Raw genomic sequence first — 72,089 nt, 5'->3', positions numbered from 1 at the left:
AGTTTACATATTGCTCTTTGAGAAAGGCACGTCTCATTTGCTATCACTGTTATCATAAATCATAATGTATTGCTTATATTTTTCTTTCTGTCTTTTCTTTCAGAGTTATGGTGGGCAGCTGCTGTTCGGATTTTTTTTGCCTTTTTCTGAACAATTAAGTTTTCAGTACGTAAAAATGGTGGTTGCAAAATTAAATGATTAGTCGAATAGTACATATGTCTTTCATAAATGATTGCCACATTTTCTCCCCATTATATTGTAAAGACGTACCTTTTTTACTATGCTTGACAATATTCTTTGTTGAGTATCTCAATTTTTGGACTTTCACTGGCACCATTGCAGCTCATCTTGTGATTAAGGAGTGCTTTGCAAGAGAATAAACACGGGGTTGGTGAAGTGTCACAACTAACTGAATAAGAATATAAGGGTTGAACACCAACCTTAGTTTCATATTATATTGAGGAGAATAGGAGATACTATTGGCAAAATGGGGCATCAAAAACATCGAATGCTCTCTTCAAAGATATTATTGACTTTGGCGAGTTGTTACTGTGTTGTGCAGATTTAGCAAACCAGCTAAAGCGGCTAATAGACAGTGGAGCTTTAGTATGGACCATAGCCCCATTTTAATTCTTTATTTAATGTGAGTCTGGTTCAAACACACAAATTAAAAAATAAGCAAAAACCAAACAAAGAAAGAGAGGATCGAGAGGGGATTGTGCAAGAGAGAAACCAACTAAGCCATAAGGACCACCAATGACTGATACAAAACCACATGTATTAAAGAACACCAAAGTCAGGTAAGAATTCAGTTGTATTGAGGCACAGTTGCACAATTGGGGGTACATAATGGAGCCTTTCCTGCACTCAGTGACCAAATCAGCAGGGAACCTGATGCCTCAGATATCAGCATTCTTTTGAGGACAGTACCATTAAGTTCAAGTTAAGTTGAAATCCCAGTTACATCAGAAATTATCTGGTTTATTTAAAACTTGGTACCTTGTCTATGTCTATTCTTTATAATAGAGGAAATGGCATCATTGGCATCTTTCACATCCTCGGCGATTCTGTCCTAGTGGATATCTAATATTTCTATGTCAAATAGTGCAATGCTCTCTACCTTGAGGGAACCCTTTAAGATCTGCAAGATTTAAAAAAAAAAAAAATTGAATAACAGATAAACTATGTTTATAGAGAAAAAAATTCAGCTAATAGAAGAAATCACCTCTAATCAGTTGGGTGAAATTACTGATTTCCTGTTTTGCTATGTAGATGAACTTGTCATATTCCTCTCTCTCAATTTCATATGAATCTTTTGTAATTGACAGTTCTCACTCTTCTTTTTAATTGAGTTAATGTTCTCGTTCAATTGCATGCAACTACTTGAATTTGCTCTGATTCTAGTTTGGACTCCCATCTGTGTGTACCACACACAAATCATTGAACCAGAAATAAAAAAATCATATTGTGATGCCATTAGCAGCACATTGAGAATGACTTTGCTAATTAACACATCTCTTCAAAATAATGATCGTATCCCGTTTGTTAATAGTGCGCAACTCAGATCGAACAATCAGTTCTTAAATGCACAACCATATGAGCAAAAAGAGGGAAACCAATACTGACGGACCGAATTGGACCTATTGATGATCAGTCAAGAAAATACAAAAAAAAAAAACATGTATATAGAGAAATTACCATAAATTTGAAGATTTATGAAGAATGAGAATGACCAGATAAATGGAAAGGAATAGAAGCATCGTGAGTGTAGAATCGGCACCTCGGAGTTAGCACTGCAAAAGAGACGGGAGGAGAGAAATTAGCGAAATAATAAATTTGGAATGAATCTATTACTCGGAGATAAATTTGGAACAAAATCAAGCAGTTTCAAATCCTATTAGGATCATGAGAAATTCAGTAGTCGGATTAATTGAGGTACCTGATTTGAGACCGAACTACATTCGTGGAGCTAAACAACAATCATCGAAATTTTTAACACAGCCCACTTAAAGAAGTAGACTTCAAGCAAGAGATCAACAAAAAGATAGGTAAGCTATATATCCATCTTATTGTTGAATTCATCTCATAAATATTTTTTAAATCTCTAATCTCCGAAGTTCGTAAAATAAGATGATTGAAATGTATGTTGATTCCTTGTACAATAGTTGAATGCCCTTAAGGTGTTTGATGAATTGCTTGAAGCAAAAGATAAGCACTATTCATCTATTTTCTAGTTTTATAGCATCTAATTTCCATGATTTGCTTAAACCAAAAAAGGTACTAATTGGATTGTGCTCAACCCATTAAATATTGAACCAACATATATAGTCACCATATACCTCGAGTACTGAACCAACATGATATTGTACCAGCTGAACCATTATTGGTAGTAGGGTAGCACTTTGTACTAGCTGAACGACATGATATTATACTCAAACTCGTCTGTAAAGCACCTTTTACTTTCGTATGTAAATTTATAGCACTTTGTATTGTATTATTAACAATCGGTGCATGTGTCGTGGGAAGGTCAGGATTGTAGGGGGCCATGTCGACTAAGACTTGGCAAAGTCTGATCGATTGTGACACTTGTATCGGATAGGATGCTCGATCGAAAAGCGACACTCAACATTCTTATTTCCAGAAACATATAGTTAACTCAGTCAGTCTACAGTTTATTCTTTATGCTGCCATTTGGAGATTATCTACCACTCAATCTCATCACAAACATGAATTTAGCAAAAGTGTTAAGCACCATCACCTACAGTATAGATATTGTTTGAAATTTGGATTGTTGGGTTAATTTATTCACACAAATTTTACAGCTTAGAAACACAGCTCTTTTACTAAGGTGGTGATGGAAGGCCTTCTCAGAACCACAAAGTCTATCGTCGACTATAATCAAAAAGAGATTAGAGGTCTAAACAGGGATTCACAAGGTCCAGATATTTGGAAAGTAGATGGTTCCTTTTTTTTTTTGGAAACAACTCATAAAACTCAAGCATTTATTCCATTGGAGTGCTTATTGGGTTGTTGGATCCGGTACCAGCATCTCATACTGGTAAGACTCATGGGGACAAACACCAATCAGGGGGAGCCAGTTACCAGTAAGAGGAATGGGATGAGTTTTTCTGATTTAGTCTCTATATAATTCAATCTTGGTAGTCTCTACCAGATTTAAAAAAAAAAAAAAAAAGACTTTAATCTTCTCTACCATGTCTGCTATCTTTCGTTCTGGTTTAATTTGTTGCGTTTTCTGTACCTTGAATCTATGTTAATTAATATTTCAAGGTTGATGCTAATTCAACCTACACTTAACCCATAAAATATGAACTTCTCTCAGCGCAAGGGTAACCAACTACTGATTGTGGCAATAAACGGGAGGTGCTAAATTGGTTGGATAGAATAACGGACTATTTTTCCCTTTTTCTAACAATTATTAATATTTTCTTTCGCATTAAATTGAATGACTGAAGAATACTTTAAGGAGTAATTGATGCCTTAACATAAGTTTACAGTCAATAAATAATAAGACAGTTCTTTTAACGATGGAGAAATGCCAATTTTCAGTCAAGGATTCAGGTCCTGTACCAGTATATTAGAAAATATTACTAAGACTACATAGAATATTTTAATAAAACATCAGATTGCAGTGAAGAAATTATAAAGCAGTTGTCATAACTCATAACATTGAAGAAGTACCAGTACATTTAAAAAGATAATATAAAACAGTTGTCATAACATTGCAGTCAAGAAATTATAAAGCAGGAACAACAGTAAGAAAAAGTATTAGCATGGAACAAACTAATAGAAGTATTAACCAGAATTATGCTATACATGATATCGCAAATACCCAAGGCCAATCACACCCAAATTCAATCACAAAATGCCAACAACCATGTGCTATTAGGAAAAGCAAGAACACAGAGATCATAGATGTCCAAAAATGGTAACTGGAAATTTCTAAAACAAAAGAATTACTAAAAATTAATTTGTGATTATCTAAGGTTTACGGAAACCATTTGCTAACTTTTTTCGGCTCCGGGGGCTGCTGCTGCTTTGTTTGTGGCGGAGGCGGAGGCGGCAGGGACTGAGGCGGAGGTGGCAAGGTGGGTGGAGCTTGGAAGATGTGCACAACCTGTTTCTGGGTTGGTCGAGCAACGTAAATTGCAACAAAAACCCCAGTCAGCACACCACCTATGAAAATTCCTGATTTAAAAAAAAAAGGCAGATGTAACGAGTTAGGAATTAAGAAAATTCAAGAAAGAAACGAAAAAAACTTGATTTAAATCAAGACAAAATTACTGAGAAACGAATTAAGAAAATTAACAAGGTAAGGAATTAAGAAAATTCAAGAAAGAAACGAAAAAAACTTGATTTAAATCAAGACGAAATTACACTGAGAAACGAACAGTCTCAACCTCCGATCAAATCATATCTCTATTCGAAAAAGTTCGAATCAAAATTTTAAAGAAATGTAAAGATTTTTACCAAAATTTGTCTCCGGACGAATGCGGTTCACGAGCTCAGTAGCGGAGAAATTCACCATTACGCCTTTTTAACTTCGCGTTTCGCTTTCTTAATTTTGCGTGCGTTTCGCTTTTCTATCGCGTAGAAAGAGAGAATGAGAGAATGAGCCAAAGAGCCAAAGAGCGAAAGAGCGAAAGATCCGAACCGTTCTTATATTGGTCGGGGGCGCCGTATGGCATACCCCTTATAATTAATACTGATAGGTCGGGGAAAGGTACGAACCGTTATTTATGTCATAACTAATAATTAGAAGGAAACTTAAAATAATCTCTTAAATTGAAGTATGATGCTATTTTAATATCATAATTTCTAATATTCCGCGCAAAGAGAATTTTTTTTTATATCCTCATTAAATTGCGCTCCAAAAATGACCATAACTAATTGGTAGATCTTATATTTTTCTAAATCTTTATTTTTTTTGCAAAAAAATTGAAAAAAAAAAAAACTTGCAGGAGAAGTCTGACTAAAAATACATGGTTCTACTTCTGAATTTTACAACTTCGTTTTTATTAATAGAAGCAAATGACTAATTTCATTCATTTTACAAAAACAAAATGTGTGATATTATTAGAAAAATTACAACTATTTTTTTGCACTAATTTGTCTCTGATCACATGTAAATATATTAATATATAAATAACAAAACCAATTAATTCATGACTTAAATCATAAACTCCAATCAAATAAGAAATAATTTCTATTCTAACTTTATAATTCAACCAAACTAATTTAGAATAACTAAGTTAGAATAACTATTTGAGAATAGTATGAGCGCTTAGAATAGCTATTCTAACTATTCTAACTCTCATCTAAAAATACATTATGTATGAGAGCTAGAATAGTTAGAATAGCGGAATTTGATAATAGTAAATAAGAATAGAGAAAAATAGTGATTTTTAGATTAGTATGAAAATGGTGCTATTAAGATTAGTAAAATTGTTGTTTGGATTGTACATTAGGAATAATGAATAGTTGTAACTAATAAATAATAGTGTTAACAAGATGCTAATTAAGACAATATATAGGTAAGTAGGGTTTTAAACGAATTGTCACAACGTGGAGATAACATAAACTAGTGTCAATTTTGTCATTTCGGAATTGTGTTGATGAAAATCCGAAAAAGAATAATTTTTCCCTCTCTCTTGACATTTTCGAATAGTAGCTATTCCAACATTTACAAGAAATAGAGAATAACAGTTATTCTAACTATTCCGAATAGCAAAAATATTGTTTGGATGCACATTGCTATTCCGAATAGCCTCTATTCTTGACACATCCAAACATACCCTAAATATTTACTAAATTGTTTGAATAACTTATAAAAAAAAAAATCAGCCAATTATAAGTTTCTAATTTTATTCAATTTTTTGTATGTTTTTTGTAGAATTTAAATTTGACTATTTTATGCGTTAGTTATGATTTATTAATAGAGAAAATTTCATCAAATATTGCTAAAGAAACAAAGAATAAAAAACTTGAATGAAAATTTCATAGGCGGAGCATGGTAGATGTGCACAACCTGTTCCTGGGTTGGTCGAGCAACGTAAATTGCAACAGAAACCCCAGTCAGCACACCACTTATGAAAATTCCTAATTTTTAAAAAAGGCAGATGTAACGAGTTAGGAATTAAGAAAATTCAAGAAAGAAACGAAAAAAAACTTGATTTAAATCAAGACAAAATTACACTGAGAAACGAATTAAGAAAATTAACGAGTTAAGGAATTAAGAAAATTCAAGAAAGAAACGAAAAAAACTTGATTTAAATCAAGACGAAATTACACTGAGAAACGAACACTGTCTCAACCTCCAATCAAATCATATCTCTATTCGAAAAATTTCGAATCAAAATTTTAAAGAAAATTAAGTAAAGATTATTACCAAACTTTGTCTCTGGGACACGAATGCGGTTCACGAGCTCAGTAGCGGAGAAATTCATCATTACGCCTTCTTAACTTTGCGTTTCGCCTTCTTAATTTCGCGTGCGTTTCGCTTTTCTCTCGCGTAGAAAGAGAGAATGAGAGAATGAGAGAATGAGCGAAAGAGCGAAAGAGCTTAATAGCTTTTCTCTCGCGTAGAAAGAGCGAAAGATCCGAACCGTTCTTATACTTATGGGTCGGGGGCGCCGTATGACATACCCGTTATAATTAATACTGATGGGTCGGGGAAAGATCCGAACCGTTATGAGTTGCAAAAACGCAACACTGCCTTCAGAGTTTGCTCCAACTGCTTTCCTAATATAAAATGAACAATTATAATTTTCTTAATATAAAATGCAATAATAGTTATTTTGATTTTCACCAATATCTAATAGAATAAATTGAATTAAATATACTCCATATCATGTGTTGTGTTTATCATATTAAGCACAAAATTTTCTATAATTTAACAATTCGATCAGATGTATAAGTAAATAAATAAATATATAAAAGACAATACATTTTCATACAAAATACATTTTGTATCACGCAAATTGCATTCTTTATTAAAATCATACTTTGTGAGCTTCTCTATGATAGAAGGCAAATAGTTTGTTTTAAGCTTCGATCACCCGTTATAATACAAAAAGTCAAAAATCAATATACGAGTCCTGGTGTAACATTTTTCATTAGACAAAAATCAGTATACCGGGTCCACTGAATTACACAACTAGCTTATTCCCATAAAAATAACAAAATCCATAAAACTGTTTTAAATAGGCGGTGAAACCATCAAATGGAATTGGAGTTAATTGGTTCATATTCAACTCTAGCCCAGTTGATGGCAGATCTAGGACTAACCGGAAACCCGTCAACTCAGCTTTAAATAATAGTTTAAGAAATGATCGTAAAATTTAAAGCTTGAAACCCTTTTTTTTGGATCATCTTGCTTTAAATTATTAAATAGTAGCATTATTTTTCAAAAAGAAAATACTAGTACTAACATTGTTATTGGTAGTGTTTTAAAATGCGGCCGCATATGCTTATGTAGTTGGCAGCCGTGCTCAGAATGCCATGCAGTTTTGAGTATGCGGCCGCATATGCGGTCCGAATATGTGGATATACGGATTAAAAACGTAATATGCAATGCATGTAATTAAAAGTTCATATGCATTATGTGTAATTATACTATCCCATGCATCCCAAATTATTGTATTTTTTATATACAATTATAAGACACACTTCATGTTGGTTATATGAAAATAAATTCAACTATATTAATATGAATATATATATACGTGAATTTTTATATTAAAATCTGCATCTATAAATTTGCATTAAAATCTACATATATATGCGTCCGCATACTGCTTATGCGGTATGTAGTGGTCTTCCGCATGCATGAACAAAATCACATTTTAAAACATTGGTTATTGGAGCGTGGGGATGAAAACTATTCTTTTAAATTCAGATGGAATAAAATTGAACAATCACATAATTTATGGGCTCATTGGATCGACTTCATACAAAATGATACCACTGTAATAAAACCAATTGATATTACCACATCAAGGTCTATACAAATAACCAGTAAAAGCTCTATATAATGAACAAGTGTTAATAACAAGCAGTTAAATTTCTGTAGATTGCATACGTGGCAAATTAAGACAGTACTTACTGAAAAATGTAGCTAAAGTACCAAACTATTCCGATCTCGAGATTATAAGACCGGATCTGTTATAAATGCAATTGTTATCACTCTCTCCCGATTTTTTTAAAAATACCCAAAAAAAAAATTTATTTTATTAAAAATAACCATATTTTGAGTGCAATTTTAAAAATACCCAGGCTGCAGATTTTTTCTGCGCTCCGGAATTTTTATTCCGGGCCGTGGAAAAAAATATGCACCCCGAATTTTTTTTTTTTAGAATTTTTTATTCCGAGCGCAGATTTTTTCTGCGGCCCGGATTTTTTTTTTTTAGAGAAAGAAAATATCCATGATTTTTTTTTTTTTTATAAACTCGTTTTTTTTTAATAATATATGTGTATGTATGTATATGTATATGTATATGTATATGTATATGTATATGTATATGTATATGTATATGTATATGTATATGTATATGTATATGTATATGTATATGTATATGTATATGTATATGTATATGTATATGTATATGTATATGTATATGTATATGTATATGTATATGTATATGTATATGTATATGTATATGTATATGTATATGTATATGTATATGTATATGTATATGTATATGTATATGTATATGTATATGTATATGTATATGTATATGTATATGTATATGTATATGTATATGTATATGTATATGTATATGTATATGTATATGTATATGTATATGTATATGTATATGTATATGTATATGTATATGTATATGTATATGTATATGTATATGTATATGTATATGTATATGTATATGTATATGTATATGTATATGTATATGTATATGTATATGTATATGTATATGTATATGTATATGTATATGTATATGTATATGTATATGTATATGTATATGTATATGTATATGTATATGTATATGTATATGTATATGTATATGTATATGTATATGTATATGTATATGTATATGTATATGTATATGTATATGTATATGTATATGTATATGTATATGTATATGTATATGTATATGTATATGTATATGTATATGTATATGTATATGTATATGTATATGTATATGTATATGTATATGTATATGTATATGTATATGTATATGTATATGTATATGTATATGTATATGTATATGTATATGTATATGTATATGTATATGTATATGTATATGTATATGTATATGTATATGTATATGTATATGTATATGTATATGTATATGTATATGTATATGTATATGTATATGTATATGTATATGTATATGTATATGTATATGTATATGTATCTGTAGTATATGTATATGTATATGTATATGTATATGTATCTGTAGTATATGTATATGTATCTGTATCTGTATCTGTATCTGTATCTGTATCTGTATCTGTATATGTATATGTATCTGTATCTGTATCTGTAATATATGTATATGTATATATGTGTATATAATATATGTATAACTCATTTTTTTATAATATATGTATAATATATGTATATGTATATATATGTATATCTATAGATATGTATATGTATATGTATATAATATTTATGTATATGTGTATACATAAATATTATATACATATACATATCTTATACATATATTATAAAAAAAATGAGTTATACATATACTATATACACATATACATATACATATACATATACATATACATATACATATACATATACATATACATATACATATACATATACATATACATATACATATACATATACATATACATATACATATACATATACATATACATATACATATACATATACATATACATATACATATACATATACATATACATATACATATACATATACATATACATATACATATACATATACATATACATATACATATACATATACATATACATATACATATACATATACATATACATATACATATACATATACATATACATATACATATACATATACATATACATATACATATACATATACATATACATATACATATACATATACATATACATATACATATACATATACATATACATATACATATACATATACATATACATATACATATACATATACATATACATATACATATACATATACATATACATATACATATACATATACATATACATATACATATACATATACATATACATATACATATACATATACATATACATATACATATACATATACATATACATATACATATACATATACATATACATATACATATACATATACATATACATATATTATGTTATATATACATACACATATATTATTAAAAAAAATGAGTTTATAAAAAAAAATCAAACCATGGATATTGTTGAATATTGTAGTGTGAATATAAGGGTAGTTAGGTAAAAGTGTGAATATAATATTTGTAGGGACTAAAGTGTAAGATGCAGTTTGTATATGTAGACAGACTATTGTTCAATGAAAAATACCGCAGTTTCTAAATACCGAAACCTTTATGGTATTAGAGCGGGAGAGTATCGCCTGAGCTCGCCGCTGCCGTCCGCCTCTGCGTGCGGTCGCCCAGAGCAAGTCCGGCGCCCCATCCACCGTAGTCGCCAGCGTGTAGTCGCAGCACCGTCGCCAGTGAGTCGAGCACGCTGTCGCCAGATCTCGCGCCGCCGGCACCAGGTCACGCGCCGTGTGTCTAAACCCTAAATCCCTGTGTCTCCGTCTTTCTCTTCTCACTTTCTCACTTGGTGTTATCGGACCCTCTCTCTCTATCTGGATTCGTAACTGATCGTTGCTGTGTTTTTAAAAAAAAAAAAAAAAAAAAAAAAAAAAAATTAAAATTAAAAAAAAAAAAAATTAAATTAAAAAAAAAATGGCAGAAGAGAGAAGCTTTTCTAAGTCGTCTCAAGTCATCTCAGTGAGATTGAATGGGGCTGAGAATTATCTGTTGTGGTCAAGACAAATGCTTATGCATTTGAAGGGTCAGAGACTAACCGGGTATGTTACCGGTACAGCAAAGAAACCCGTAGCTGTGGGAGGGGAAAAAATAGAGGAAAAACCTGAGTTTCAGAAGTGGGAGGCAGATGATGGGCAAGTTATGTCGTGGCTGGTGAATTCGATGGAGGTGAGACTGCAAAATCAGTTTATGATGTTGAACACTGCTCGACAAGTATGGGATCGGGCAGCAGAGATGTATTCTCAGAAGGGTAACCATGAGCAGATCTATCACCTCCAGTCTAAGTCAGACAGTCTGATACAGGGAGAAATGAGTGTGACTGAGTATTTCTCAGAGTTGAACAACATGTGGGAACAAATGGATTTCTTTGATCCCTTGGCAATGAAATGCTCAGCAGATGCACTAGCCTTCACAAATTGGTTGGAGAAAAGAAGGACCTTTCGCTTCCTTGCTGGCCTCAACATTGAGTTCGAGCAGATCCGACAGAGTCTTTGGCAGAGGAATCCTCTACCTGCTCTTCGTGATGCCTTTGCAGTAGCAGTTCAAGAGGAAAGCAGGAGGAAGGCAATGGTATCTTTGCCAGTGCAGGAGGGTTCGGCTATGTTCAGCCTATCACACACAGTATCCTCTCAGGGTGATAAAGTCTGTGATCACTGTCATAGGAAGAATCACACTCGGGAGACTTGCTGGGATTTACACGGAAGACCAGCTAGAGGTCGAGGTCGTGATGGTGGCCGTGGCAGAGGACAAGGTAGAAGTCGTGGACCAGGACGTGGTGGAGGATACCAAAAGGCGCATATGGCTGACAGCACTAGTACACCAGGTTCAGGCACTGATGATATGGTGACTCAACTGGTGACTCAGCTTGCAGCTCGATTCTTGTCCACTACCCCAGCTAGCAATGCCCCATCTACTGCTGCTCTATCTGGGGCTAACGGTTACACTCTTTCCTCTCTTCTTACCACTGTAATTAGACCTGTTGGCACTGTTATAAAAGCCCTAATAGCCGAGTCTGGTCCTGATCGATCCTGGATCGTAGACTCTGGGGCATCTAAGCATATGACCCCTGACCCTACAATGTTCAAAACCTATAAGCCCATGTCTGGGAGAGAAAAGGTACAAACAGCCGATGGCTCACTTTGTTCGATAGCAGGAGTTGGGGATGTAACATGTACTCCAGACCTCCAGCTATCGTCGGTCCTTCATGTTCCTAACTTCACCAATAACCTCCTATCAGTTAGTCAACTGGTGGATGATCTTAACTGTGTTGTTTCTCTGTCTCCTACCCATGTTGTGTTGCAGGACCTGAAGACAGGAAAAGTGATTGGTATTGGCAAGAGGAGTGAAGGCTTGTACCGACTCAAGCAAGGAGGGGAGTTTTTGGATCCACGAGCCTGTTTGGCAGAGACTCCAGAGTTGGAGATGGTTTTGTTACATAGCCGTTTAGGGCATATATCTTTTACTGTGCTTGGAAGGCTGTATCCCAAGTTGTACTCTAAGTGTAGTAAGACTAAACTAGTATGTGATGCGTGCGAGTTTGCTAAGCACACCAGAACAATGTATCCCTCTTTTGGTAATAGAAGTTTTTCTTGCTTTGATATTGTTCATTCTGATGTTTGGGGGCCCTCGAGAGTTACTACTCTATCTGGTTCAAGGTGGTTTGTCACCTTTATTGATTGTTATAGCCGAATGACTTGGCTGTACCTGTTGAAGAGTAAAGAGGGAGTTTTGGAGTGTTTCAAGACTTTTCACAAGATGGTGGAAACCCAATTTGAGAAGAAAGTAAAGGTGTTACGCTCAGATAATGGCACAGAATACACCAACAGGGCAATGCAAGACTTCTTGCGAGGTAATGGTATTATACATCAAACTACATGTGTGAATACACCTGAACAAAATGGTGTTGCAGAAAGGAAGAACAGGCACATCTTGGAAGTGACAAGGTGCCTTCTCTTTGCCATGAATGTTCCGAGGTACCTTTGGGGAGAAGCAGCGCAGACTGCTACATATTTGATCAACAGAATGCCTTTGAGAGCGGTGGACTTCAGTACACCACTTGAAATGCTCACAGGGACCACCTCATTTAAGGTACCTCCCAAAAAGTTTGGTTGTGTGTGTTTTATTCATAACACAACTCCAGGCATTAGTAAACTGGATGTGAAGGCTCATAAATGTGTGTTTGTTGGGTATTCCAGTGGAAAAAAAGGGTATAAATGTTATGACCCTGTGAAAAGGAGGATGCTGGAAAGCATGGATGTGACATTCCGAGAAACAGAACCCTATTTTACTCTCTCCAATGCACAATCCAATACATCTTCAGTCCCATTTCATGATCTTCTTGAGGTGGTCGTCACCCATTCCTCAGACCGAGTTGGTCGAGAGGGGGAGAGTAAGGAATCTGACAACAGTATAGCCGATGATACTACGATCGGCCTGAGTCCAACAGAGACAGATCTGGACTCAAGCATGAACCAAAGCCTACCACCTCCTAATAGGCAGATCAACAAGGTTTACACTCGAAAACCTCGTCATGAGAACGTTGAGCAACCTCCTGTCCAAGGTCAATACCAATTACTTGCTCCTGTCGACGGCTCGCCCACACCACAACCTTCAGGTAACTCAGAGTTACCCTCAGGTACTCCTCTTTTCTCTGATCTCGATCTTCCTATTGCATTGCGCAAAGGAGCTCGGTCAACTGTCCTAAAGAAAGGGGAAGATGCCTCAACATCACATCCTATCTCTCACTATGTCTCATTTGAGACACTTTCCCCGACTTACAAAGCATTTGTAACCTCCTTACACTCTAACTCTGTTCCATGTGATTGGAGGAAAGCAATGCAGGACCCAAAGTGGAAGAAGGCAATGTTCGAGGAGATGAGAGCATTAGTCAAGAATGACACCTGGGATATGGTCCCTAGACCGTCCAACAAGAACACTGTAGGATGCAAGTGGGTATACTCGACAAAATATACTCCAGAGGGAAAGGTGGACAGATTCAAGGCCAGATTGGTGGCGAAGGGCTACACACAGACATATGGTGTGGATTATGAGGAGACCTTTGCTCCGGTGGCTAAAATGAATACTGTTAGAACCCTCATCTCGTGTGCGGTAAACTTTGGGTGGGATTTGTGCCAGCTGGATGTTAAAAATGCCTTTCTTCATGGTGACCTAAAGGAAGAGGTATATATGGAGATCCCACCTGGGTTTGAAAATGAACAACTGAAGGGTAAAGTGTGTTGTTTGAAGCGCTCCCTGTACGGGTTGAAACAGTCACCCCGAGCCTGGTTTGACAGGTTTTCTATGGCAATGAAAAAACTAGGCTATCAGCAAAGTAGTGCCGATCACACTATGTTCATCCAAAGAAAAGGAGGGAAGATTTGTATTCTGGTTGTGTATGTGGATGATATAGTGTTAACAGGTGATGATCCTGTTGAGATGAAGAGGCTTAAGGCCAGCTTAGCCACAGAGTTTGAGATGAAAGACCTGGGTGAATTGCGCTACTTTCTAGGCATTGAGGTTGCTCGGTCAACAAAAGGGGTAGTTCTCTCACAACAAAAGTATGTTTTAGATCTGTTGAGAGACACGGGGATGCTTGGGTGTCGACCTGTCAATACACCCATAGACCCTAATAATAAGCTGAAGGGAGGAATAGGTGATCAAGTGGATAGAGGACAATATCAGCGCCTAGTAGGCAGACTAATCTACTTGGCACATACTCGACCTGACATTGCATACGCTGTGAGCGTAGTGAGCAGATATATGCATGACCCTAGAGTTCCACACCATGAGGCCGTGTATCAGATCCTGAGGTATCTCAAGAGCTGTCCAGGAAAAGGTGTGCTATTCAGTAAGAATGGGCACACTAGGATCGAAGTATATACAGATGCCGATTGGGCAGGGTGTCTTGACGATAGAAAGTCAACGTCAGGCTACTGTTCATTTGTTGGGGGTAATCTGGTTTCCTGGCGAAGCAAGAAACAAAATGTAGTAGCAAGGTCCACTGCAGAGGCTGAGTATAGAGCCATGGCCCAAGGTGTGAGTGAAGGGTTGTGGTTACGAAGATTGCTATCGGAATTGGGGCTGTTGGAGAACAAACCCATAATGTTGTATTGTGACAACAAGGCGGCTATAAACATAGCAAACAACCCAGTACAACATGATAGAACTAAACATGTGGAGATTGATCGACACTTTATCAAAGATAAACTTGACGAGAGCATTTTATGTATGCCTTTCGTTCGGACCAAGGAGCAAATCGCTGATATTTTCACAAAAGGGTTGAGTGTCACGGACTTCTCCAATGTAATAGGCAAGATGAGCATGATCAATATCTATGCATCATCTTGAGGGGGAGTGTTGAATATTGTAGTGTGAATATAAGGGTAGTTAGGTAAAAGTGTGAATATAATATTTGTAGGGACTAAAGTGTAAGATGCAGTTTGTATATGTAGACAGACTATTGTTCAATGAAAAATACCGCAGTTTCTAAATACCGAAACCTTTAGATATTTTCTTTCTCCAAACTCTAAAAAAAAAATATACATATACATATACATATACATATACATATACATATACATATACATATACATATACATATACATATACATATACATATACATATACATAAACATAAATATTATATACATATACATAAACATAAATATTATATACATATACATAAATATTATATACATATACATATACATATATACATATTCATATACATATACATATACATAAATATTATATACATATATTATATACATATACATATACATATATTATACATATATTATAAAAAAATGAGTTATACATATACATATACATATATTATATTATATATACATACACATATATTATTAAAAAAAACGAGTTTATAAAAAAAATCAAACCATGGATATTTTTTTTTCTCCAAACTCCAAACTCTAAAAAAAAAAAAAAAAAAAAAAAATCCGGGCCACAGAAAAAATCTGCGCTCGGAATAAAAAATTCTAAAAAATAAAAATTTGGGGCGCAAATTTTTTCCGCGGCCTGGAATAAAAATTCCGAAGCGCAGAAAAAATCTGCGGCCTGGGTATTTTTAAAATTCCACTCAAAACCTGATTATTTTTAATAAATTTTTTTTTTTTGGGTATTTTTAAAAAATCGGCACTCTCTCATACGGGGTAAATAAAATAGTCGCTGGTAACAAGAAGTTAAATCCTTGCAATCCTTGCTTCCACCAAATTAGGGGCAAACATGACAAGAATCTTTCCTTTTTAGGTCGGTCGAGTGCTAACAAGTATTTCGGCAAACAAGAATCAAATTAAAATCTCAGTTTAAATTGTAGGTATTGTTTTAAGTATAGAACACTTGAACGACCTAAAATTAAAAAAAAATAAAATCTCAGTTTAAATATAGGTATTGTTATCACTTTTTTCATGAATCTTATTGAAAGATAAAATCCAATAGAAAACATTTGTATTTTTATATTTGTAAAATTCATTACGGATTGTTGGAAAAATAAATTAGAATGAGCAGAGAAAAGATATAAAAAGAGTGGATAAAAAAAACATTTTCTTTTTTGGCTTGAAGTCAAAAATAGTTAAGAGTTAAAACTATTTAGAAATGCTTTTAGATAAAGGTTTAAAACTATTTAAAAATGAAAGTTAGACAATATTAGAAGATTTTTTTTTTTTGTTAAACTACTTAGGAAATGTGCTCGGGGAACCGAAATATTTCTCTAATAAAAAATTCGGTCCATTATAAATATCTTCCCACAAGTTATTTTTTTGATGCTGGGATGTCAATTGTCATTCTACGATTTTGCATTGATAAAAAAAAATATTTACATAATAGTCCCCTACTCACTTATAGGGGTGTTCAAACGGTTCGGTTTAATCGGTTTTGGACCGAACCGAATTAGCTCGGTTTAAACGGTTCGGTTATTTTGGTTCATTGGATCGGTTCGGTTGGCTTTTCAAAAACAAATTATAACTTCGGTTTGGTTCAGTTTGAAATTTTTCTAAACCAAAATAACCGAATCGACCGAACTTTCATATAATATGAATTTGATCCGAACCACCCCGGTTTATTTCTTGATACTCCAGTTTATTTTTTAATCAATTGCTTTAAATACTTGGTTTATTTCTAAATATCTTAGTTTATTTTTTAATACTCTGGTTTATTTCTTAATATACTTCGGTTTATTATAAATTATTTATTTTAAATAAAAAAAATTAATATATTTCGGTTTGAACCGAACAAACCGAAATAAAACTTTGGTTCGGTTCGGTTCGGTTCTATTTTTAAAACTATAACTTTGGTTTGCCAAGTTCAGTACTGAACCGAACCGATGAACACCCCTACTCACTTACATCAGCTAGAATCCATTAAATCACTAACTACAATTACACAGAGACAGTAAATAAGAAAGTAAAAGAAAACTACCAAAAAACGCCCTCAGCAGTTATTTATCCACAGCTTTACTTCTTGAATCGTCTCTTCAACCAGTATCCTGACCGTTTTACTTTTTTGGTTGAAGATTCTATTGTTCCTCTCCCGCCACAGCGCCCATAGACCCGATGCCCAAGCATTCTTGTATTTGGATAGCCGACGCGGCACTCCATAACATGATATGGCTGCTGGTACTGTTTGGGATTTCTTGATTATTGGTCTTCCTCAGTAACTCATTCCAGAACTGTTTTGAGATGTTACAATCCCAAAAAATTAAGATGCTTGGTCGTCTCTAAAACCATTGTGCCACATAACCCACACCCATCCGGTGCTTGGCATCCCCTTCTCCTCAGTACTTGCCTCGTGAGGAGTTTGTTCTGCAGCAATACCCATATGAATACCTTTTACCTTGGGCGGTGTCTTTGATTTGCACACTCTATTCTGGTACCGGCACAGAACTCCTGTACCCGGTAACAAGTTATACACCGAAGAAGTTGTGAATCTCCCACATGATTCCCACCTCCAGATGACCTCCATCGTATTGGGCTGTATTTTTATTGAAACTTTGTAAAAGTCTCTGAGGCTCATTAAGTATTTGAGGAAAAAAGACTGTTGGGCATCCCCTCCTATTTGGCTAACCTCCGTAACTCCGTACAGCAACCGTATAGTCATAGCCCAGTTGCTCTGTCTGTCGGAATGCATAATCCAAATCCATTTTGTCAACAATGTCTCATTTTGGATTGGAGATTAATGATTCCCAGCCCCCCATTTTCTTTAAGAGCACATTTTTTTTTTCCAATTAACTAAGCAATTAATGGGTTTGCACGGTTGATTTACCCTTCAACAAGTTATAAACAGACATATAATTAACAAGACTTCAATTATCCAACAGCAACATAACAAAAAGAAGTGACAATCATCAGTTCAATTTAGCAATGAAAGACATTTATCTTGGAGAAATAGCAACAAAGAAACATTATTTCAATTTATAAACAAAATGAGACAAAGATATTTGAGTAAATTTAAAGCACTCTGTTAATATACCGCATGATATTTCGTTCCTTCCAACTTTTATTTAGCTAACGACACGAGAAAATTAAAAAGATGAGATTTGAGAAATCATAAGCTCAATAGGTAGCCCAACCGGGGGATACTGGTAAATCACTAGCTAACTAGAAACATCAAAAGCTATATAGGTAAGAGCAAGTGACAATCATAATTTCTTTTCTTATTCGACTGAGACAATTTGTGTTTAAGCACGAGCAAGCTATCAATAAAAATTTAGCAACTAAATCGATAAAAAGTAGAAGGGGAAGAAAGATGGAAAATTAAGCCACTGCAAAATGGATCTCATTTGAAAAGGCAATTCACGTTCGGCAATCTCGTAGTCTTAATTTAACAAATATTCCCGCAGATTGTCAGAAATTATAATTATGGTCATAGTAAATTGACGAACAAGTTTTTCCTCCATTAATTAGAAGCATATGCACAAAGAGAAAGGATGAAAAAATATTAAATGAGAATGGGGATGTTACTTCAGCGAAATAAATTAAGGATAAAATAAATTGTTTCTCATCTCTTATATATTCCAGCCAAATTTTCAATTCCAGCCCTATCATGGAATTGAGAAAACTGAAAATCAGCAATTCCAAGTTGAGGCTTAAACTATTACATGTACTGGTATCTTCTAAACTACCCATTTCTGATACATATAAATCAGAATTCTATTCTCCTTGTACCGATTTTGGTTAGTGACCGATGAAGCGCAACTAGAGCTGTAAAAAAGCTCATGGCTCATGAGTTGCTCGACTTAGCTCGGTACCGAACTCACTAATAACTCGTTGTTCTAATAACTCATGAGTTGAGTTCGAGTTGGACTCAGCTCACACATTTCAACTCGGACTCAGTTGAATTCAGTACTTGCGTCCCATACCCCAACTTGACCCAAATATATAACAGTGTTTCAAGAGATGCTCTTTCTTACCAGTAAACAAAAAATAACTACGACATGCGTGAATATTTACAAGAATTTATGCTAGGACTGTTGCTTTTTGAACCTTCTTAAAAATAGATTATTAAATAACAACATTCAACACCATAAAATTTAAAGTGCTAAACTGCTAGTAGGTAATTAGAATCACGGATCACAAATTAATTCACGAGTCGAGAGTTGAGTTCAAGTCGAGCTCGCTATTTTCCGAGTTGAATTCGAGTTACTCCGAACTCAAGCTAACTCGGCTCGTTAGCAATCCTAAGCGCAACGGATTGAAGTCTGGATTCAGATCTGGAACTCTGCTTCAGTAACTATTTGACTTTGAGAAAAAGCACAATTTTTTGGGTTATCTTGATTTAAATAGTACTATTGTACAATTTACCGCTAAGCAGTTTGAATTTGTTTTCTTGTAATTAGCATAATTTTTCTGATGTACATAAGCAAAAAGAAAAAGAAAAAAAAAGACTAATTGCGTCAAGTGAAATGAATTCGAGAACTCTTGGAATAAAATTGAACAATCACATAATTTAAGGGCCTTTTAGACTTCAAACAAAAAGATACGACAGTAATAAATAACTTCATATAACCACACATCAAGGGCAATACAAGTAGCAAGTAAAAGGTATCATGAAAATATATATGTTGATAACAAGCGCTACAATTAAAACAATAATTACTGAAAAACGTGACTAAATTAAGTACCAAACAAGCGCTGGTAACAAGCAGTTGAATCCTTGCAATTAATCCTAGCTTCCACGCGTGCGCGCAACAAAGTAGACAGTTTTCGCGAGGAAAAAAGCATATCTATGACGGTACTCCTTTGTGAAAAGTTACTTTTTACCCTTGTGAAAAATCACTTTTTGTTGTTGTACACGGAAGGGGGAGACGATGATCATGGCACCAAGAGGTATAGCTGCACCCACCAGAAAGGGGCCATAATTTTTTTGGTTAAAGATCCCTGCATAGGGTTAAAAAAAAAACTAGTTAGCACCAAAACATGGTTATTATATATGTACATTAAACTTCAGCCACATCTTCTAATAAGAAATGTTACCGTGTCAACCACTAAACTCTATTACGTATTCCAATAAAAAAATGTCAAAATCAAGTAAACTTGAACTATCAAATAATCTAGATCCAAACAAAAAAGAAATAGGCTCCGGTGCCAACATTATTCATGAAAAATAAAAATGGTGCCAAAAAGAGACAGAGCAGTTCAATATACATACAATGCTCCTTGTCTATCTCCAATCTTACTATCCTCGTATTCCTCATAGCCTGATACAGCCTCTGAAATGTACTTTTCCATGGAGCCATCTTTATTAGCACAAAACATGTAAAATAAGTTAACAAAGTCAAAGATCTAAAAAACTAAACACAAATATTTATATTATTAGGTACATACAATGGGGAGAGAAAATCAATTTTGGTTAATATACAATTTAATCATCTCACTTTCTGCTGCATGAATATTAATTTAATTACTAATTTATAGTAGTTGCAGACTTGCAGTACACTATATTCTTAATCACACACATATGTTCAAGTGAATACATATATTAGAGAAAGGGGATGCAATTCACAGAGACAACTGCTATACCATCAACCAATACTGTAAAAATCAAGACAAAGGTGGATATAAAATCATTGTTAGCTATCGTAGTACTCATTACAAAATTACTAAATTCACTGGTCTTTTGTCTACTTATCTTGGTCGTATTTTATCCTAATCTAAAGAATACATAACCGGGCTTTCCAAACTATTAAAAATAAGTTTGGAACACGTAATAAATTGATTAAAAACAGCATAATAATACCTTATATGTAATTTCATTAGAACTCGTAACAAATTTCTTTTTTCTTTTAGAAAAAAAAGGGTTTTCAACATGTTTCCATTGAAAATCGGCAACATTCAGTGAAAACAAGGAATTTAAAAACATATTTCTAGCATCCCATTCACGGTACCAGTGAAACTACACTAGTACCACCTTAATTATAATCTATATATCCCCAGAGATACCATGCATAAACACCCACAATCTGAAATAAAATTAGAAACAGAACTGAAATAAAGACAATTAATTCTGATCAATCTGAACCAAATGCACATAAATCTCGACAAAGTCGAAAGTACAGTACCATATTGTCCCAAACCTACAGCGACATGGAAACCCAAATAGCTCAAAAAAAAAAAAAAAATGTAACAAGGATATATATGACAAACATGTTAATTTAAGGTCCCTGGTTTCTTAGTGGTTCAAAGCATGAATAGACAAAAGAAGAGGAGAAGGTGAAAGCTTTAGATTCAAATTAAAATCTCAGTTTTAACATCGGATAAAAATAATCCTTTCAATTATAGTGAATGGTTTAAGCAAATATAACACCCGAACGACCTATAAGAAATAAAAATTAAGAAAGCCCACTAACCTTGTCGGAGGGAATGAGAAGATAAGATACGGAATCAAATAAAGGTCTCAAGCTTGGGAATTGGGAGAGAAGGACGAGATTTGTTCTGTTTGAGGGGTTCGCACTGAACCGCCGGGAAAGATATTAAATAAAGGAAAAGAGGACAATTTTTGGACATATTTTTAGAAGGGGTTATTTATGTCATAAATAATAATTAGAAGGAAACTTAAAATAATTTATTAAATTGAAGTATAATCCTATTTTAAGATCATAATTTCTAATATTCCGCGCAAAGAGAATTTTTTTTATCCTCATTAAATTGCGCTCCAAAAATAACCATAATTAATTGGTAGATCTTATATTTTTCTAAATCTTTATTTTTTTGCAAAAGATTGAGAAAAAAATAAACTTGCAGGAGAAGTCTGAGCCTAGTGCGGACGCACTCAGTACTTAGCCAACTTTTGGGAACTTCAGGACAACACAGGAAAAAGTCCGAGCCTAGTGCGGACGCACTGAGTCCCAGTGTGTCCCAGTTCAGATGCACTCAGGACTTAGGCAATTTTCTGAAGTTCAGTGCAGAAATGCAGAAAAGTCCGAGCCTCATGCGGACGCACTCAAGACTTAGACAAAATTCAGGGCTAAGAGAAAAGCAGTTGTTTGGGCGCATCTCAACCCAGTGCACCCGCACTCGCGCTGCCAGATGTGTAAACATATATAAGAATGGGTCCCCAAGGCACAAGATAACCAACTCAACTCAAAATTTTGAAAGAGGCTATTTTTATACATAATTTTGAGAGCATTCTCCCTTCTTTCACCATCAAAGAATTAAGAGGAGAAATCTATTATAAATTTGGAGAGGATTTCTCGAGGGCTAATCTTTTTGCTTTGGAAGACTTAATCCACGATTCAACCAAAAGGGCAAGAGGGAAATCTTGGCATCAAGAGTCTTGTCTGGCGCTCACGGAAACGGTTGCTGCTCCATCATCGGATTTGGAGATTTCATGGCTAACGGCATGGAATCAAGTATCTTATTCCGCACTTAAGATTATATTTTGAGTCTTTTTGACATATGACAGTCTTAGGTTAAAGTGGGGATTGTTTCTTCTTCCCTAAGGTGTAAGTGTCTGACCCCTAGATGAAATGTAAGTGTTTGATATCTAAATAAGGCGTAATTGTTTGACATTTATCATTCTCAACAATAGAGACCATAAGGTTATTTTGTCAATAATTTTGGAGAGTGGGTAATTTGTTTGATCATTTTGGAAAGAGAACATTTTATCAAATTTCCCAAAATTAAGTTAAAGCCCTTCTCCATTTAACTGGATGTCTCCAGTGTAGTAAAATCCCCAACCCACCGCTCTCGCTCGCTCTCTCTCTCTCTTTCTCTCTCTCTCTCTCTCTCTCTCACGCCATTTCTCTCCACCCAGGCCTAAATCACAAATCGCCTCTCCTCTCCCGCTCCTCTCCTCTCTCAGCGCTGCACCGCCGCTCTCCTCTCGCGATTTGTGTCTCTCTTCTTGGCCTCTCCTTCTATGTACGGTCACTTCCCTCTCTATTTCTCTGGTAAGCTCTCCCACCCTCCTTCCCTCTGTTTCTCTCGTTCTCTCTTCTTCTCTTCTCGGTCTGGTTTCTCTTGTATCCGATTTAGGTTATGTCCAGTAATGTTCTAAGATGAAGAAAATTTAAACCTTTTGAGGGGCTGATTTGAATATTTTCAAAGTCAAAGTCTTTGCCAATTATAGGTCTCTGTATTGGATATTTCCACTTTTTTTTAAGATTTTAATCCACAATCTAATTGGATAGTCGTGTGATTTCAGTACTGTGATCAATTTGTTTAGTTTAGATTATTTCTAGTGTTTTGATATCCAGTAATCAATTCTCTAGTTCTTATTATACTATTGTTATTAATCATAAATGTTATAGTAAATGTACTAGTTTCTTACAAAGAATTTAGATATGATCTTTTTGCAATATCAGTACTTAGATGTGATTTTTTGCAATATCAGTAATCAGTCCAAGATGCGTGAAATTCTCCACATATAGGGTGGCCAATGCGGGAACCAGATTGGTGCCAAGTTTTGGGAGGTGATCTGTGACGAGCACAGCATCGATCCCACGGGCAAGTACCCTGGCGATTCAGATCTCCAGCTTGAGCGCATCAATGTGTACTATAACGAGGCCAGTGGTGGTCAGTACGTGCCGAGGGCTGTGTTGATGGATCTAGAACCCGGCACGATGGACTCAGTCTGGTCGGGTCCGTTTGGCCAGGTCTTTAGGTCTGACAACTTCGTCTTTGGACAGTCGGGAGCTGGGAACAATAACTGGGCCAAGGGACATTACACCAAGGGAGCTGAGCTGATTGATTCGGTCTTGGATGTGGTGAGGAAGGAGGCCGAGAATTGTGATTGCTTACAAGGTGAGATCTTCTCCTTATTTTGTTATGTGAGAAATTATGAATTTTTTGGCAAAATTTTGGGGTTTTCGGTGTAGATACGAGTAGATCTGGTTAATGGTTAAGATTGTTGAAGGCAGGGTGTTGTTATCATCGAATTTTGATATAAACCGTGCTTTCAAGATTAGTGGACTATGGTTTAAGATATAAACATGTGATGTTTGTTTCCAAGCTTAATAAATGCTAGTTAGATCTACGGCTACGGTATTGTCTGGGTATTGATTGCTCTCTTTTAGTCTATTCGTTTTTTTCTATAATTTTATTCTTGTAGCAGAACTAATTTTGAAAAGATATTGTTTATAGGACAATGGTGAGTAGATTTCCTTACCATGTTTTTAAATTCAATAGTTGGAGCATTGGATCTTAGGTTTTAATGTAGTGTCAAATTTATTGAGACAATGTTCTCTATTATCTTCTTTTGTTGTGCATTCAGCGAAATTGTGAAATAGTTGCCATTAAGAGTACTTTACTCTTGGGTACATAGTTTGCTTCAAGTAAACCTAAATTGAATCTTACTTTCACATTTCTAACAAGTAATAACATGTTGATGATCATGCTGCTAATTTTAGTTGAAGGAGTTTATCCTAAGCCAGAGCGATGCATATGAGTAAAAATTGGTGATCAGACCTATAGAAAGCCAGGAGATCCACTGCTGAACCAAGTTATAGAGAGATTACACGGAGAGAAGCACAATTCTGATAAGAGTTACAATAATGAGCTTTACAAAATTTGGAGACTGTTGTTGTATAGGATCCTTATATCAATTTGTGGTAATAGCTGTTCGTGTTGTAATACTCTGCTCTCTCTCTGTTCTTTTCTGTAGCATGTCATACGATTGAGCAATAAAATTGAACTCATGGGTGATCACAGTGTTTTGTCTATAACAATTCATAAAAAGCTAATCTTATATATGTACCTGATAATTTATGAGTGTTACCTAATTAACACTCTACGGAATCAGCAACAACACATGCATTGAACCAAAGAAAATGTTTCAGGAATTATTAAAGCATGAAACAAATTGTAATACATGAACATGACAAATCTCGTCAAGTGAATTAATTTTCAATTTTTATTATATATTAGGGACCACTATTGATCTCCGGTTGGGTTCCATTTCTAGCCTAGCCCCACTTGCTTGAGACTAAAGGCTTGCTTGTTATTGTTGTTGTTGTATTAGGGATCACTATATGTACTTCTGGTAGCGGTTCTCCAGAAAGGAAATGACTGATCACAGAAAATGCTCTCAGTGGCTGATTCGACGGAACCATGTGTCCGGCACCTCTTACCGTCACTAGCATCAAACCTTCATACTCTTCAACAAAGCCTCCAAGCTTCAAGTAACACACAGTATGTAATTTAAGAAAATTGTAGTTTTTTTTTTCTTTAATAAGCAATGATGTTCTTTTATATATAAGCTACCTGATCATCACAGTTCCATGGCCTCCATGGTTTCTTGACAGGAAGTTGGAGGGCCTTGACAGATTTTACTGTATTGGTGACTGGCACGACGCTATCTATATCTCCGCTGAAACATCATATTTAGATAGAAAAAATTACAATTCGGAAAAAAAAAAATTCACTAGCCAATAATGATAATGATAATATACCAGAATTAGATATAAATATATAGAATACCTGTACAGCATTACTCGGAGTCCTTTGGTAACAATTTTCTTAATTGTCGGAATAGATGTATTATCTTTTGAAGTGTATTCTAAATCTCTACAAGAAGGCCAACCAGAATTAAGTCATAAAATTATAATAAACGAAGAGAAAATGTGAATGCAGTAAATTATATGTTATTCGGACCCTCAAATTGAATCTGAAATGTCAGTGTTTTTCATCTAGCATCCAAATTAAACTGCTTCTACCATGCAGATTATAAAAAATGATGAAAAGAACTGATTGTATTGAAAACTTAGGAAAATTAATAGTATTACGCATTGCATTGAACCCATTCAATGTTCGGGTCAGCATGAAAAGCCTTCTTCACCTCAGGAAGATTGATGTAATTTTGAGTATAATAATCGATGCATGGATCGATGCCTTGCTCCTGCACAAAACCCGTGCATTATAATTCAGATATGCCTTTTTTGCATATCTAATTGTTTTCATCATTTATTATATTAAAATGTACGAGATACAACAAGAATAATTATGTGAAAATACTACTAGATATGTAACTTTTAATATATGGAAAACAACCAGATCTATTGCTTTATTTTTATTTTTATTTCCAAAAAGAATAGGTAAGTCATGCTTGTGGCATCTACATGATCAACAAAAATTGTTATTATCTTCTTTTCTTATTAGGTTTTTACCCCTGAAATACACATTTTATTTAGAACTAAAAGATGCAGATCAGGGTAAAAATATGCACTGGAGGAAGAAAAAAGAATGGATTAATTGTATTATCAAATACTGGTCATTTTACCGTTTCATCAGTTTTGTTATGTGAACTGGCGTTGTAGTTTAAGCAAAGTGGTGCATAGATATTGTAGTAATCCAAGTATCCAATAAAGGCTTTCTTTCTAGCATGAAAACATTCCATGGTAAAATCTTCAGTTTGGTAGAATATTTCACAGTGCTTTTTAACCGCTTCATGAGCCTCATCTGTGACGAAATCACGACGCCAAAGAAATTCATCTTGGTCTCGACGGTTTTGTAGCTTATTAACATATGGATTTCCGATCTAAAAAAATGAAAAAAAAAAATACAAAATAACTCTTAGTAGAGATTGCTCCATGGACATAAAAAGTTTCAAAATTTGGATACCAAACCATTAGAATGCAAATAAGGTCATCATAATAAAATAGCATATACTAAAACATGAAAACCGCAGTTTTAGTAATACACTAACGCAAACGCATTCTCTAGTTATAGCAATGCGCCAAAGAAATATCAATTTTGGAATGTAAATCTGACATGTAGTTACTGACAAGATTGTCTAAATAATTTGCAACCAAAATTTACTCACCGCAGCACCTTTAAGGTTTATGATAGTTTTACTTTTCAGTTCATTCATGCTTAGAATATAGTCGGCGAACTGAGGAATATAGTGACCAGCATAGCTCTCTCCTGCCAGAAAGAGTTTGTGGTTCTTGTACTGTGGGAATCTTTCAAGCCAATTGACGAGGAATATATAATTTTCTTTTGCTGTTCTCGCATCTCCATTTTTTTGACCAACTTTTGCCTTTGAAAATCCCACCCCGGCCGGAGACTCCACAAAAAGGATGTTAGCCACTGGAAATCCCACGTGTGTAACAAGTCAGATAAATATATGTGCATATATAATTAAGCAACAATTAATTAAAATGATTTATGCAATCAAAATTAAAATATTTAAAATATATATAGGGTCACCATTATTATTAAAGCACGTTGATCGGCTCAATCGTTGTAGAAAAGGAGGTCGGCTATACTTACCAACATGCGTATGATTACATTTTGCGAGAAAAGAGGGACTCATCAATATAAGGAAAAGCAAGGAAAAATAAATGCCAAAAAAGATAGTTGACATTTTAGGTCTTACAATTGTTCCAGGCATATTTGAATATTGAAAGAGTTTTTCCATCGGCATTCACTCGAAATGGGCCCACTTCCACCATGGCTCCATAACCCAGTGATGAGCATCCTGGCCCTATCATAATAGAAACAAAAAAATTGAAGGTCTTTGAAGAATAATTTCTTCATAGTTACTCATTAAATAAAATGGGCAGCAAACCCTTTCAGAGTTATATTGCCAATAATAAACTACTTATCTCTGTTCATTAAATTAAAAAAAAAAAAAAGAGAGATTTTGTTAAGATGTATACACACCTCCGTTTAACCAGAGAATAAGCGGTTTACTCAAGGAATCCTTAGGGGTTTCCACAAGATAGTAGAACAATTCCCTTCCCTCCTCATTGTTTACAGTAATATAACCAGCATACTGTTCAAAATCTACACCTCCCGGTTGACCTGGCAATGATTTGATCTTGTCTGCACTCCTAAGGGCTTCTTGAGCCTTAGCCGAAAGGGGGTCTGTTTCCTTGTCAATTTCTAGAGACGGATCAAATTGGTGGTCAGTTTCAACAGATTCCCGAGGCGACCAAATGACTTTCTGGAGAAATTCTGCTTCATTAAGTGCCTCATTTGTGCAGAAAAATGCACAAGTGCTAATGGTGATAAGGAGCAAAATGATGTGGAAAGGTTTCATCTTATTGTTTCTTTTCCTATGAATTTGGCATAGCTGCATCTCTATTTATAGATGTAAACATATATAGTTTTCTTTTTATCTACAATAACAATAAGAAACAAATTAAAATAACTGATCCCTAAAGAAAGCTTGTGGATAGCATCATCTATGCAAACATATTCTGTTGCATTTGCAAACAAATTGCAGTTGTACGTAGCTTCCTAAGTCTGCGTCCGTTGTCATAGTTATCATAATTATCACAACTATAGAATGCAATCTGATCTAATCCGATTTGAATCGGGCACACATGAATGCAGAGGCGGAGGTAATAGTGTAGAATGGGGGTCATTTGACCCCTATTTTTTTTTTCAAAAACTAGTAATGAAGTAGACTTTTGTTCTATAATTTTTAGTAAAATGATACATGTGCAAGAAATTGATCTCCATATTTTTTGTGAAATTTTATACTATTGAACCCCATATTTTAAAAAAAATAATGATTTGTGTATAATTTAGAGGATTCCTAGCATTTTTGAACATTTTTTAATAAAAAAAAATCAAAACTCACATGTAACACTTCTTATTTTATATTATCTCCCTCTCTCACTCATCATTCTTATTAAAAAAAAAAAAATTGACCCCATTCAAAAAATTTGTCTCAGCCCCTGTATGAATGCAATGGGGTTTCAGAGGGGTCTATGTCTTTTGTGCGAAATTTGAAACAAATGGTTCATATTGCATGTCATACGATGGAAGGATTACAACTATACAAATCCCCCACAATCTTCAAAACCACATTCAGTTTGACTCTTGGTCAAAATAAAATTCCACCATCATTTGTATCAAGCAAGAGTTGAACTGGGCTTCTTTTTTTCCATTTTTACCTTTTCTTGTTGTTGCTCAGTTCAACAGTAGAATGAGACCTGTTGTTGTGTTTTATTTCATTCTTCAGAGACAGAGGTGACTAAGAATCGCCCTCATTAAGAACCACAATTAATGAATCAAAGCATGCAATGCGTAGACGGAATCACGGAGCATCACTACTTTAGTACATGAAGCTCATTCCTCATTCAGGAGCCCATTGTAAAAGTATGTTAATTTGATATATTTGTGTGGTGACAGACTGACAGGAGCGATTCCACCAACCCGAAAACATTTGATTGGTGTATAAACAGCCTTAGACAATACTAAGATAGAGTGTTTGTAATGCAATACTCCTATCTATGCCCGAAACATACCTACTAATTCAAGATTCTTGTTCCATTTATGGAATTTAACCTAAGAGGGCAGGTTGATTTTAGTAATTCTTTTAACACCTTAATGTACTCAAAATCCTAGTGTGTTTGTTATACATGTGCACCTGTAGTTTACTAATAACACAATTTCTTACATTAATCTTATCTTTTAATTTTTGACATAACTCAAAATCCGCTTATAAATTATGATCATGAAAATGTTTTCACAAACTGGAAACCAAACCTTGCTTTCTTCAAACAAATTTCACAAACGATAAATCCAAAATTGTTTCTTTATTGCCCTTGTGATATAATCGTTCGTTAAACTCAAAATGACAAACAAAAAAAAAAAAAATTAGGTCATGCATTGAGCAATACTTCTTAATTTTGCTCTTGGGTGATCAAGGATCTGTAATATATACTTGTACAAAAAGATCGAAATGATCGTGGGTGGGTAGCAATATTTCTAAATTTTATGCTCTTTTAAGCCTCTGCACATGCAATTGAATCCTCTGGCACACTTCCCTTGCAACAGTAAGAAGTCTTCTTCTGCTTCATTCTAATGCAATGGAGAGTGTGTAATTCGCAAACATCGCAGATCTTTCTACCTCTCTAAATATATCTTGTCTGTGCTGAATACTTTAAGATGCAGAGTTTTGTGTACAGTCTGCTCTCAATATGTGGAGTTTTGTCACAAAAAGAGGGCAGCTACTCATACGGCTGGGTCCCTATTGAATGTTTTCTTGTATCTGGTTGCTGGTTTGAATTACTAAAATTCTTTGCTGTTTTTGCTACTGATTTTGGGTACCAGTTAACTTTAGCTAGGTAGTTCTCATTCTGAGATGCATTTGATTCTGTCATTTTGTTCTGGAAAATCTATGTTCTTTTCACAATGAGAGAGAGATTCTTGGAATATGCCCTTTTTAACTTAAGATGATATTTTGCTTCATTCTTGTCTCTTTTACCATCAGACGGTGGCTCAAGAGGCAAATGAGCTACAAATGTGTAGTTTAGCTAACAGCTTAATTGAAGGTACTCCTCTGTTAGAAAAAAATTAATGATTGACAGATACTCTGCTCTATCTCTCTTTTTATTTTGTATATATATTTCACTTTTATAATGAAATGAAAAAAAATTCCTTCGAAAAATTGAACAATATCAATGTCATGTATTGAGCAATAAAATTTAACTCATGGGTGATCCCAGATTTTTGTATATAACAAAAAAAATTCTAGTCTATTATGTACCTACCGATAAATGAGCGGTGCCTTATTAATGACCTGCTCAGAAAAACACATAATTAATACAAGACCAAGACAAATCTGGTCGTGTGAATTACTTAATTAATGCTCAATTTTGATCATATCTTTAGGAATTAATGGTGTTTCTGGTAGAGGTTTTCCTTCAAGGAAATAAGTGATGACAGTAAATGCTCTCAGCGGCTGGTTCGATGGAACCATGTGCCCGGCCCCTCTAACTGTCACTAGGGACAAACCTCCATACTCTTCAACAAAGCCTCCAAGCTTCAAGTAACACAGATCACATTAATTATCTAAGCAACTTGCAGTTTTCTTTCTATAATTAGTTTATTTTAATAAGCAATTGATGTTCTTTTATATAAACTACCTGATCATTGCAGTTCCATGGCCCCCATGGTTTCTTGACAGGAAGTTGCATGGCCTTGACAGCTTTTTTTGTATTGGTGATTGGCACGACACTATCTATATCACCACTGAAACAGCATAAATAGATAGAAAAAGGTTATGATTCGACTCCATTTGGAAACTCTTTCTAGCTAATTAGAATAATGATAATAAATCAGAAGTAAATATGAAATAAAAGTACCTGTACAGCATTACTCGGAGTCCCTTTGTAACGATTTTCTTAATGGTCGGAACAGTGTTGTTTGATCTTAAAGTGTATACTAAGTTACTACAAGAAGGAACACAAAAATTTTGTCATAAAATTAGAATAAACGATGAGAAAATGCAAATGTAATAAAGTTATATGTTGTTTGAGGCCCTCAAATTGAGTCTGAATCTGTGGTATTTCTCTAGCAACCAAATTAAACTCTCTACCATGCATGAAGATTATCAAAAATGGTGAAAAGAACTGAAAGTATTGAAACTTAGGCAAATTTCTAGTATATATTACTCATTGCATGGTGCCCATTTAATCTTCCGATTAACATGAAAAGCCCTCTTCACCTCTGGAAGGTTCATGTAATGTACAACAAAATCATCGATGCATGGATCGATGCCTTGCTCCTGCACAAAATTAACCCATGCATTATATATAAATTATTATCTTAATTCTTCCTCTATTATGTGATAACGTAGTAAAGACAATGACAATAACTATGCACAAAAATATTCTAGTCGAAAGTATGTAACTTTTAATATATAGCAAATAACCAGATATATTTCTTTTATTATTTACCAAAAAGAATAGATAAGTCATGATCAACGATGATTTTTATTGTCTTTTATTATTTGGAATTAAAAGATGCAAATCCAGATCAAATTATGCTTTGGAGGTATATAAAAGAATGATTTAAATGTGTATATAACCAAGCACTGATCATTTTACCGTTTCATCCGATTTTCTAGGTGAACCGTCAGGGGCCGTTAAGCAAATTGGTGCATAGATATTGTAGTTATCCAAGTCTCCAGTAAAGGCTTTTATTCTAGAAGATAAACATGCTAGGGTAAAATTATCAGTACGGTAGAATATTTCACAGTCCTTTTTAACCGCCTCATAAGCCTCCTCTGTGATGAAATCACGATTCCAAAGAAATTCATCTTGGTCTCGACGAGTTTGTAGCCTATTAACATATGGATTGCCTATCTGAAAGAAAAAAAAAATGAAAAATAACTCATAATAAAAATTGCTCCTTGGGCATGAAAAGTTTCAAAATTTGGATACCAAACCATTAATATTAGGATGCAAACATTGTTGAAAGTAGTAAACTTAATTAATTGGTCAATTAGTTAAATGATTAATTGGAGTGAATGTATATGGATTTTCTACATAGATTAAATGTTTAGGTTTTCTAGAGTCATGCATTATGCTAGGTTGTGCAATTCATTCGTTTGGTATTTGTGTAATTAATATTTAATGATATTTATGTTCTAGGTATTCAAAGGGCATCATGTAGCCTATAAACTGAGATGTTGTAATCTATAATTTGTAAGAGAGTAAAATAATATTTGATAATATAAGTTATTTTTTTGTCATGGAGTGTTATCTCTTCCACTATTAAATATTTCAAGTTCATCAATACTAACAAATTTGTATCAGAGTCTGGTGAGATAGAAGATGGTGCAACCATGGAGAAGAAGAAAAACAAAGGAAAAAAAAGGACATGCGAAGAGGGATTTCCATATGGTACTCATGGAAAAAGAGAAAGAAGCACAAATTGCTTGAAGAAGAGTTGGAAGCAAAGGCAATGCTATAAGGAAAGAAACCAAGCAGCGGTGATCAAGGTTGATGTCGAGGTCACAACAGTCATGGAGGTCGCAGTTATAGTTGCGATAGAGGTCGCAGTCGTGATCAATGATCGTTCCAAATCAAGGCCATTGTTGGTGCTCATGGTTTGTGGAACATCATCAAGAGTGGGATTTAAGAACCTAAAGATGATAACAAACTCACGGTAGGCGAGTTAAATGCTTTGAAAAGTAAGAATGGAAATCAAAGCGCGCTAAGTATCATTTATCAAGGGTTGGATGACGACATGTTCAAGAAGATTGTCAATGAGACGAGTTCTAAGGATGCATGGAAAATTCTTAGATTTGTGGTGGTGGTAGTTTATAAAGTGAACAAGGTGCAGCTTCAAACTCTAATGGTTGAGTTTGAGTCGATTGTGATGAAGGAGAGTGAGTTCGTTGAAGACTGTTTTACTAGAGTGTTGGTCGTGGAAGATGTGAGAGGTCGAGGTGAGGTCCAAGGTGAGGCGTAGTGCACTATCGGGAATATGATCGTGGGTGTAACTCGATAAGCGACTAATTATGATTTGATCACGGGAGCCCAAAGTGCAACAACACGGGTTGCAGATGTGGTGGATAATGTGATCAATGTTCGAGTGGGAGTTATCAGTTATGTGATGGTGCAAGGGCTCATTGCTGAAGCAAGTCATATGGAGAAATGACTACGAGGATATTTGATAGGTGATTCAAGTATGATTATCATGGAAATAATAAGTAGCACGGAGAAATGACTATGAAAATACTTGATGATCAAGAATGATGATGAGCATACGACTTCATTGATGTAAACTCGGCCCACGGCAATAATCGAGTTTGAGGAAGAGGCCTTGATAGATTGAAAAAGAAAAAAAAATAAAAGTCATTTGGTTTTTTACCATATATTGAGGATGGAAAATAATTAAGTTTAAGGAGAGATGTTAGAAATAGTAAACTTAATTAATTGGTCAATGTATTTGAGCTTTTTTTTATATATAAATTAAATGTTTACGTTTTCTAGAATGAAGTTAGGTTGTGCAATTCATGCACTTGGTATTTGTGTCATGTTCAATAACATTTATATTCTAGGGTATCTAAAGAACACCATGTAGCCTATAAATTGAGATGTTGTCATTTGTAATTTGTAAGAGTAACAAAATATTGATAATAGAAGTTAAATTTCTTTCACTTTTAAATATATTAAGTCCATATCAAATACTAACAAATAAGTTCATCATAATAATATATTAAAACATGATACTCGCAGTTTTAGTAATATATGAATGCTTGCAGTAAGCATTCTCTAGTTGTAGGAATAATTGATCAAAGAAATATCAATTATTTTTTGAAATAACTTGTAACTTGGCAGTGGCTGCCAAGGTTATGTTAATACCTCAGTAACACTAAATACTTACACACGAACGTTAGTCTATCTTATCCTAGCTTGCTATGTTTCTATGCACTTAACACTTGCAACATCTCTCTCCAACTTACAACCTGAATCTCTAGAAACGCACCATAATTTATAGAAATATCAATTATTACTATTACCCAAATTTATAGAAAAGCAAACAGATGGACTTCACTTGAAACATGCTTTATTAATTCTAAATTAAACCTGCCAGTATGTAAAACTAGGGGATAGTTACTGACAAGATCGTCTGAAAAAGATGCAACTTAAAATTACTCACCGCAGCACCTTTAAGGTTAATGATAGTTGTATTTTTCAGTGCATTCTTGCTTAGAATGAGGTCGGCCAGCTGAGGAATATAGTGACCGGCATAGCTCTCTCCTGCCAAAAACAGTTCACGTTTCTTGTACTGCGGGAATCTTTCAAGCCAATTGAGAAGGAATATATAATTTTCTTTTGCCGTTTGCTTATCTCCATTTACGTGACCAGCTTTTGCCTTTGTAAATCCCACCCCGGCCGGAGACTCCAAAAAGAGGGTGTTAGCCACTGGAAATATATATTTATATGCATATAATTAAGAAACAATTAATGAAAATGGTTTCTGTGATCCAAATTGTAATACTTGTAAAAAATGTCGGCACAATATTGTAAAGGACTCAAACACAATTGATTACAAAGTGATTGAACTAATTAGATATAACTGCATAAAGGATTAAATAGAATAGGGAGTCTGTACTAACATGCAAATGATAACCTATTGAGAGAAAATAGGGACTCATCAACATAGGAAAAAAACAAAGAAAAAATTATGGACAAAAAATAGGAGTTTTTAAGTCTTGCCATTGTTCCAGGCATATTTGAATCTTGAAAGAGTTTTCCCATCGGCATTCACTCGAAATGGGCCGACTTCCTCCATAGCTCCATAACCCAGTGATGAGCATCCTGGTCCTGTCATGATATCACTAAGAAAAATTAAGGTCATGATATCACTAAGAATAATTTCTTCATAGTAACTCATTAAATAAAATGGCCAGCAAACCCTTTCCAAGTTGCATTAACAAAGAAAGAGAATCGTGTTATTAAGATGTATACACACCTCCGTTAAACCAGACAATAAGCGGTTTGCTCGAAGAATTCTTAGGGGACTCCGCAAGATAGTAGAACAATTCCCTACCCTCCGCCTTGTTTACCGTAATGTAGCCGGCGTACTGTGCAAAATCTACTCCTTTTGGTTGGCCCGGCAATGATTTAATCTTGTCTGCCCTCCTAAGAGCTCGTTGAGCCTTAGCCGAAAGGAGGGTGGCAACTTCCAATTGCTCGGTATCTTTGTCAATTACTGCTGCTGAATCAAATACCACATCAGCTTCAAAAGTTTGCCGAGGCGACCAAATGATTTTCTGGAGGCATTGAGCTTCATTAAGTGCCTCATTTTTACTGAAAAATGCACAAAAGCTAATGGTGATAAGTAGCAAGATTATGCCTAGAAGTTTCATTTTATTGCTTGTCTTCTCCTAGGAATTTTTTGGCATGATTGCATCTCTATTTATAGATGTGAACAGAGTTTTCCTTTATTTAGAGAAATAAACAGAGACCTTTCAAGATAACTGGTACCTAAAGAAAGCTTGTGGATAGCAAGTAACTGACCCCCATTCATTTTCAAAGTTCTGATACTTCGATACGATTTTACTCTATATAGTTTAGACTAAATACTACGAATACTATAAAATTGACCCCCACATTTTTTTTTGTGAAAACTTTCCATGATTGAACCCCATACGAAACTTCTGAGGTTTTACCCCCATAACTTTTTCCATCTATCTGCCTCCACCCTTCCGAAGTAACCAAACTTTCTGGGTTACATTTGCAAACCAATTGCAGTTGTCGTTTCCTATGTCTGTGTCTGCTGCTATAGTTGTGAATGGCATCACAACTATAGCACACAACCTGATCCATCCGATTCGCATCATACGCATATGATGGAGCACGATGGACTTCAGAGGGGTCTTTGAGTTTCGTGTGAAATTTGAAATGAACGGTTCATATTGCTTTTCATAGTATGGAATGACACAGGCAGGTAGATTTGGACAATTCATTTAACACTTTTAATGTGCCCAAAAACCCGCTAACTAGTTATTTCCCGAGAGACAGGAAATCATGATATCAAGAGATATTGACAAGATATCAAATGACATCAATTTTGCTTCTTTTTTTCTTAAATACATTGCTTGTTAGCCAAATTAACTGATGTCCTAGTGTTGTTATACATTTGCACTTATAGTTTACTAATAACGCAATTATGTACATTATTTTAGCTTTTAATTTTTGACAGAACTCAAAATAGGTAGGGTTATGGTTCGTGAAAAGATTTTCACAAATGATAAATCCAAAATTGTTTCTTATTGCCCTTGTGATATATAATCTGCCGTTTAACTCAAAATGGCAAAAACAAACAACATTTGTTCATGCATTGAGCAATTCTTCTAAATTTTACTCTTGGGTGATCAAGGATTGGCAATATTTATACACAAAGATTGACATGATTGTGGGTGAGTAGCAATATTTCATAACTTTTTTTTTTCTTTTTGAAGCCTGTGGACATGCAATTAAATCTCTCACTCACTTCCCTTAAGATGCAGTGTAAAGTGCGTAATTTGCGAACATCTGCAGATCTTTCTGCCCCTCCAAATATATATAAATCTTGTTTGGGCTGAATAACATAAGATCCACAGCTCAGCTGATTAAAGTTTTGCAGTTTTGTTCTCAATGTGTGAAGTTTTATCACAAAAACATAGCTGCTGCTCATAAAGGTGGGTCCACCTAAGCTATTGATGGTTTGCTTTTTTTATTACTGGTTTTGTGTACCAATTAACTTTAGCTAGGTAGTTTTAGTTCTGGGCTGCTGCATTTGGTTCTGTCATTGTGTGTTCCGCAAGATGTACGTCGTTTGTATCATTTACTTCTAACTTTTAAGTTAAGATGACATTCTATGCCACTTTCTTTTCTCAGACAGAAATTTTAAACTAATATGTTTGTAAATATAAAGTTCCCGCGAGTTAACACGTACTTCACATCTGCTCAAATTAATCTACACATGTTAAAAAATTATTGCACCATGGAAAGAGGTTTTTAGATTACATAAATGAACAAAACTAATTGTAAGATGAAGATACCAATCTCATATTGTGAATTAATTTCCGAATCTAATCAAATCTTGGGACCCACGGTGAATTTGGTAGAGATTTTCCTTCAAGGAAATTAGAGAACATGTAGAATGCTCTCATTGGCTGGTTCGAGGGAACCTGGTGTCCCGCCCCTCTTACTGTTGCAAATGTCAGACCTGCATACTCTACCACAAAGCCACCAACCTTCAAAATAACAAACAGAGTATATTTTAAATATCTTTTCCAGAAATTTACTTTGTGCTTGAGTCCACCTTAATAAAATAATTTTTTAATCAAACTCTTATAATAATTTTGTTGTTTAATTATAATAAGCATGAAACGTTTTATGTAACTACCTGACCATCGCAGTCCCATGGTCTCCATGGTTTCTTGATAGGAAGTTGCATATCCTTGACAGATTTTTTGGTAGTTGTGACTGGCACGACGCTATCTATATCACCACTGTGACAACCCATAAAAAAAACCATACAGCTTATAGTATCATTTGTAAAACTTCATTTCAGAAATTAGGATAATAGAAACAAATAAGTATTAAGGTATAGAAGTACCTGTACAGCATTACTCGTAGTCCGTTAGCCACAATTTTCTTAATAGTCGGGACAGTGGTATCAGGTTCCACAGGGTATGTTACATCTCTACAACATAGGCCAAAATAAAAATCATAGTACTGAAATAAAGTAATAAACAAAAATAAAATGCAATATAATATAATGCAATATTATTCAAGAGCATCAATAAGAAATCAAAAGCTCAGTGTTGCAACTTCCTATTAAGAAGACTCAAATCTGATGAAAAGAATGGAAGTAATGAAATTGAGGCAAATTCACAGTGTAGAAGTTCTACCTGCATGCCCACCATGTAATATTTGGGTCGGCGTGAAAAGCCTTCTTCACCTCTGGAAGGTTCATGTAATCTTCAACATAAGTATCAATGCATGGATCTATGCCTATCTCCTGTGTACAAAACACGAGCATCGTATTTATTCATAGTAATGTGACTCTTTTCCATATTTAGCCATATTCATCTAGTGAAAACTTCATAAGGACAGTGGCAGTGAATGTGGAGAATGTGTGATAATAAATATAAGAGATGAGAACTATTGCATTATTTTTTCTTTATTAAAAATAAATAGGTCATGCAGGCAGCATCGAGTTATCAACTGATCAATAAAGACTGTAATAATTTCAGGTTTTCAATTTCTAATTTTTTTAGTTTTCTGTTATATTTACGATGATGTAGATCAAAATATGCTTTGGAGAGCAATAAAAGTAATGGACTTTATGTATTAGTAAGTGTGTCATTTTACCGTTTCATCCGTTTTTTTAAGTGATCCATCAGGGTTCGTATTGCAAACTGGTGCGTAGATATTGTAGGAATCAAACTGTCCAAGGTTACTTTTGTTTCTGGCAGCTTCACATGCTACCGTGAAATTATCGGTTTGGTAGTATATTTCACAGTCCCTTTTAATCACCTCATAACCTTCGTCTGTGATGAATTCACGACGCCAGTAGTACTCATCTTGTGATCGACGGGTATCTACTTTATCGATATAAGGATTGCCTATCTGTAAAAGAAAACAAAAATGAATTATTCTGATTGCCACTTTAAATATATACTTCATATGAATATAGGAAGTTTCTCTTTAGATACAAAAAAGTTCCAAAACTTATTACCAAATTACTAAGATAGTGATGCAAATAAGATCCTTATAGTATACCCAATAAAATATGTACCTCGCAGTTTTAGTCATATATTGGAGCATGTACCTCACACTCTAGTTATATGTCAATCAAAAATTTTGCTCTCTATTTTATAACTTTTACCAAAAGTTGCAAAAAATAATTAAACAGAGAAGCAAGAAGCTATCTCAAAAGGTGTTTTTAACAACTAACAGGGTCATCTAATTAAGCTGTAAGCAAAATTTACTCACTGCGACACCTTTAAGGTTGATAGAAATTCTATTGTTAAATAATTTTTTGCTTAGAATAAGATCAGCCAGCTGAGGAATATAGTGGCCAGCATAGCTCTCTCCAGCCATGAAGAACGGGCGGTTCTTGTACTGCGGAAACCTTTCAAGCCAATTAAGAAGGAAAGTATATGATTCTTTTGCCGTGAGATCATCTCCATTTATTTGACCATCTTTTGCCTTTGAATATCCCACCCCAGCCGGAGACTCAATGAAGAGGATATTAGCAACTGAAATTCGCACATGTGTTACAATTTCAGAAATATACATGCACATAACCAACTACTAGGTGGTTTCTCTGAGGCAAATGCCAATTTATTTTGGTCTACCATTATTTCGAGAAGTACTTTGGCATGATCATGTTAAAAGAAACCTAACGTCGATGATTACAGAACTGACATATAACTACATAGCTCTTACAAAAAATGATGCAACATTGGAGAGACACATCATTCTCGAAAAAACAAAAAGAAAAAATCATGCAGGAAAAATAGCGAGTTTCTGAAATCTTACATTTGTTCCAGGAATATTTGTTTGTTATAAGAGTTTTTTCATTGTCACTCACTCTAAATGGGCCCACTTCTTCAAATGCTCCATAACCAAGTGACGAGCATCCTGGCCCTGTGTAAACAAAAAGGAAAATTAAGCACTTCAAAGAATAATTTCGTCATAGGCACTCACCAAAAAACATGGCCTAGAATCCTTGCATTGCCAATAACTTAATAATTAAATATTGATCCATGTTTCTTAGATTATAAAGCAAAGATCATATTATGTGTACAAACCTCCATTAAGCCAGAGCACAAGCGGTTTACTCGAGGCATTCTGAGGAGACTCGGTGAGATAATAGAACAATTCCCTTCCTTGTTTGTTTACAGTAATATAACCGGCATATTGTGCAAAAGCTGTACCATTGGGTTGACCCGGGAGTGATACAATCTTGTCGGCCTCCCTAAGCGTACGTTGTGCCTCAGCCGAAAGGGGAGTGACAATTTCATCAGTATCTGTGTCAATTGCTAAAGATGCCTCATATGGGGGGTTAGTTTTGTCAAATTGTCGAGGCGACCAAATAAGTTTATGAAGGGTTTGAGCTTCGTTGAGTGCCTCATTTGAGCTGAATAATGTAAAAGTGCTAATGGAAATGAGGAGCAAAGAGATCCCTATAGCTTTCATCTTCTTCTTCTCTCTAATTGACTTGACAGAGATACCTATCTGTATATAGTTGTGGACCAAGTTTTCCCTTTTTAGAGAACTAATTAAACAGAGAATTTTGAATAAGCCAGCTCCTTAACAATCTCAAACAGATCCAAATATAACTGATCTCTATAGAAAACTCATGGACCATCATGCGTGTCTAGACAATTATGTCATATATGTTTTAATATCTTTTTAAGGAAACACAGGGAGGGAGCAAACCATTTGTGGCTGTCAATTTCCCTCTCAATATTTGCACATCTTGTTGTTATCTATCTTTATTATGTTGATATGAGAGCATCGATCTATTGTCTAAATGATAATATCCTGCAAGGTGTAAATATTTTGATTCAATGAATATACAAAAGGGTATTATTGGCAACCAATTATAGCCCTAAATATAGAAATGATGAGGTGCACCATATAATTTTCCATATAATATTAGTGTTATGACTGAAACCAAGAGTTGTTATGGACTGATCCTACTTTATCTTATATCATGTCTTATTTATTTTTAGGGTATGTTCAGCTGCCAGGCAGGAACGAGAATGGGTTTGAGTTTGGATCCAATTTGAATGGCCGAAAGACTGTGTGTGTGGGAAAAAAAAATTCAATTTGAGTGAATTTTTTTTTTCCACGGAAACAGTTGTGTGCCAAACAGACCCTAATTAGTTAAACCGACTTGACCACCTTTGAATAGTAAAATGAGAGTTCTTGTTGCATATTTAACGACACAGTCACACAGACACGGAGTTGACTCAGAACTATCCTTCGTTTATAACCGCAAATTAAGAATTAATGTGAGAAAAGGTTTACAGGGGTGAAATCAGTAAAAAATGTATATATTGCATTACAACCTTATCTGTACATATACTGATACAACTCATTCATACTTGGACATAAATCCTATATATCAGATCTGATATTCTGTACAAAGAAAATAAGGAAAGTACAGCATATTGTTGCTTTGGTATAATCCAATAATATCCAGTTGGCATAGTTCGCCTAATTACACAAATAGCAGAATCTTCTATAGTTAATAGAATGCAATTGTTGAATCAATAATTTTAGCATGAGAAGATATGGGTTCAAGTTCAACCATGCAATTTTAGCATGAGAAGATGGGTTCAAGTTCAACCATTTAATTTATCAATAATCAATCATTTTAGTTGCAGTTTAAACGTTTCTAATATTCATTAAGTTACGTAATCATGGGCAGAGCTACATACACCCAAGGTACCGAATTTTTTATAAATATCCAAAAAAATAATTAAATTTCAAAAACTAACCAAAGTTGTGCAAGATTTCGAAATCTACCCAAACCGCAAAAGAAAATTTGCAGTTTTAGAATTTCAAAACCACGGTTAAAAAATAAAATAAAATAAACCGCAAAAAAAATTTGCGATTTTAGAATTCCAAAACCACAGTTAAAAAAAACCGCCAAAAAATTTTGCGGTTACAAATTTTTTTTCCATTTTTCAGATTTTTTTATTTAAATAAAAATATTTATAATTTATTTATTTTTGTAATGAAATATTAGAAATATTTAATATATTTCTTTGAAAATAGATGGAATACTATATAAATTGATTTATTAGAAAGACTGCTGCAAATAATCTGAATCAACATTTTTCATGTCGGATTTTTTGCAGCGGTAATAAAAATTAATATATTTCTTTATGTATTATTGGAAAAAAAATAAAAATGCTTGGATTCTCAGTTATTGATCCCAGTTCAAAAGTCAATTCTAAGTAAATAGAGAAAATATTGTCATCTTTCTAGTGCATTTAATTTCTAAAAAGTTGTATCTATTTTTGAAAAAAAACAAAAATTTTAAGCTATTTAATGATTGTTATTAAAAAGAATTCTCAAAATAGATATAACTTTTTATAAATTAAATGTACTAGAAGGATCACAATATTTTTTGTATTACCTAGAAGTGACCTTTAAACCGGGATCAATAACTCAGAATCCAAGCATTTTTATTTTTTTTCAATAACTCATAAAGAAATATATTAATTTTTCTTACACCAGCAAAAAATTCGGCATGAAAAATGTTGATCCGGATTATTTGTAGCAGTCTTTCTAATAAATCAAATTATATATTATTCCATCTATTTTCAAATAAATATATTAAATATTTCTAATATTTCAATAAAAAAATAAATAAATTATAAATATTTCTATTTAAATAAAAATTCTGAAAAATGGAAAAAAAATTTGCGGTTTTTTTTTTAAAACCGTGGTTTTGGAATTCTAAAACCACAAAAAAAAATTTACATTTTTTTTTAAAACCTCAAATTTTTTTGCGGTTTTAGACTGAATTACCGCAAAAATTTTGCGGTTTGAGTAGATTTCGAAATTCTGCGCAACTTTGATTAGTTTTTGAAATTTAATTATTTTTTTGAATATTTATAAGAAATTCGACCAAACGTAGGTAGCCTGAATTTTGAAAAACATTAACAGACTCGTATATAGTTGTTCTCAGCTCTCAGTGAAATCGGCCGAACTACTACAAATTTGGTGGAGTTCTTCATCAATCTATTTCAGAATATAATGATAAGAGGAGGGTAATTATGAAGAGTCCAAAAGGGGACCATAATATAAATGTTACATTTTTTACCTCAACATATTTTTTTCAAAAAAATCGAATTCTGATTTGATTTAGTTGATTCCTAGCAATTTCTTGATATGATTTCATGGTGAACATACTGATTCCGTTTGCAATAAAACTTATTAATAATTAATATACTAAGAAAAAATTTAATAATAATAATAATAATAATAATAATAATAATAATAATAATAATAATAATAATAATAATAATAATAATAATAATAATAATAATATTTTTTGCTTACATTCATGAAAATGATGTAAATGTCCCTGTACGTAATTCTGCTAATTAGAACCAATAATCATGTACCGGTAGAACGCCATCATCAGTCATAAGTCTGCTAATGCGCTGACACGTACCGATGGTTTGTTTAACCATGGAAGTCACCATTATCATGCAATCATACATATTGTCATCTAGAATGACATCCCGCTAATTAAAGGGACTCTTTGGCTAATGGTGGAATAGTGAATTGATGTCAGCTAGTAGACCAAATAAATCAGGTACAGTGAAAAGAGTTCAATACACAGTAATTAAGGTATGAAAGAAGTCAGAGTCAATACTTAGTATCGTTCTGTTACAATGGTGCTTGCATGGAATTCGTATCCTCTGCGTTAATTGAAAAAAGAATCTTTTGAGTTAATGTATCTGGACCGTCCGATATACTTTAAGATTCGTGCAGATTATATCCACACTAATATTAAAGTGCCTCTGAATTATAAACTGTGGCCGGATTGATTCTGTTTAAAATCAGGCCGTCCGATATGATTTAAGGTCAATGGTGAAGTAATCACTGGTAACACATGGAGGTGCTATACAATGTAGGCTTTTTTAGGCCTGAGAATGGAAGGGGTACAGAAAAGCTTGAAAATGGTACTATTTGTTTTGGGCCTGACAATGCATTAAAGGCCCATGTTTTAAATAGTAATATTGTTCTTGCAATTTTTACTGAGGATACGGGCCAGATATTTTGGGCCTTTTAATGAAGTTCTACGGCCGCAATTTGATGATCGAATACTTCTCCCATATTTAGCCTAATCAAAATTCACAGAACAAAATAATTGGTGTTAATTTATAACGGACAATTTGAATTTTATTTAAATAATTAAATCCCTTAGATACGTATGGTGATCTGAACTCGCAGTTTGATGGACTATAACATAACATTCTTCTTTTTCAAAAACAAAAAAGAAGAGCAACAATAACATTTCTTATTGCTATATTCGTGCAAATTAATCTAATGAAAATTTATAGAATAGCAACAATAATCTTATTGATATAACGTGCAAATCTAATTAAAATTTTAATGCATGTTTCATGCATAATACTGAAACATGTGCATTCAAAGTATTATCTAAACATGTACTCAAATATCATGCATAAATTTACAAAATTTAATAATAAATAAACGATAGTGCTCCAAGGCACTGGTAGAAATAATTGACTTCTTCAGATGGTTATAGTTTATCTAGAAATTTTATCTTAAGAGGTAAAATTATTTTAACCTTCAAAATTTTACAGAAAATATAAAAGGTAGTTTCTTGAATAAAATTTATAAAAAAAATATATTACTTGTATTTATAAGTTCAGCTTAGACAAAAAAAAAATATCTATGCATGGTTCAGCATAAAGAGAATCGGAATCGGGAGTCGTTCAACAGACATCAGATCAGATTCAGCCAGATCACGATCGTTCGATCTGCATTAAAATTTGTACAAACAACTTTAAAATTCATACAGATCAACTTTGTACGAATATTGATGCACATTAAATTTGCATGAATTTTAATACGAATCAAACGGTTCTAACTCGACCCCATTCCGACATAAACAGCTAAGATAGAATTGGTAAAAGTGCACCAATCACCTTTTGGGACCAATGAGGGCCTACTATTCAGAATTATATGATAGATGGCAAGAGACTAGATGCAACTTTTTGGGGATGCCCAGTAAACTTAACTTCCATCTTTTCAAATGATAAATCCTACCAACATCTTCACCAAAAAGGGATCATATTATATTACCCAATACTGGTCCTTGATTGATGACCACTCTCAATTGTCCAAAGCTTAATCACTTTTCATTTAATGCAATTATTTACAAGGATGTGTTTGATTGGAATTTTAAAATAGTAAGAATAGTAAAACTCACAATTTGTCATAGCTTGTTTTAACTTTTTGTAAGAATAGATTGTTCTAATTAACAAGTTTGATTCTCTATTCTTGCTATTCTAACACAATCAAACACCGAATAACTTGTTCTTAAGAATAGTTTATTCTCAATCCAATCAAACATACCCATAAGTTTGGTTTATATTCGTACCTAGAGGTCATAAGTCTTGTTTTGTAAAAAGAAAAAATAATAATGTCATTGAAATGAGAAATTTAGATATATATGTATCATAGAAACATGATTTATATATTTCTCCATCTAAATTTGAAAATTAGTCATTTCTCGATCTAGACTTACTATTTTATTAATATATCAATTTCTCAATTATACCACTCAAAAATATAATTTAATAAGAAAATGAAAAAAAAAATTAAATGGACATTTTTGCCCCTGCTTCTTTATCTGTCTTATTTAATTTATGTTTGCTTTTTCCATTCATTTTTAGTACCTAATGGCATATCCAGTAATTAAGAAAAAATGGGAATCAATTGACCCAATTATTTTTAACATTTGTGTGTTTATACATGATTTTTAATGATATGGGTACTGTAAATTAACATTTATATTTAGTCTGAAAATTTTGAAAGTTTTTATATAATTAATTCTAATATGTTCTAACATCTGACTCTGCTAATTGGAAATTAATCGCTAATTACAAAATATAAGCGTAAGAATTCAAATATGAGTAAAGTGTATTGAGACAGACACAAGATTTAACGAGGTTCAGTACCAATTTGGTACCTAAGTCCTCCACACACACACTCTCTTTTTTATTTCTTTTTTTTAATGTATATATTACATGAGAGAGAGAAGAATATATAGAGAAAGAGAATAATAATCTTAGAAAGAATCGTCTAAGAAAATCAGGAAACAATCTTCTAAAAATCAAGAAATAAATAACTCAGAAATAAAGGAAATAATCAACCGCCTTCCTTCTTTGGTCTGGCGGTGCAGGTACACGGTCCGTGTATAGGTGTATACCGACTGTGTATACATCTGTTTCAACAGCCTCCCTCAAGTTGGTAGGTAGATATCTACCATACCTAACTTGACAATCGATTCTTCAAAGCATTTTGTCGACACTTCGTTTGTCAACATATCTGCAAGTTGTTCCTCGGATCTCACCAATGAGAATGAGATGATCCTTTCTTCCAAATTCTGCTTGATGAAATTGTTGGGGTTTACGGGGTGCTATAACCAAAAACCCGTTTAGTCTTAAGTTGCGGAATGACCGTAGAACAAAAATTTCTACGGCCAACTTAAGCTCAAGATTAAAAGGGGTATGTCAGGAAACCTTCCAAGGCGGTCCACCTTCAGTATTCCTTTGGCATCAAAACCCAATTTAATCCTTTTACAGATCTACTCCATGATTGATTTCTAAAACTTTAATCTACTTACCAATTAAATAGATTAATATAACATATTTATACCTTGTTTCCAAATCACAGTTGGAATGCAGACCGAGCGAGTAGAGCCTCACCAGGGAAGGAATTGACTCGGAGTATCACACGTGTGATACCTCTATCGGTTATCCACCAGGACTAACCGGAGAGCGGTTTATTTCTTCTGCCAGAAATACCGTAAACCGCGAAATTCTGTAAAAACACTATTCACGGGGAAAAAGACGAAAACTCGTAAACACGAATTTTCGGTTGCTCAGTTTCATCAATATGCAAAACTGACATATCGCTAAATTCGATAAAACACTATTCATCGATCCCGTAAATATACTCCACAACAACCCGCAAGATTATACGTCAAGTACGTATAACTTTCTTTTCTCAACCGAAACACTATTTGGGAGAGAAACCGAGAAAGAGAGAAAATACCGATCCGTTTCGACACGAAACCGGTATGAGTGAATTAGTTATTTAATCCTTTCATGCACCCCTCTATTTATAGCCTCTAAAATGGTGTGAAAAGACCAAAATACCCCTATGACAAGGCATGCCACCTAGGGGGTGAGGTGTCATGTGGATAAGATCGATGACGTGTCATCTGGATAGGATCGATGACATGTCATGCGGATAAGCACGAATCTAAAAAGACCCGAATGCCCTCGGCCCGAATACAAATAATATTCGTATAATTATTCTGAACAATTATATATATTTTTCTTCGGTTGTTTGTTTCGGTATCGATGACGTGTCATCTGGATAGGATCGATGACATGTCATGCGGATAAGGACGAATCTGAAAAGACCCGAATGCCCTCGGCCCGAACACAAATAATATTCGTATAATTATTCTGAACAATTATATATATATTTTTCTTGCAGTTTGTTGTTTCGATAATTTATACAACGTGTCCTACACATTTATAAATTAACCGGTTAACTTTTATACAACGTGTCACACACGTTTATAAATTAACCAATGTTTTTGCTTGTTATTTTTACATAACATTTATAATTTAATTATAACACGTATAATTAATTATAACCATCTTACTATTGATCATAACCAATTTATAATCAATCACAATAAGATTCTCCGATTAACTCCTATATGGTGTGACCCAATAGGATCTGTGTTATGTTGGTAAATAGAGTTAAAACTGTTTTAACTTCTATAATCATGGGTGGCATCTGGCAACACATCATGACCATCCAATTACACAGATGATGCTGTACTGTACAATATCACGATCCAGTAAACAATTTACTTGTGTCTGTTCTTCTGTCTCATAGCTATCAGATCAGTTTCAAGGTAGATGTGTGTCATCCTTGCTAACTGAATCTTTTCTTGATCTTGAGCAGATTATCAAATATAATTACTCTTGTAATTATACTGCTAGCAGATAATCTTACTCTATCAAGGGGCCCAGTGATGCTATAGCTCGTATAGAGATACGAGGGACAAATAGTATTCTTAGTAAACTATCACTTCCTCAGCTAAGCTATACATATGGAAAAGCTACCGTTATGACTGCTTTTTACGGATAGCGGTAGATAACAATCACACATACATATTTCTCAGTGGGAACGATAAATACCTCATACTGTAGAACGTGACACTGAATGAAAACATAAATGACACGAACACAATTCTATTTAATGTTTCATTCGGGGTTTGTCAAATACCATGTTCCTAGAACATGTATCTATGTGATTAAAATGACATCTCGTGTCAGGTGGTTTGTAAAACTTAACCATCTTTTAATCCACATACTAACCTTATCGCGGTAATTAGTGTTCCTGCTAATTACCTTGGTCAGTAACCTTTTAAGAGTATATATCATCTATATTATGGAGTTTCACAATTTCAGTCATGAACTCGAAATGATCCATAAATTCAATAATACTCAAGGCAACAAAATGATATATAAATAAACATTCAATTCATGAACAAAGCTTTATGATAATTTATCGTATTATTGACTTCTAGATTATTACAAACTAACAGAAATGTCTATCAATCTCTATGTGCTTTGTTCTGTCATGATGTACCAGGTTGTGTGCTATCTCAATTGCTGATTTATCACAATAAAGTTGCATTCCTTCTTTCAGCTTAAAGCCTAGCTCGCTCATCAGTTTCCTCAGCCATAGGAGTTCACATAGACCTTTGGACATTCCTCTAAACTCAAGTTCTGCACTTAATAAGGCAGCTATATCCTGCTTCTTACTTCTCCAAATGACAAGGTTTCCTCCCACAAAGGTGAAGTATATAGATGTAGATTTTCAGTCGGTTTTATCTTCAACCCAATCAGAATCTATGTAGCCCCAAATATCAAAGTGTCCATTTTTTCTAAATTGGATACCTTTTTCTGGAGTCTTTTTGAGGTATCTTAGAATTCTTGTCATAGCATCCATATATTGCTCCCTTGGGTCATGCATGAATTGGCTTACCATACTTATAGCATACGCAATGTCGAATCTGGTATGTGATAAATAGATGAGTTTACCTACTAGTTTCTGATAGGCTTCTCGATCGACGGCCGGGTCATCTGAAAGACCTTCAAACTTCAGGTTTTGGACAACAGGTGTATCGTCTGACTTATAGTCTAGAATCCCCACCTCTACAAGTAAGTCAAGTGTATACTTTTGTTGTGATAGAGAGATACCTTTGTTTGAGCGTAGCAGCTCTATTCCCAGGAAGTATTTTAAACAACCCAGATTTTTCATCTCAAACTCCTGTGATAATCTCTGCTCACTATCGTCCCCTATAATTATCATATCATCAACATAGATAATTATAATATTTACCTTGTCTTGATGATGCTTGTAGAACAGAGTATGGTCAGTATCACTTTGAGTGTAGTTGTACTTCTTCATGGCTTTGCAAAAGCGTCCAAACCATACTCGTGGTGACTATTTCAATCCATACATACTTCACTCTAGCTTACATACCAACTTCTCTTGTTCTTGGTGTGTGTATCCTGGTGGAATGTCCATATAGATCTCTTCCTCCAGATGTCCATGCAAGAATGCATTGTTCACATCAAATTGAAGTAGTGGCCAGTCATGATTTGCTGCAAGAGACAATAAGACTCGAACTATGTTAAGTTTTGCAACTGGAGAAAAAGTTTCCTAGAAATCTATTCCATATGTCTGGGTGTACCCCTTCGCAACCAACCTTGCCTTATACCTTTCAACTTTACCTATAGTATCATATTTTACCGAGAACACCCACTCGCACCTAACAGTTTTCTTTCCACTTGGTAGTTTCACTAACTTCCGTGTCTTTATGGTTTTCAGGGCTTTCATTTCTATTTTCATTGCTTTAACATATTTGGGATCTCGCAAGGCTTCGTCAACATTCTTTGGTACCTGAATCTTTGACAGTTCTTCAGTGAAATTTCTCACCATATTGGATAACCCAATAGTACTAGTGTAATTGAATATTGCATATCCTTCCTGTCTATTACCCTCTTCCCTATACCATTTTGGTGGTATATTCTGAGTGGTTCTTAGAGGGTACTGTCTTTCAGGTTCAGTTTTAAGAGAACTTACCTCAGAAACATCCTCTAGAGAGGTGAGCGTGGTATTTCTTGTTCCTCATCTGACTGTATCACTTATTCTTCCAATCTGGTTCTCTCAGGTTCTGGTGCACAGTTCGTGTCCTCCTCCATCCGGTCCATGTACTCCTCTGGGTTAGAGTCTGCACACCGGTCAATGTCCCCTGGAGTAGACTCTGCATAGTCTGTGTCTTCATCTACACGGTCCATGTTTCCCTGCTCATCCTCCCACCAGACTGTCTGGTTTGTTTCCTCTTCCCTTGGAGAGGGCAGTGACTGATTCCAAAAATAAGGTTCATGTTCCAAAAATGACACATCCATTGTCACATAGGTTTTGCCGATTTCTAATTCAAAACATTTATATCCTTTCTGATTATTACCATATCTGACAAACATGCACATAATTGCGCAAGGTTCAAGCTTGGTTCTTTTCTCTCTTGGAACATGTACATATGCTGTACATCCAAACACTTTGGGTGCCAAATTTAAGGCTGAGGGAATTCTCACAAATGAGGAAAGTTTTTGTAAAAGGGTAAGGAAATTGAGGGTACTGGATGGCATTCGGTTCATAAGGTATACAGCAGTAGATATGGCATGATTCCAAAAAATCTGTGGCACATTATTTTCAAATAACAAGGATCTAGCAATTTCCAAAATATGCTGATTTTTCCTTTCGGCCACACCATTTTGTTGAGGGATACCGGCACAAGATGTTTCGTATTTTTGAAAAAACTTTCCAAGAAATTATTCACAAATTCCCCCCCCCCCCCCCCCCCCAATTGTCACTTCTAAGGATTTTAATTTTATTTCCAAATTATTTTTCAATCAGGTTTGAGAAATCTAAAAAACAGTTTGCAACTTCACTTTTATATTTCAAGAGGTATAACCATGTCATTCTAGTATTGTTATCGGTGAAAAGAACAAACCACCTTTCCCCGTTTATTGAATTAACTGGGGCTGGACCCCACACATCAGAATGTACTAGATCAACAAATTCCAAATTTTTATAACAACCACTAGGATAAAAGTTTCTGTGACTTTTACTTCGAATGCAAGTTTCACACTTAAATTCAAAATTTGATATACTAGCCCATAAGGAAGGAAAAATTTTCCGCATATATCCCACAGACGGGTGTCCCAACCTCTTAAGTCACAACAAGATATTATCTCTCTGAGTGCTTCTCCCAGCTAGACATGTAGAACCAGTACTCAAGTCTTTAAGGTTATGCATTCCATTTCGCTTAATACCACGCCCAAGTATCTCCTTCGTTAGGATGTCTTGAAAAATGTAGAAATTTGGATACATTAAGACCACGCAATTTAAATCTTCAGCTAATCGACCCACTAATATAAGCTTTATGGTCAGTGAGGGAACAAGCAGAGTATCTTTCAGACATAAAAATTCAGTCACATTAACAACTCCTGATCCCATAACCTGTGAGGGAACTCTATTTGCATTCACAATTTCTTTTCAGTTAGATTTTCCAATTTTATCAATGTCTGAATCTAAATAAGTCATGTGGTCGGTTGCTCCTGAATCTATCACCCGTTTTTCTAAATTCTGTGTGACAAGAGCATTACCTTTTCAGCAGACCTATTTGTACCTTTGACATGAGGCGCAAGTGTCCGTGATGCTCGATCTGTGTTGTATTCTGCACGGTCCATATCTTTCATTGTCATGACTGAGGGATGTGAGATTTTGTCATTGCTACACATTACTTTCTGCCATATCTCCCGTCTAACCCGGGCATACGCCTGCTCAACAGTTAGGATAATATCCGCTCGAGTGCTATTTAGATGGTTGTCTAATCGGGCTAGATGCATAGCCATCACCTTCTGGGTGGTTAGAAGTTCCTTCAGCGCTTGAAGCAGAGTCATGTCAGCGCTGTGGTCTTGGTCCTTCCCACCTCCCGTCTTTTGATTGTCGTTCTCTATTAGAGGTCCCTAGATCTAGACCGCTCTGATACCATGTAAGAATTCAAGTATGAGTAAAGTGTATTGAGACAGACACAAAATTTAAAGAGTTTCAGTACCAATTTGGTACCTATGTCCTCCACACCCACACACACTCTTTTTTTATTTCTTTTCTTTTTTAATGTATATATTACATGAGAGGGAGAGAAGAATATATAGAGAAAGAGAATAACAATCTTAAAAATAATCTTCTAAGAAAATCAGGAAACAATCTTCTAAAATAAAGGAAAGAAATAACTCAAAAATAAAGGAAATAATTTGCTGCCTTCCTTCTTTGGTCTGGCGGTGCAGGTACACGGTCCATGTATAGGTGTATACGGACCGTGTATACATCTGTTTCAACAATAAGTTCTAGTTTACATTAAGCTATGTCTCTAATTAGTTGGCAGTTGCAAAAAATATAATTTTATCACTAAGCAGTATTTAGCATTAAGCAGTAAATAACAAACTATGATGATTGATGAGTGAGGAAGCGATCGAGAAGCTCAAGCGATGCAATAAAATGTGAAAAAAATAAGGAAAATTGTGGTTTTAAAAGAGTGCCTCTATGAAGTGGTGATGCCCAAATGCTATTAATAACCCATTCAAATTATTGACAAAAACTAAAAGTCCTGTGACCATGAATACATATATAAAAGTGTTGAATTCTGTAAAATAAATTTACTCACAATCAATCTACTGATCATTATATTAAATCATTCCTTGTATTTAATTTATGTACCTAATTTAGATCCATAGACTAAATAAATCACATACATTTACTAATGGTAAATATTGTATTTGGGAAAATAAATTATATTGCACCTTTGATCTTTGTAAAAACTATATTTTTTTTAACATTCCTATAAAATTACCACCATTACAAATATGTATGTCTTTCAAGTCAAGTCTCATATAATTTCTCATCTTGGGTGCCAAGAAATTTTAAAAATCTATAAATAATTGATGTCAAAATCAAGCTTTCTGCTATAACTTAGATGTGCTTTTCAGTAAAAATGTCAAAATCAAGCTGTAACTGACTTAAGTTATATCTTAGATGTGCTTTTCAGTAAAAATGTCAACCTTACATATGTAATTTTTATAATTCTTACATTAAGGCGGTTAAAATTTAACAGTTGCAAGTTGCAACCTAACCAGAGCCACAGAACCTTCTTTATAAAAAGCTGCATGGGCTCTGCCAATTTGTTTCTGCTTTTCGCGACTTGCGTGTAAGTGAACCTGCATGAAGTCCCACTTACCGAGCAAAACGACAAATTTTTCACTTTTCACAGTTTTGTAACAGGAACAATTGCTTGCAAGAGCAGCTACACGATTAGGGGTGGCAACGAGCTGTTAAAGAGCGAGCTAGGTCACACTCATACTCAGCTTGTTGGTGTATCAAGCTGAGCCAGCAAGTTTAGATTTTAGGTTCCGAGCTAAAATTATTGCTTAAGACCGACTCGTGGCTTGTCCGAGCGAGCCGAGCTAGCTCGTTACTAGCTTGGCAGATTTATAAATTTGTATATTTTCTTTCCTGCTATATCTTAAATTTTCATAACACATCTTATCAATTATAGCTAAAACAAAATCATATTTATATAATTAATTACTGAGGAATACTCTTAATTCATTTATAATTAAGTAAATCAACTACTATAAATTAACTTTACAGCTAAATTCATACATACAAATATATCAAAATCCTAAATTCATACAAACATATTCACAGAATAAATTCATGCATACCAAATCAAACAAATTCATACAAATTAACTTAATTGCTTATAATTAATTGAGTGAGTCTATGGTACTATGCATATCATGGGTTGGCACCGTGCTACGGCTCTATATTTGAGTTTTCAAATCCTAGCGGTCGATCCAAACCGTTCATCTTGTTCTCCATATTAATATGTGTTTGGAGACCAAATTTTACATTTTTTGAAATTTTTTTACTATTTTTTTAGATTTATTGAAAATCACTTGATCTGAAAATTCTGGACCATCCAAAAACAGTGATTTTCAATAAATCTGAAAAAATAGTAAAAAATTTTCAAAAAATGTAAAATTTGGTCTCCAAACACATATTAATATGGAGAACAAGATGACCGGTTCGGATCGACCGTTAGGATTTGAAAACTCGAATATAGAGCCGTAGCACGGTGCCAAATCGTAATATGCATAGTACCATAGACTCACTCTAATTAATTCACACATATTCTATATAAAATTACCAATAAACTTAAACACAGTTTAAAGTGTAATTACCATAGCATTGGCTATAACATCCATAGATCATAATATCTCTAATCTGGAGTGAACGAATCCGATTAAATTATTAAACTATATATATTAAATAGCTCGTTAACGACCGAGCTCGCTCGTGCTGAGCCAGGCCAAACTCAAACTCATTAATTCTAGCTCGAGTATGTAGCGAGCGAGCTAATTTTAACTCGATCCACTAACGAACGAGCTATATACCGATCGAGTCACGGACGAATACCAAGCGGGCCACGAGCCACGAGCTTTTTTTGCCACTCCTACACGATCCATCGATCGAGCGATCAGCTGGAACCTGGTGTTCACGTGAAAAAGCATGGTAAAATCATAACCGTACGATGGGGCACCGCTGCTGTCGCTTCCAATTCCTGTCCTTTGATCTTGGATGCCCAGCCTCTTTTTACGCTGAGCTGGCTGTTATATGGAAATGGTTGCCGACACCAACATCGTGTCCCCAGTTTCATTAACTAAAAATTTGATTTGCAAGATATGGATAAATAGTAAGTGTTATGTAATTTTATTTATTGAGGGGTTAATAGTATAATATTTTTTTGTAAAAAAGTAAAAAAAAATTAAGTATACACTTAAAATTTCTAATTTATAGGGGAACCCTTTTATCTCTATCTACTTTTTAGCCACTGCCCAATTTGTATTCTTTTAATTACTTATTTTGTCATTTAGTTTGTTTTGTAAGAAGTCTTAATTATAATTTTGTCATTCATATGGAAATTATTAATTAATTTAATTCTGACATTATACAAAGATTATGAGCTAAAAATAGTCTTAATGGAAAGCAGAATAATATATTTTGCATTTCTTGTGAAATTGCTTAGTAAAGACATTTATATCAATTGACAGTTTTCATGAATGACCTTACACTTCTACTTGTTGTAAAAAAATATATATAAATATTAGATTTCTTTTTTATTCTTTAAGCAAGCTAACAAATTTTCTAAATTATTTTACCAATTTACATATCATCATTTTAACATTACCAGGATTAGATGCTAATAATGCTAACAAAATTTGACAAACTTATTTTAAGGATAAATTTTGATTATCTACTAAACTAATAGCATATATACATCTCATTTCGTTGTTGGAAACCCAAATAAATAAAAATATTTTGTTAGAGAATTGAGATCTAATTCCATTGCAACAATTTTATAGCCTAAATATTCATAATGTTGCATCCAATGTTATTCATAACAGTATGCAGTCGTTGGACAGATAGGGTACCGTCAAGCGATTAATCGAGAATAATTGAGAATAATCGACTATAATCGGAAATAATCGGTTGATTAGTCGAAAAAATCTATAACGGTTTGATCACTGCCAATGACTAATCATACTAAATATTATATATTTGTGCAATATAAGGGGACACAAGTTGGATTTGTCATAAAAGTAGTCATTTCTACTTTTTAAAAAATGTCAGGATAAAGGAAGGAAATAGATAGCTTTAAGCACATGGTGCTTGCTTTGGAGCTCCGCAATGTATCTAATCTAATATATGAGGAGGAGCGATTAACTTACAACAATTTTTGAGTTACAACAAGTATTTTTTACATTTTTAAAGTTCAAATCATCGATCCAAACCGTTAGATGTGATCTCTACAATAAAATGTGCTTGGAGACCAAATTTTACATTTTTTGAAATTTTTTTACTATTTATTAAGATGGGTACAAAATTGAATGGTCTGAATTTAACTAGTTTTTGTACCCATCTTAATAAATAGTAAAAAAATTTCAAAAAATGTAAAATTTGGTCTCCAAGCACATTTTATAGTAGAGATCACATTTAACAGTTTGGATCGACGATTTCGACTTTAAAAATGTAGAAAATACTTGTTGTAACTTGTTGTAACTCAAAAATTGTTGTAACTTGATCCCTCCTCATATATGATATCAACAAATATAGCCCCTCTTTCTGACATGTGGGCCAGGCCTCTTTTATTACCCTGGAGCCCAAGAATTTGTATCCTCTGAGATATCTCAAACTTTGCGTGACTTTATGGAAAATTTGAACCGTTTAAATACACTCGGCACAAATCGCAAAGCACACATAATACTGATCCCGTACATCACCCCGAATAGGCACCGGACACGTTGGTCATGCAAAAGTTGAGATATCTCAGAGGGTACGCACTCGGAGCCTAAGCCAGGAAAGGCGCCTTGTTTGGTGCCACAATTGGATTCAACAGTGCTCCGGTGTCATGTGTTGACGAAATTAAATTGCTCTCCAAGCAAAAGTGCCTATTTTAATTAAATGAATGAATTCATTCTTTGTTTTGTTGTTTTTATTTCAAAGAGTTGCAACTTGCAACTACTCCCAAGGTCGTTAGAGAAATTAAGAGATTTCATTAAAGAACAAAGATACGGTGTGATGTGTTCATTCAAGAAGGTTGGTGAGCACGACTTCAAAGTTTATCGCATTTAAATGACAAATTCAAACTGTTGAAATCTATCTACTTCACGAGTTATGTGTGTTCATAAAAATCAATCATGAAAGGTAGATAATAAATGAAGTATTAAGATCTTAATAGGTAATAAAGTTTTTAAATTCCAAGTTTAAATGAAGTATTAAGATCTTAATAGGTAATAAAGTTTTATATACACTCAAAATCATTTTTTCAGATGAACAAGTGCTAGCTAGATATCATATATGACACAGGTTTTATTCGCATGAAAGGGTTGAATAATTTAGAAAATATATTTTTTTTTGTATAATATGTAGTTAGGGAAGTTACAATTTCAAACCTAATAGATTTAATTTACATAATGAGTAAGTCTTAGATGCTATGAATAGCATAAGGCCTTTCATGCTCCGGTCTAAAAAATATATTGTATAAACTTCAAACTTTGAACTAAGTAGTTCAGTAAATTAATGAACTTGTAGAATACTAACTTTTACAATTTTTAGATTTGTTTTACTATTTTTTTATGATATATGAAAGATGGTAAAAAATGACTGAAAATAAAAGAAAATTGTCAATATTTTAGGCCATTTTTTGCCATCTTTCACAAATCATAAAAAAATAGTAAAAAAAACAAATTCAAAAATAGTTAAATTGATATTCTACAAGTTCATTATATAACCAATTTACTGAGCTACTTAAATCGAAGTTTGGAGTTTATATGATAGTTTTTTTAGGATGTAGCACGAAAGACCTTATACTATTCATAACACCTAAGCCTTACTCTTACAAAATATATATGCTTTGACTGATTTATATCAAAATTTGGTAACGTTTTCATTCCGGCATTACTATTGGACAATTTAAATAAAACAGACTATTGCAATCTCAAAAAAAGCAAGATATTTTTAAATGATTCATATTTGTTTATCTGATGATTATGCTATAGAAAATTAAATGATAGAAGTATCAAATTAATTACAATCTCAAAAAATATTATATGATCATGTTTTATTCATCATAAACCCCTTACACAAAACTGATGTCTAATTAATTGGCTTGATTTTGGACTAAGTTGGTTGGGATTATGTAGATGTTCCAATTAATGTTGGATGTTATTTGCAAATACAAGGATCATTACTTATGTTGTGTTGGATCAATATGAACTAACAATATCAAACTATTTTACTTCTGTACTGATCATGTGATGAAATATTAAACCAAAAGCAACATAGTGTTCTTTATATATATATATATATATATTGAACACGATTCTATATAGAACTTAAAAAGTCCAATTTACAGAACGGGAAAAAAAGACGGTTATCAAAATGCATGGTTGCATATTCAATATATATGGAACTCATTTCGCAACAATATTGATGCGGCACTTTTAAAAAAGTGTAACTTCAACCGATATACATATAAAATACATACATTTTAATATAGAAATATAAATCACTGTAAAAGTATGTACATTGCATAGAATAATGGATGGATTTTTTTTTTGTTAGAAATACCTTTAACATAATAGTCTTATTCAACATCGAATCTACATGTTCGATTTGTATTAATTAATATTCACACGACTAACTTAGATTTACAAAACGATTTATATTTGTATAGTACAAAATCGGTCATGTATAATATCGATTTATAATAACGCAGATATATATAATCGAGTTTTGAGAAGTCCTTGCAAAAGTTCGTGCCAAAAATAGTAGCATATGCCAATCCTTAGACCTGGCTTTGCGCATATGCTAGTTTTATTTTCTTTTACTTTTTTTGAACGGATATGCCCATATGGTATAGCTTCCATAACTTTTGGACCAGCCTACACCTTCTTTTGTCTATTTATAATTGAGCATTTACAATCAGCCTGCCAAGTGCAAATACAATGCTAAAGAGAGCAAGCTGACATTAGCTCTGCCCTCAACACATATTCTACCTTTTCACTATTACACTGAAGAAGCAATAAATAATAAACCTCACTAATGGAGAATGGAGAAACAAACCTTCCAGTAGGTGATTTTCTGAGTAAGGAAGTCGAGTTGAATTCTTCACCTCCTCTAGAAAGCATAGGGACTGTACCTCCTCCAGAAAGCATAGTGACTGTGCTAAGCATAGATGGTGGCGGTGTTAGGGGAATCATTCCGGCCAAAATTCTTGAATTTCTTGAAAAAGAGCTACAGGTATGTTAACGATCGATTATGTGGGATGTGTGTGCGTGTGCACACGTGAGTGTATGTTATTTTTACCATAAGCAGGAACTCAGTTCATTCAATAGGAAGATTTAGTTTTTGTTCACACCTCAAGAACAGAAATATTGTTAGTCCAAGATGTTAATTTTGCCTACTTTTCTCAATCAATCGGGTTGCTATTAATTATTTTTTGCTTGCATTATTAGGAAATTGATAAAGAAGACACAAGAATTGCAGATTACTTTGATCTGATTGCCGGAACTAGTACTGGAGGTCTAATGACTACTATGCTCGCCGCACCCGGCCCTGACCCTGACAAAAAACCACTGTTCACTGCTAAACAGATTGTAGACTTTTACAAAGAGAACTCTCCAAAGATTTTTCCTAGTATGTGGTAAGTACCTTAGCACTTTAGCACTTCATCAAAATATGACAAGATTGAATTGGTAGTAACTTGTTAATACATCAATAAGTATGCAATCTAATATTACGTACTCTCATTTTAGGTGCGGTTTTTGGGGCTTTGTAAGAAGCCTCTTTGGTCCGAGATACACAGGCAAGTACCTTCGCAACATAATTGAAGAAAAACTCAAAGATACAAAAATCAGTGAGACACGAACTAGGGTTGTCATTCCCACTTTTGATATAAAGCTCCTTCAGCCGGCTATCTTCTCCACGTCCGAGGTATCTTTTCATGTTTCTCTTCTCTATTCAATGTGCACAGTGAACGCAGGTGTCTTGCAGATAAGCAGTGTATCATGTCATTTATATTCCATTTTTTGTAGGGGAGGACGAACAAATTAAAGAATGCTCGTCTATCAGACATTTGCATTAGTACATCTGCAGCTCCGAGGATCATCCTTCAAACAAACGGGACTTTCATCTTATTGATGGAGGTGTTGCAGCAAATAATCCGGTGGGCTAACTTCTTTAATTTAGTAAATCATGACACTATATTGTAGCTATAGGTACGATAATTACCAACAAGTTATTCTATTCTTATTTTATTTATTTTTTCTTTAAAAGTAGACCCTTCTTGCAATTAACCAAGTGAGAAGAAGTATGATCATAGATAGAGATAACAACTCGAACGTGAAGGCAGTCGATTACGGGAAGCTTTTGATCCTCTCATTGGGTACGGGATCAGCAGCACCAGAGGAGAATTATGAAGCACCTCAAGTGGCCAAGTGGGGTATGTTTCGTTGGTTTTACAGCAACGGCAGAAGTCCTCTGATGGAGGCCTTCACTCAAGCAAGCTCTGATATGGTAGATATCCATGTGTATGCTCTTTTTCAGGAATTATATCATCGGGATAACTACTTCCGTATACAGGTAATCAATTAATTATATACAGTAATTTCATTTCCAAGAAAGATTAGGAGTGAAGGATCGACACATGCTAAGAATTCAAATCTCTTTGGTTAAAGTTCAATTAGTTTATCAGAACCGTTGAAATATGACCTCTATATGTATGAAAATGTGTATGGAGACCAAAGTTTACAAATTTTTATTTTTTTACTTTTTTTAGATTGGCCCAGAATTTTTATATCAAGTAATTTTTATATCAATATAAAAAATATAAATTTTGGTCTCCAAGTACATTTTCATATGCATATTATGTTGAGTAGTTTGAATCGACTGTTTGGACTTCGAAAAAGATTTATGTATCCATTGTACGTACGGACTTCTTTGTAATATGTACATAATACCATATCCTCACTCAAAGTGTAGATTATTATTACTTGATTTCTATCATGCATGCATGGAGGGAAAAGTTATCCTTAAATCTGGAGAAATTAATTTGTAGGATGATCAGTTGAAGGGTGCCACGGCATCACTTGATGATTCGTCAAAGGTCAACTTACAAGAACTTGAGAAAATTGGGGATGGACTACTTAAGAAACCTGTGTCAAGAGTCAACCTGGAGAAGGGCATCATTGAACCAGTGAAATTTGAAGATGCCAAAAATGAAGAAAAGACCAAAACCAACGAAGAACATCTAAAAGATTTTGCTAAGAAACTCTCAGACATCCGCAAAGCAAAATTGGCAAAACTGGAAATAGTCAAAAAGGAATTGTGGACTAACAATGCTTCGCGTTCATTGGAGCATTGGGATACAGTTGTTGCATTAAGAAAAATAGTCTAAAGGAGGTGGTTCAATATATGCATGTATTAAGGGCTTCTTTCTCAAAAAATATAATAAGGATGTGTGTTAAAATGCTGTTTCCAAATAATAGTTAAGGATTTTTATGAGACATGCACGAAATTCTGTTTAATAAACAACTTCATTAGGAGCAGCGACCAGTTTGTAAGTTCCTGTGTTGCATACTTGCGCTATATGTCTTTCTCTTATCTTTCATTTTTTTTTTAAATTTCTAGCTAGTACATATTTCCATGCATGAGGTACTACAGTGTCACATATCTTTCTACCATATTTCATTTCCATCACTGTACGCGGGCCCCACGTGATCAAACTAGCTATGCATGAATTTTTTCATCAAATATCAGTCAATGTATACGTAGGAGCAATAGAAGAGCATTTACGTATTTTAAACACTTCCTATTTTTTTTCTCAATATATGTCATATTGTCCCAAGAAGATATTGGAAAAAAAAAATATTGGAGTTTGAATATGACTAATCCTGGAGAGTACTTAATTACTAGTTTTCAATATATTGATCATGATTCTTTAGCCGTGAGATCATCTCCATTTATTTGACCATCTTTTGCCTTTGAATATCCCACCCCAGCCGGAGACTCAATGAAGAGGACATTAGCAACTGAAATTCGCATGTGTGTTACAATTTCAGAAATATACATGCACATAACCAACTACTAGGTGGTTTTTCTGAGGCAAATGCCAATTTATTTTGGTATACCATTATTTCGAGAAGTACTAATTCGGCATTATCATGTTAAAAAAAACTAACATCGATGATTACAGAACTGACATATAACTACATAGCTCTTACAAAAAATGGAAGGCAGCACTGGAAAAAATTATGCAACAATGGAGAGACACAATATTCTTGAAAAAACAAAAAACAAAAAATCATGCAGGAAAAATAGCGAGTTTCTGAAATCTTACATTTGTTCCAGGCATATTTGTTTGTTATAAGAGTTTTTTCATTGTCACTCACTCTAAATGGGCCCACTTCTTCGAATGCTCCATAACCAAGTGACGAGCATCCTGGCCCTGTGTAAACAAAAAGGAAAATTAAGCGCTTCGAATAATAAATTCGTCATAGGCATTCACCAAAAGACTGTTGGGTGTGAAGACAACTTGTTCACCAAGTAATGTGATAGGTTACTTGATCGCAAAGCAAGGTGATAGACTACTTGGCTACCACTCTTCTTTGGTTTAGGAATGTTTGGTAGAGGAAATATCTTGTGATAGATATTTGCATTAATTAGGTTTCTTTGCTCCCAAGTTGTTCTAGGCTATATAAAGGAGTATAGACTCCCTCTTATAATCATCACTTACAGAATAGCTTTCTTAAGCTTGTAATTTATTTCTCCTCTCTAAACAATATTAGGTCAGCAGGGTTTGTGGTTTTTCACCACCCGTCTGGTTTTCCAAAATTATAGTGTTCTATTATTTCTCTCTCTCTCTCTCTCTCTCTCTCTCTCTCTCTCTCTTGCTCATCTCGGTATCGTGTTGTGTTATTGTGCGGCTACCTCGACTTTACAACTGGTATCAAAGCCAAGTTACTATCCTGGGAGGTTCTGTTGGTGTAGGAGGAAGTGCTGCTCAATCAACATGGAGGATGGCAAGGCAAATATCCGATGTTTCGATGGCAAACATTTTGGTTATTGGAAGCTACAAATAACCGATATGTTGTATGCCAAAGAACTAGAGGATGCGATGTTAGAGAACAAACCCAGCACCATGCATAGAGGACAAGGTGTGGAAGAAGCTAGATCGCCGTGCACTTGGTCTCATTCACAATACCATCTCAATGGATTTGGCTTCACATGTCGCTAATGAGACCACAACCTTTGGATTCATCAAGAGACTGTCTGACTTGTTTGAGAAGCCCTCGAGTTCCAACAAGATTCACCTTCTACGACAGCTATTTCAACTTTAAATGGCCGAGGGTGTTTCCGTGACGAAGCATGTAGCCAAGTTCAACCATATCGTGAACCAACTGAAGGCGATTGCGTATCCCTTGGATGATGAGTTGCTCGCACATTGCTTGTTGATCTCTATGCCAGACAGCTGATCAACTACCAAGAGGTGATCTCGGGCCAAGAGAAGGTGACTTTCGACTATATTCGTGACCGCATCATTAGCGAAGGGATTCGTAGAAATGAGCGAGGTGAAACAAGCGGGTCGGCCCTAACCATTCAAAGGGGTCGGGAGAGTCAAAAGGGTGAGAACCGAGGTAGATCCAAGTCGAGAGGACGAAGCAAGTCTCGAACCAAAGGTGAGGCGGAGTGCTAGAATTGTGGCAAAAAGGGTCACTTGAAGCGTGATTGTAAGGCCCCTAAAAAGCAAAGAAGAGAGGAGACGAGTCCAACTCGGTGAATGCAACAACCAAGGAGAATTCAGATGATGCTCTAGTCTTATGTGTCGACAGCCCAATCGAATCTTGGATTCTAGATTCAGGTGCTTCTTTTCATTCTACCTCTTGCAAAGAATTAATGAAAAATTTTGTAACGGGGGAATATGGAAAGTATTCCTAGCGGATGGTAAACCTTTAGAGATTACGGGCAAAGGTGATGTTCATATTAAGTCGAGCAATGGCTATAGATGGACATTGCATGATGTTCGTTACATTCCCGAGTTGAAGAAGAATTTAATCTTTGTGGGTCAATTGGATGGTGAGGGGTATAGGACCATCTTTGGAGAAGGTTCTTGGAGAATAGTGAAAGGAGCTATAGTTGTAGCACGAGGCACCAAGACGGGTACACTTTATCTAACTGACAACAGTGTAGACTTGGTAGCAGTTGCGGGGGCTGAGACCAATCCAATCTTGTGGCACAAGAGGTTGGGACACATGAGTGACAGAGGGTTGAAGGTTCTAGCATCAAAAGGGTTGTTACCGGCTATGTAGTCGGTTGAAACCGGCTTTTGTGAAGATTGTGTGCTCGACAAACAGAAGCGGGTTAGCTTTTCAAAAGTCGGGCGAAAGCGTAAGGAAGGCAGGCTAGAACTTGTGCACACTGACGTGTGGGGACCAGCACCGGTCCAATCCCAAGGAGGCTCGAGGTACTATGTCACGTTTATTGACGATTCCACTCGCAAGGTATGGGTCTACTTTCTCAAACACAAATATGAAGTGTTCGAGGTTTTCAAGAAGTGGAAGACAGAGGTCGAGAATGAGACCGGTCAAAAGCTGAAGTGCTTGAGATCGGACAATGGTCACTTGATGAATCCTTGCTTTATATGACCTTGCTTTATAAGATATGACAATGGTCACTTGACGAAATTATTCTTTGAAGTGCTTAATTTTCCTTTTTGTTTACACAGATGCTCGTCACTTGGTTATGGAGCATTCGAAGAAGTGGGCCCATTTAGAGTGAGCATCCTGGCCCTGTGTAAACAAAAAGGAAAATTAAGCACTTCAAAGAATAATTTCGTCATAGGCACTCACCAAAAGACATGGCCTAGAATCCTTGCATTGCCAATAACTTAATAATTAAAAATTGATCCATGTTTCTTAGATTATAAAGCAAGGTCATATTATGTTTACAAACCTCCATTAAGCCAGAGCATAGGTTGTTTACTCGAGCCATTCTGAGGAGACTCGGTGAGATAATAGAACAATTCCCTTCCTTGTTTGTTTACAGTAATATAGCCGGCATATTGTGCAAAAGCTGTACCATTGGGTTGGCCTGGGAGTGATACAATCTTGTCAGCCTTCCTAAGCGCACGTTGTGCCTCAGCCGAAAGGGGAGTGACAATTTCATCAGTATCTGTATCAATTGCTAAAGATGACTCATATGGGGGGTTAGTTTTGTCAAATTGTCGAGGCGACCAAATGAGTTTATGAAGGGTTTGAGCTTCGTTGAGTGCCTCATTTGAGCTGAATAATGCAAAAGTGCTAATGGAAATGAGGAGCAAAGAGATCCCTATAGCTTTCATCTTCTTCTTTTTCTCTAATTGAACTTGACAGAGATACCTATCTGTATATAGTTGTGGACTAAGTTTTCCCTTTTTAGAGAACTCATTAAACAGAGAATTTTGAATAAGCCAGCTCCTTAACAATCTCAAACAGATCCCAATATAACTGATCTCTATAGAAAGCTCATGAACCGTGCGCGTCATACATGTCTAGACTCTAGACAATTATGCCATATATGTTTTAATATCTTTTTAAGGAAACACAGGGTGAGAGCAAACCATTGGTGGCTGTCAATTTCCCTCTCAATATTTGCACATCTTGTTGTGTTATCTATCTTTATATTATGTTGATATAAGAGCATCGATCTATTATTTAGGAAACAGTGTCTAAATGATAATATCCTACAAGATGTAAATATTTTGATTCAATGAATATACAAATGAGTATTATTGGCACCCAATTATAGCCCTAACTATAGAAATGATGAGGCGCACCATATAATTTTCCATATAAAATTAGTGTTATGACTGAAACCAAGAGTTGTTGAGTATGGACTGATCCTACTTAATCTTATATCATGTCTTATTTATCTTTTAATTAGTTAAACCAACTTGACCATCTTTGAATAGTAAAATGAGAGTTCTTGTTGCATATTTAACCACACAGTTAGACACGGAGTTGACTCAGAACCATCTTTCGTTTATAACCGCAATTAAGAATTAATGTGAGAAAAGTTTAGAGAGGATGAAATCAGTAAAAAATGTATATATTGCATTACAACCTTATCTGTACATATACTGATACAACTCATTCATACTTGGACATAAATCCTATATATAAGATCTGATATTGAAGTACAGCATATTGTTTCTGGTAATCCAATAATATCCAGCTGGCATATTTCGCATAATTACACAAATAGCATAATCTTCTATGGTTAATAGAATGCTTATATGACTATGAGGATGGATTGTAAAGCAATTGTTGAATCAATAATTTTAGCATGAGAAGATGGGTTCAAGTTCAACCATTTAATTTATCAATAATCAATAACTGTTGAACCAATAATTTTAATTGCAGTTTATACGTTTCTAAGATTCAATTAAGTTACATAATCATGGACGAAAGGGGAGGTAGCACAATTGACTAGAAAAAAAGTCCTAGAGTTGTTGTACCCAAAGGTCGAGAGTTCGATTCCCCCTCAAAAAAGTTACATAATCATGGACAGAGCTACATACACCCAAGGTAGGTAGCCTGAATTTTAAAAAACATTAACAAACTAGTATATAGTTGTTCTCAGTTTTCAATGAAATCGGCCGAATCACTACAAATTTGGAGTTCTTCATCAATCCATTTCAGAATATAATGACATGAGAAGGGTAATTACGAAAAGTCAAAAAGGGGGACCGTAATAAATATGTTACATTTTTTTACCTCAACATAATTTTTCGAAACAATTCGAATTTCTGATTTGATTTAGCTGATTCCTAGCAATTTCTTGATATGATTTCATGGTCAACTTACGGATTCTGTTTGCAATAAAAATTATTAATAATATACTAACAAAAAATAATAATAATTGAATTAATAATAATAATAATAATAATAATAATAATAAAAGTAATAATATAAGTAATAATTATAGTAATAATAATAGTAGTAACAATAATATTAATAATAATAATTTTTTTTGCTTACCCTCATGAAAATCATGGCAATGTGCCTGTACGTAATTCTGCTAATTAGAACCAATAATCATGTACCGGTGGAACGCCATCATCAGTCATAAGTCTGCTAATGCGCTGACACGTACCGATGGTTTGTTTAACCATCACCATTATCATGTAATCATACATGTCATCTAGAATGACATCCCACTAATTAAAGGGACTCTTTGGCTAATGGTGGAATAGTGAAAAAATTAGTGAAATTTGGAATAGGCTTGTATATTTCGTAATAAACTAATTTCATCTATTGGAATTTGGAAATGACCAATTTCTTAATCCACTACTTCTATGGAATAGAGAATTTGATTATAAATAAATGGAGGGGCCTACTTATAAAACATAGGAATTTGACTACTAAAGTTCAAACTCAATTTCATTTTTTTTTTCATAATTCCACTTAATTTCTTTTTTATTTGACTGAATAATACTTTATTCCAATCAATGGGGAATCCATGTAAAGTACATGGGATCAATTGATTCCCATTCATTTTTAACTTTTTTCGTAATCATACATGATTGTTTTATATAATGATTAAAATATTATGAGTACTATAAAATTAATCTTCATACTGAACATAAAAATTTTATATGATTGATTCTCGTAACCTGAAAGTTCCCTTATTCTAATCTATTCTCCTTTTTTTTCTCTCAAGCCGAACAAGTCCAAAGGGTATAATTGATGTCAGCTAGTAGACCAAATAAATCAGGTACAGTGAAAAGAGTTCAATACACAGTAATAAAGGTATGAAAGAAGTCGAGTCAATACTTAGTATGTTGTGGTCCAGAAGAAGAGAAAACACTCGTAAGCAGACCTTCACAATGGTGCAGTAGTCACACATGCATAGAGGTGCGATACAGTATAGGCTTTTTTAGGCCTGAGAATGGAAGGGATAAAAAAAAATTGAAATGGTAGTATTTTTGTTTTTCTTGGGCCTAATAATGCATTTAAGGTCGATATTTTAAATAGTAATATTGTTCTTGTAATTTTTACTGAGGATACGGGCCAGAAATTTTGGGCCTTTTAATGAAGTTCTATGGCCGCAATTTGATGATCGAATACCTCTCCCATATTTAGCCAATCAAAATTCACAGAACAAAATAATTCGTGTTTGATGGCTTATAAACATAACATTCTTATTTTTTTTCAAAAACAAAAAAGAAGAGCAACAAAAACATTTCTTATTGCTATATTCGTGCAAATCTAATGAAAATTTATAGAATAGCAACAATAATCTTATTGCTATAACGTGCAAATCTAATTAAAATTTTAATGCATGTTTCATGCATAATACTGAAACATGTGCATTCAAACTACTATCTAAACATGTACCTAAAATATCATGCATAAATTTACAAAAAAATAATAATAATTAAACGATAATGCTCCAAGGCACAGGTAGAAATTGACATCATCAGATGGTTATAGTTTAACTTGAAATTTTATCTTAAGAGATCAAATTATTTTAACCTTCAAAATATTTAAGAAAATATAAAAAGTAGTTTGTTGAATAAAATTTATAAAAAATATATATATATTACTAGTATTTATAAGTTCAGCTTAGACAAAAAAAAAATATCTATGCATGGTTCAGCCTAAACAGAATCGGAATCGGGAGTCGTTCAACAGACATCAGATCAGATTCAGCCGGATGTCAGATCACGATCGTTCGATCTGCATTAAAATTTGTACAAACAACTTTAAAATTCATACAGATCAACTTTGTACGAATATTGATGCACATTAAATTTGCATGAATTTTAATACGAATCAAACGGCTCTAACTCGACCCCATTCCGACATAAACAGCTAAGATAGAATTGGTAAAAGTGCACCAATCACCTTTTGGGACCAATGAGGGCCTACTATTCAGAATTATATGATAGATGGCAAGAGACTAGATGCAACTTTTTGGGGATGCCCAGTAAACTTAACTTCCATCTTTTCAAATGATAAATCCTACCAATACCAAAAAGGGATCATATTATATTGCCAATACTGGTCCTTGATTGATGACCACTCTCAATTGTCCAAAGCCTAATCACTTTTCATTTGATGCAATTATTTACAAGGATGTGTTTGATTGGAATTTTAAAATAGTAAGAATAGTAAATTTTACATTTGTCATAGTTTGTTTTAATTTTTTGTAAGAATAGATTGTTCTAATTAACAAGTTTAATTCTCTATTCTTGTTATTTTAACACAATCAAACACCGAATAACTTGTTCTTAAGAATAGTTTTTTCTCAATCCTACCAAACGTACCCATAAGTTTGGTTTATATTAGTACCTAGAGGTCATAAGTCTTGTTTTGTAAAATAATAATAATAATAATAATAATAATAATAATAATAATAATGTCATTAAAATGAGAAATTTAGATATATATGTATCATACAAACATGATTTATATATTTCTCCATCTAAATTTGAAAATTAACCATTTCTCAATCTAGACTTACTATTTTATTAATATATCCATTTCTCAATTATACCACTCCAAAAAATAATTTAATAAGAAAATGAAAAAAAAAAAACTAAATGGACATTTTTGCCCCTGCTTCTTTATCTGCCTTATTTAATTCATGTTTGCTTCTTCCATTCATTTTTAGTACCTAATGGCATATCCAGTAATTAAGAAAAAATGGGAATCAATTGACCCAATTGTTTTTAACATTTGTGTGTTTATACGTGATTTTTAATGATATGGGTACTGTAAATTAACATTTATATTTAGTCTGAAAATTTTGAAAGTTTTTATATAATTAATTCTAATATGTTCTAACGTCTGACTCCGCTCCTACCAGTAATTAACCAATCTCACAAAGCAATGGAAATTAATCGCTAATTGCAAAATATAAGTTATAGTTTACATTAAGCTATGTCTCTAATTAGTTGGCAGTTGCAAAAAATATAATTTTAGCATTAAGCAGTAAATAACCAACTATGATGATTGATGAGTGAGGAAGCGAGAAGCTCAAGCGATGCATTAAAATGTGAAAAAAATCAGGAAAATTGTGGTTTTAAAAGAGTGCCTCTATGAAGTGGTGATGCCCAAATGTTATTAATAACCCATTCAAATTATTGACAAAAACTAAAAGTCCTGTGACTATGAATACATATATAAAAGTGTTGAATTCTGTAAAATAAATTTACTCACAATCAATCTACTGATCATTGTATTAAATCATTCCTTGTAATTAATGTATGCGCCTAATTTAGATCCATAGACTAAATAAATCACATACATTTACTAATGGTAAATATTGTATGTGGGTTCAAATGCACCCAAATGCACCCTATCCTTTTTCTCCGTTTTCAAAGTCCGAATAGTCAATCCGAACCGTTAAATGTGATCTATACATTAATATGTGCTTGCATACCAAATTTTACATTTTTTGGAATTTGTTTACTATTTATTAAGCCACTTTGAAAATCGCTGATCCAATGGTCCAGAAAATGTAAAATCAGCGATTTTCAAAGTGGCTTAATAAATAGTAAAAAAATTCAAAAAAATGTAAAATTTGGTCTGCAAGCACATCTTAATATATAGATCGCATCTAACGGTTCGGATTGACTATTCGGACTTTGAAAATGGAGAAAAAGAATTTAAAAGATAGAGTGCATTTGGGTGCACAAAAATCTGAGTGCATTTGAACCCTCCTCATATTGTATTTGGGAAAATAAATTATATTGCACCTTTGATTCTTGAGTTAGGCTGGGGTGCTATGGATAGCATAGTGGTCTCTATGCTACGGCTCAATATTCGAGTTTTCAAAATCCAAACGGTCGATCCGAACCGTTCATCTTATTCTCCATATTAATATCTGCTTGGAGACCAAATTTTATAATTTTCTGAATTTTTTTACTATTTATTAAGCCACTTTGAAAATTGCTAATCCAACGGTTTTACTGTTTTGTGCAGCCACCGTTGGATCAACAATTTTGTAAAATACTTAATAAATAGTAAAAAAATTCAGAAAAATGTAAAATTTGATCTCCAAGCAGATATTAATATGGAGAATAAGATGAACGGTTCGGATCGACCGTTTGGATTTTGAAAACTCGAATATTGAGCCGTAGCATAGAGGCCACTATGCTATCCATAGCACCCCAGCCTAACTCTTGATTCTTCGTAAAAACTATATATATATATATATATATTTTTTTTTTAACATTCCTATAAAATTACCAACATTGCTAATATGCATATCTTTCAAGTTAGTCTCATATAATTTATCATCTTGCTGCCAAGAAATTTTAAAAATCTATAAATAATTGATGTCAAAATCAAGCTTTCTGCTGTAACTTAGATGTGCTTTTCAGTAAAAATGTGCTTTTCAGTAAAAATGTCAAAATCAAGCTGTAACTGACTTAAGTTACATCTTAGATGTGCTTTTCAGTAAAAATGTCAACCTTACATGTGTAATTTTTATAATTCTTACATTAAGGCGGTTAAAATTTAACAGTTGCAACCTAACCAGAGTCCAGAGCCACAGAACCTTCTTTGTAAAAAGCTGCATAGGCTCTGCCAATTTGTTTCTGCTTTTCGCGACTTGCGTGTAAGTGAACCTGCATGAAGTCCCACTTACCGAGCAAAACGACAAATTTTTCACTTTTCACAGTTTTGCAACTGGAACAATTACTCGCAAGAGCACCTGCACGATCCATCGATCGAGCGATCAGCTGGAGCCTGGTGATCACGTGAAAAAGCATGGTAAAATCGTAACCGTACGATGGGGCACCGCTGCTGTCGCTTCCAATT

The 72,089-nt window shown here is 34.1% G+C and overlaps 3 protein-coding genes, 1 long non-coding RNA gene and 1 pseudogene across 5 annotated transcripts; 2 read left to right on the top strand and 3 right to left on the bottom strand.

Moving 5' to 3' along the window:
- The first annotated feature begins 23,269 nt into the window (after positions 1 to 23,269).
- On the top strand, positions 23,270 to 25,885 carry LOC144552719 (uncharacterized). Its single transcript, XR_013511209.1, has 4 exons — positions 23,270 to 23,421; positions 23,865 to 24,274; positions 24,880 to 25,660; positions 25,746 to 25,885. It is a non-coding gene; the product is annotated as an uncharacterized LOC144552719 (long non-coding RNA).
- On the bottom strand, positions 25,432 to 28,689 carry LOC144552718 (serine carboxypeptidase 1-like). Its single transcript, XM_078300714.1, has 8 exons — positions 28,133 to 28,689; positions 27,846 to 27,953; positions 27,291 to 27,556; positions 26,748 to 27,005; positions 26,254 to 26,366; positions 25,949 to 26,035; positions 25,733 to 25,838; positions 25,432 to 25,644 (listed from the first exon to the last, which is right to left on the bottom strand). Exons 1-8 carry the CDS (start codon positions 28,548 to 28,550, stop codon positions 25,435 to 25,437), a joined length of 1,566 nt encoding a protein of 521 aa, XP_078156840.1. The 5' UTR covers positions 28,551 to 28,689; the 3' UTR covers positions 25,432 to 25,434.
- Positions 28,690 to 31,054: 2,365 nt separating this feature from the next.
- On the bottom strand, positions 31,055 to 36,560 carry LOC144552456 (serine carboxypeptidase 1-like). Its single transcript, XM_078300436.1, has 9 exons — positions 36,466 to 36,560; positions 35,693 to 36,030; positions 35,437 to 35,544; positions 34,877 to 35,142; positions 32,314 to 32,571; positions 31,879 to 31,991; positions 31,570 to 31,656; positions 31,351 to 31,456; positions 31,055 to 31,247 (listed from the first exon to the last, which is right to left on the bottom strand). The coding sequence occupies exons 1-9, from the start codon at positions 36,558 to 36,560 to the stop codon at positions 31,068 to 31,070; spliced, it is 1,551 nt and encodes a 516-aa protein (XP_078156562.1). The 3' UTR covers positions 31,055 to 31,067.
- Positions 36,561 to 37,675: 1,115 nt separating this feature from the next.
- LOC144552455 (serine carboxypeptidase 1-like) lies at positions 37,676 to 50,001 on the bottom strand. The gene is made up of 10 exons (XM_078300435.1): positions 49,488 to 50,001; positions 49,177 to 49,373; positions 40,530 to 40,956; positions 40,258 to 40,365; positions 39,709 to 39,974; positions 39,085 to 39,342; positions 38,622 to 38,731; positions 38,327 to 38,413; positions 38,114 to 38,219; positions 37,676 to 37,961 (listed from the first exon to the last, which is right to left on the bottom strand). The coding sequence occupies exons 1-10, from the start codon at positions 49,999 to 50,001 to the stop codon at positions 37,797 to 37,799; spliced, it is 2,238 nt and encodes a 745-aa protein (XP_078156561.1). The 3' UTR covers positions 37,676 to 37,796.
- A 9,324-nt stretch (positions 50,002 to 59,325) lies between these two features.
- On the top strand, positions 59,326 to 61,777 carry LOC144552501 (patatin-like protein 2; annotated as a pseudogene). The gene is made up of 6 exons (XR_013511162.1): positions 59,326 to 59,523; positions 59,739 to 59,926; positions 60,039 to 60,216; positions 60,318 to 60,448; positions 60,562 to 60,864; positions 61,340 to 61,777. The product of XR_013511162.1 is annotated as a patatin-like protein 2 (transcript).
- The last annotated feature ends 10,312 nt before the right edge of the window (positions 61,778 to 72,089 follow it).

The sequence above is a fragment of the Carex rostrata genome, chromosome 4 (assembly GCF_964058835.1).
Source record: "Carex rostrata chromosome 4, lpCarRost1.2, whole genome shotgun sequence".
In the NCBI taxonomy this organism is placed as follows: Eukaryota; Viridiplantae; Streptophyta; class Magnoliopsida; order Poales; family Cyperaceae; genus Carex; species Carex rostrata.
Note: the sequence above shows the minus strand (reverse complement) of the source record. Positions and strands in the feature narration are given on the sequence as shown.

Excerpts from the sequence above, each read along its gene's own strand:
- LOC144552718 (XM_078300714.1), bottom strand. The coding sequence starts at position 28,550 with ATGCAGCTATGCCAAATTCATAGGAAAAGAAACAATAAGATGAAACCT. Across the intron at positions 27,954-28,132 it reads TATTCTCTGGTTAAACGGAG|GGCCAGGATGCTCATCACTG; the intron begins GTGTGTATACAT and ends CTATTATGATAG. Across the intron at positions 26,036-26,253 it reads GAATGGGTTCAATGCAATGC|AGATTTAGAATACACTTCAA; the intron begins GTAATACTATTA and ends GCCTTCTTGTAG.
- LOC144552456 (XM_078300436.1), bottom strand. The coding sequence starts at position 36,560 with ATGCGAATCGGATGGATCAGGTTGTGTGCTATAGTTGTGATGCCATTC. Across the intron at positions 35,143-35,436 it reads CAAATATGCCTGGAACAATG|TGGCTAACACCCTCTTTTTG; the intron begins GCAAGACTTAAA and ends ATATATTTCCAG. Across the intron at positions 32,572-34,876 it reads TTAACCTTAAAGGTGCTGCG|ATAGGCAATCCATATGTTAA; the intron begins GTGAGTAATTTT and ends TTTTTCTTTCAG.
- LOC144552455 (XM_078300435.1), bottom strand. The coding sequence starts at position 50,001 with ATGAAGAAGTACAACTACACTCAAAGTGATACTGACCATACTCTGTTC. Across the intron at positions 40,957-49,176 it reads TTGAGATAGCACACAACCTG|ATAGGTATCTCTGTCAAGTC; the intron begins GTACATCATGAC and ends AACTATATACAG. Across the intron at positions 38,220-38,326 it reads CTACGAGTAATGCTGTACAG|TGGTGATATAGATAGCGTCG; the intron begins GTACTTCTATAC and ends GGGTTGTCACAG.